This window comes from Rosa chinensis, chromosome 2 (assembly GCF_002994745.2).
Source record: "Rosa chinensis cultivar Old Blush chromosome 2, RchiOBHm-V2, whole genome shotgun sequence".
In the NCBI taxonomy this organism is placed as follows: Eukaryota; Viridiplantae; Streptophyta; class Magnoliopsida; order Rosales; family Rosaceae; genus Rosa; species Rosa chinensis.
The window spans coordinates 13,422,767-13,494,031 of NC_037089.1; the positions used below are offsets into that span (position 1 = coordinate 13,422,767).

Here is a 71,265-nt window from a genome sequence, read left to right on the forward strand (position 1 = left end):
ATCACATACATGAGATCTGGCCTAGTAGTTTCCAAGTACATCAAACAGCCAACAACCTGCTTATACATAGTGGCGTCCACCTTCACACCACTTTCATCTTTCATCAACTTGAATCCAGGGACAATAGGGTTCCTAGATGAGTTGCTCTTCTCCATTCCGAATCTCTCCAACACCTCCTTTGCATACTTCTTTTGGCAAATGTAAATCCCATCCTCATTCTGAACAACCTCAATTCCAAGGAAATAACACATCTTACCAAGATCCGTCACGTCAAACTCTTGTTTCATAGACTTCTTAAACTCCACAAACATGTATTCATCATTGCCAGTAAATATAAGGTCATCAACGTAAATACGAGAATGGTACCTTTTTCTCCTAACTTCAAGAACAAGGTATGCTCATGTGGGCACCGTTCAAAACCTTCCCTGATGAAGTAGGCTTCGATACGACTGTACCATGCGCATGGAGCCTGTTTGAGGCCGTACAAGGCTTTCTTCAATTTATACACTTTCAACTCATCACCCTTCTTCACAAACCCTTGTGGCTGATCAACGAAAACTGTTTCATTTAACTCACCATGCAGAAATGCACTCTTTACGTCCAGTTGATACACACACCATCCCTTTTTAGCAGCAAGAGCAATTATCATGTGTATGGTGTCCCACCTAGCCACAGGTGCAAACACCTCAGTATAATCGATCCCATACTGTTGAGCATACCCCTTAGCAACAAGCCGTGCTTTGCATTTATCAACTTCTCCACTTTCATTCAGCTTTGTTTTGAATATCCATTTGACTTCGATAGTTTTTGCTCCTTTTGGCAACTCGGTCAATTCCCAAATACCATTTCTCTCGATTGCCTCTATTTCTTGAACCATTGCGGCTTGCCATTTTTCACTTTTGTGCGCCTCTTCAAACGTAGTTGGATCGGACGCAGAGGTAAACATCACAAGATTGGGCAACTCTTCTTCTTCTGACAACCCTTCTCCACTTACATAGTCTTGCATCCACACCGGTAATCTCCTTGTCCTCCCTTCTTCTTGAGCTTCTTCTTCCGACTGATTTGAGGAAGAGCTAGTTGCTCCTTCTCCTTCAGCTTCTTCTTCTTCTTCGTCACTTTCCCCAGACTCATTTCTCTCTTCTTCACTGTTATTCCAGTCTAACACATCAAGCTTCACTTCTTCAACACTTCTTTTCCAGTCCCAGCTTCCATCTTCTTCAAAAATGACATCTGTGCTAATCACAATGCGCTTAGAGGTAGGATCATAGAGCATGAGGCTTTGCTTTCTTCACTAATCCCCAACATCACACACTTGAAGCTTTTATCATCCAATTTCTTCCTTCTAGCTTCTAGAACATGGACGTGTGCAATGCAACCAAAGACCCTGAAGTGGTGAACCGATGGTTTGATGCCAGTCCAAGCTTCTTCTGGAGTCAATTCCTTCACTACCAAGGTGGGGTTTCGATTGAGAATGTATACAGTCCAATTGACTGCTTCAGGCCAAAAGAACTTTGGAACTTGTTTCTCTGACAACATGATTCGAACCATATTCATAATGGTTCGATTCTTTCTCTCAGCCACCCCGTTTTGTTGAGGGGTGAAGGCAGCTGTCAATTGCTTGCTTATACCATGTGAACTACAGAAAGCATTAAACTCCTGAGAAGTAAATTCTCCTCCCCTATCTGTTCGAAGACATTTAATTGAAGCCCCTGATTCTTTCTCAACTAAACTCTTGAAGTTCTTAAATGAAGCAAAAGCTTGAGACTTTTTAGATAAGAAAGACACCCAAATTTTTCGACTATAATCATCTATAAAAGTGATCAAGTACCTTTTTCCGCTGCTTGACAGAGGTGTGATCGGTCCACAAATATCCGAGTGCACTAGCTGAAGTTTGTGTGAGGCCCTCCATAAGCTTTTCTTTGGTAAGGACTCCATGTGCTGCTTGCCTATCATACAGTGTGTGCACAACTTGGATGGTGTCTTTATTTCCTGCAAACCCTTCACAAGCTTCTTATATTGAAGAGTTCTTAATCCCTTATAGCCAAAGTGGCCGTAACGACAATGCCATAATTGAGTACTATCTTCAGACGCAGTTTGGAAGCAGGTTAAGGTCTCAGACATCATGACTGCAAGGAGCACAAACATTCTATTGGCGGTCATATTGGTTTCCATAATCAAACCTTTCTTCGGATGATAAACACGGCACTTCCCATCTTGAATCAAGATTGCAACCCCCTTTCTTGTAGCTGACCGATGCTAAGCAAATTGTTCTTCAGCTCCGGTATATAATAGACATCAGTGATCACATGTGTGATTCCATTGATGTGTAGTCTAACATTTCCCTTCCCCATCACCACCATCTTGGAGTTGTTACCAAGCTTCACATATTATCGAAACTGCTCATCAATACTTGTAAACCACCGCTTATCACCACTCATGTGATTGCTACACCCTGAGTCCATAAACCAAACTTCCTCCCTTGTGGCATTGTTAAGCTCAACATGTGCCATCAACAACATCTCTTCACCCTCATCTAACTCTACATAATGTGCACCTTTCTCCCAATCAGGGCATTCGTATTGGAAATGCCCTAATTTGTGACATTTATAGCACTCCACCAGTGCCTTGTTGAACTGCTGCCTGCCCCTTCCTCTACCTCTGCCTCTAAAGCCTCATTTTCCTCGTCCTCCAACTTCGTCTTCATATGACACCTTCAAAGCTTGCTCCTGGCCGGTATGGATACGCATTCTTTGCTCATGAACAAGCAGGCTGCTTTGTAGTTCATCAATAGACATTGTGGTGAGATTGTTGGATTCTTCTATGGAGCACACCACGTAATTAAATTTGACAGGCATCAACCTTAGAATTTTCTCCACAATCACAAGCTGCTCCATTCTTTCACCATGAGCTTTCATCTTGTTGACAATGGTTAATGTCCGAGCAAAGTATTCATCGACCGTCTCTCCATCTTTCATTTGGAGCACCTCAAACTCTCTTCGAAGTGCCTGCAGCTGAGCTCTCTTCACCTTTGTAGAACCTTGGTACTTCTGCCTCATTGAGTCCCAAATGTTCTTGGCTGTCTCTTTGATGAGAATCGTTTCCATAATTGTTCTGTCAATGGCTTGGAAAAGGTAATTTTTCACCTTTAGGTCTTTCAATCTTGCGTCTTCAATGGCCTTGCGCTGTGCCTCCATGGGTTCAACTCCATCTGTTACTACCGGAATCCCACTCTCTACCAAGCCCCAATACTCCTTTGACCGCAAGAAGTTTTCCATAAGCATAGACCAATGGTCATAATGACCATCGAATCTAGGTATGGCAGGCTTAACATAATTGTTCTCTGTCGCCATCTCAAACTCACCCTCTAACTCTGAGTGTTTTTCTCACACTTTAACTCTCTGTGTTTCTCTCACACTCAACCCCTTATCCTTCTAAGAAAACTGCGGTTTCTTAGCTCTCAAACTCTCAGACTCTCGATCAGGCCCTGTGAGGGGCTTTGATACCACTTGTTGTATAAACCTAGTACACACAATACACAATATCTGGGAGAATTCCTTGTTTATTCAAATACTAAATGTTGGCTTATATAGCCTTACAAAGAAATAGATAGTAACAAATAGCACCCCACGTTGTACACTAACCAAACAACGTAGATCATGAAGAGGAAAGTTTGCGTACTGCCCTCATAAGTAGGGTTTAACGTACTGCCCTCATAAATAGGGTTTATTAACTGAATAACTAAAACAAACCCTAACAGAATAACAGCTAAGCCCTAGCTGTTCCTACAGGCCAATCGCGTTAGGTTTTTTTCAGGAATTATCTGTAAGCTTAATTCTTTTGTTGGCCGAAGAATTGTGTTTTATGAGCTACAAGGGATCATTCTACATCTTAGAGTACCCTGCTAACAATTTCTCAAATTAACAACTCCCAAAAGTAATTTCCTCAGTAACCTGGAAGCAACCGAAAAGAATCAACAAGTTGAACTTGAACAAAATAGAAGAACTCAACATGAAGAGGCTTGCTATAAATACAAACACGATAAGGCTCCGCCTGAGGATCAGAGAACTGAAGAACAATCAAGATTTGCAGAGTATCTAGGGTGTTAAGCTGCCCAAGTTTAGCTCCTACAACTGGAGGAGCTCCACAGCACTAGTTTGACTCTCTTCCTGAAAAACTGTGTCCTTGTTGCTCCATCTGCCAAAAGAAATCAGTACGGAACCAATGAATTTTGATTTTCTCGTAACTGACTTCAAATGTTAACCACAACATGTCACGTTTAATTCGAGTCCTGCTGGTGTTTGTTTTCTTCAATTTTCAGTTCTCAATCATGTATAACAAAATAACTTTGGTTCCCTATTTCTCGTCTATGTGACTCTCCTGAATTTTACAATCTGGGCAAGTCCCTGATTTTAGTTTTGTGGACTTTAATAACATTGCTTGAACACTGGTTTGCATGATGGCTGCCTGATATTGCAATTCATATACATATGCTCTACTCTTCTCCAACAAAACCACTGAATTGACACCAATAGATGGTAGGACAAACTCAACTAGATTTTCACAGCAAGAGTTTCAAGGACCCTACAATGTAAACTACCATTCAGACAGCAAGAACAAGAAGACATAAATAGTACTCAACTGCCCGAGTCTTGCTAGTGCACATAGACAAACAAGTAGAGTGAAGAAAACTAACATACTAAATCCAAAATTGGAGCTTTCACAGCATTATAATTCCAAATGGCTTCCAACTTGCTTCATCACCAACAGGCATCCTTGTTAAGACTTCAATCAGATCAGCTCAGTCTGGGTGGGCAGATGAAGTAATCAACATAGTCAATTCAAGACCAACCAATCAGAACTCCATCCATACCTATCCTGTAGCCTCTTTAGCACTATCACCAGGGACCGAAGAAGTAACAGTACTCACTTTCTTCCGGTCATTCCCAGCATTAGGAGGAAACCACTTCTTAGCCTTGGGCTTCTTCCACTGCTTTCTATTTACAGATCCTTGGTTCTCTCCACCAATCCCTGTTGTTGATGGTGTAACCTCTTCACCATCATCATGAGGGACACAAGAAGCATCGAGTTCTTCAGGGACCAAACCAAGACCCTCCTCCACCCTCTTCCAGGCATTCACAACATTAGGAGGAAACTTCTTCTTAACTGTCCGAATCAACCCCTTGGCCTCCTTCCTCATATTTTTCTTCATCAATCCCTCCGCCAAAAACTTCAAAGTATTAAAATCCGGTATCTTATGCATCTCCACACTCTTCTTGAAAACCCTGTACGCCTTCTCAAAATACTCATTCTTACAGAGATAAAACACCAAAGTCCTGAAAGTGGCCGCATTAGGATTAAGCTTATTCACCTCCAACCCCCTGTAAACCTTCTCGGCTTCCTCCATCATCCCACACCTGCAATAACAAGTCATCAAGTAATTGTAGCTAATAGCATCCGGCTTCAACCCGGCGCCAATGATTTCATCAATCAAAGCCTTCACATCTTCGGGGCTCCCATTGACATGAGCATACATAATCTTCACATTATACGCCGCAACATCAACCTCACAACCCTTCTCCACCATCTCATTCCACAACTTGTCAGCCTCTTCACCATTTCCTTTCTTATACAAAGCATTGAATATAGTTGTAAATGTCACCGCAGTTACCTCAATGCCCTTCTCCTCCATCATCCGCACCGTCTCAATGGCCTTCTCCGGCTTCCCAGCTTCGCAAAACGACTTGATCAGAATCCCGTACGACACTTTATCAGGAGACACACCATACTTGCTCGGAATTTCAGCGAAAAATTGAGGGACTTTATCAAACTGTTTTGAAAGATTGCAAGCAGTAAGCAAAGAATTGAAAGAAATGGCCGATCTCGGAGTACCCAACTGGTCCATTTGGTCATAGGTTTTCAAGGCGTGCTCGAACATGCCTGCTCGGCCGTAGGATCGGATGAGGGTGGACAGGTACGGCTCTTGTTTGATTTTGGGGTCGTTTTTGTGGGACTCGATGAAGGACTCGATGTCGGCGAAGCGGTGGGACTTGGCGAGGCGGCGGACGGCGAGGTCCTGAGCATAGCGAGAAGAGGTGGGAGATGAGTAGTGCTCGGAGACTGAGGAGTAGATTTCCAGGGCCTTGTCCGGGTCGTGTTCTGACCGGAGCTTTGACTTGGCCTTGGAAATGGAGATGGACGATTGAGCGGCGGTGGTGGACAGGCGGCGGAGGTGGCGGATTGGAATGGAGGAGGAGGACATGTCAAAGGGTTTTTGCAGTTTTGGAAGGAAAGGGTGTTGCTTTGTTTATGTTAGGGGTTTTAGGGGTTTTGGGGTTTTAGGGATTTCGCGTCTCATTAGGTCAACATCGACTTGGTTTGTTTATTTTACTAAATATCTAAATTTAGGGTCTGACGACAACGTGTGATTATCAGATTTGTATTACCATGCCGTTATGGTATCTGGTTTTTCCGACACCATAAATCTCCCAATTCGTTTCGATTTTTCTGTTCATCCCAATTTCCAACTCCATAATCTTCATCTCTACAGAGCTCAAATCACAATCATAATATGGAGAACAGTGATTGAAAGATATGGTCGATCACCAGTTTCAGAATATGGAAATTGGTAATCTTGGTTATCTCCGTCAAAGTCGAGCATTTGAGAATGAGGACATGATGGCAAATATCCGCAAAATTCACATCATAGATTTCGAGCATCCACAGAGCACATGCAATTAATTTCATGTGAAAAACATAAGCCGAAGAGACGGAGGGAGATAAATAAAAGAGCAAATTTATAACCGTCGCCAAATTGATTTGTAAATGTGCAAAACTGCATGTTCATCCTAGTTATACACTAGGCTACAAAGATCCCACTACAGCAAATAACTGCGAAGAAACAAATAATTCAGACAATCATCTTTAGTTAATACAAAGGCGCTAGCAACTAGCGTCATAGTCACCCTGGGCAAACTTGTCCTCCGGATAAAACACTGCCACAACTGGATTCCCACCAAATTTCCTGCCATTCATCCCTGTACGGGCTTTTGTGGAACCATCAACATCCGCATACTCCAAAAACACCTGCAAATACATTTAAGTTTCGGCAAAATGAAGATTAACAACTGAAATTAAAAGAGGATAATTAAGCTAAACTGTATTAAACCATAAAGCACAAACAAACCTTTCCAACTCCAGGTGAGGGTTGACCATCTGGTCGTGGACGTGGAATGATGACGCTCACAAGTGAACCTGCAAACCAGTGAAATCAGATAAATGTTAGATATAGACATCATTACAGTCTCAGGTGAAAATCAGTTAGAAGGTTTGGGAGGCTTGTGTCTGAATGTTAGGCCTGATTCTTTATAGCACATTGTGGGACTACAAAAAAGGCTGTAAAACAGAAAGATAATGACAAAAAAGAAAGAAAAAAATCAATACCACAATAAACTTTGCCGGTCAATCAATAAACTAAAGTAAAATGCAGGTAACAATGACTGAAGATTTACCAAATTTCTCGCCCTCTTGCTTCATATCTTCCACTATGTCTTCATACTCAAGATCATCCTTCAGCTCATCCTCTGTAACTACTTGTGTTAAGCATACAACTTTGGTGGCCACCGAAGCAGGCTGTTGCAACAACAGGAACCTCTGCAAAATACAGAAAATTAGAATATCACACCATACCAATACGAACTGAAAATAGCAAATCAAAGTGTCATCTCTATCTATTTCTTAAAATTAGTTTTAATCCATAATAACAAAAAAGTTAACCAACAAATATCAAATATAGCACTCTGGAATAATACCCACAGCTTATATATAGCCTTCGGTATACTCGTACAATATGCATACAAACTGAAAATAGTAACACAATTCAAAGTGTCCCTTTCTATTTCCTAAAATCAGTTTTAAACCACAATAACAAAAAAGTTCACCACCAGATACCCACAGCTTATATATAGCCTTCTTTATACTCTTTCAAAAAAATTCATCAAAGAAACCTGTCCATAAGAGATGAAAAAAATAAATGGATATTTTCACTAACCTGCAATGCAATTTGCTGCTGTGCATGCAACAAAACACTCTCTTGCTCAGGTTTTGGCTGGTTGGCACCTTGATTAGCACGCCTGACCGTAAGGGTCTTGTCTCCCATTTTAATCCCATTCAGTGCTGCACAGGCTATGTCGGTAACTGAAAGATCTTGGTAAACACAAAAGGCATATCCTTTCGAGTTTCCTGTTTCCCTATCTTTCACTAGATCAAAACCACGGAGGGGTCCAAAAGACTCGAGCAACTCCTTGATCTGTACTTCTGTAAAGTAATAGGGTAGACCACCAACAAAAATGCGATCAGGTCCCTCAAGGCCACCAGCAGAACCTGGTGTCAGGCCGACATTAGCCAAGTTCAGATTTGGACTGGGCTGGCTTGGACCAAGTGTTGCAGCAAGAGATGGGTTGTAGTCACTAGGTCTCCTAACCTTAACAGGGGCACCCTGTTTTGTTTCCCAAATAAAGTGAAAAACACAGGTCAGTCCATGTAATATGCTCAGTAGAATATCAGGGAAACATAAATCTCAAAAGAAAATATCAAAATACCTCGAAAATAATCCCATCCAAAGCCATTGCATTGCTGGCCTCTTCCACAGATCTCATCTCCACAAAGGCAAATTTTTTTTCATGGTTGATGTAAACATTAACAACAGCATCTCCTGCAAGAACAATAAGAATCAGGTAATCATCTATAGGGCAAAATACTTGCTTATATACACATCTAGTGAAAACACAAACATACCTGGGCCAGCAGTGTTCCCTCCAATAGCATGCATTACATGGCTGAAAAATGTAGCAACCGACTGCACATATCCAGAAGATGGTGTAAGCTTAAGCTCTTAAGCAAATCAAAAAAGTAACAAGTAAAGCAATCTCAAGAAAGAATGACCTCTAAAATAAATATCAAAGTATAATTTCTAAAATGAATATCAAAGTATAATGAATGCTTACGTAAATAAATAAAAACAATAAAAAGATTGGCAAAGAGGTGAACCTGTTCATTTGCTGTAGGGGGAAGCCCTCCAACATACACCCTCCGGGCATGCCTAGTAGCCTGATACCAACATGAGTAACAATTATGTCAGAAAAGGTCCACATAAGTAGGCAAGTAGTATATAGGAAATAGTTCATAAAGAACAGCAATTCTCACAATAATGCCAACCTGTTGAGTCATTGCCTGCACAGGCATAACTGGAAGTGCTCCAAACTGCTGCAAGCACACAAAAGTAAAAAATTAAAGATATTCAGGAAAACTAAGATGTACATCACATATCATTTTGGAGGAAAGGAGAAAGTGTGCTTGCGTGCGTGTGTGAGAGAGCGAGAGAGAGTACCTGGCCAGTCGCCAAAGGGAACATGTTTGGGAACATCCCAGGAATGGTTGGAGTAGCTCCAGGAATCTGGCCTGCAGAGAAAATTAGATCATATTTTAGCCATCAGAGCAATACAATAATAATTTCTAAGACTTGTTAACAACAAGTGCCAAATGACTCCTCCGCCACTTCATTTACCATGATACTTGAGCATTTCCCAACATTCAAAAATATAGTTTATCAAAAGAGACGAAATAAGTACATCATTTACAAGTTCTGGAGGAAATATTTGTAAGACTACCAACCGGTGCATTGATTCCTCCTTGTACATAAAAGCTACAGAAGTCGGCTCACACCCATTGTCAGCACAGTGGGGCAAGTAGCCCAACATTGCCTTCTTACAACAACATACAAGACATAGAAACAAACAAAGAAAAACACGAAACACAAGAAAAACCAGAAAAATCTCTCAGTCCCAGAATTATGTCACCAAGAAAACAATAAAAAGAGAAATTATAACCCTTCCAGAGACCAGAGCTTTATCATAGCTAAGTGCACAAGTGAAGGAATAAAATATAGCTTACCAAAATACACCATGCAATGGGATATGAAGTTTCCACACTAGTCCAACAAAGACAAAAGCAGTTAACAAAATACAATAATCCTAGGTCTAGGAGGGAAAATATACCTGTCACAGGAACAGCAGCACCAGGTAATAGTGCAGAAGCAGGAGGTGCCATGTCAAAACCGCTAATTCTTTTGCTGCAAGTGGTTAATGTCAGCATTTATGGACAAAGCCAATACATACAAGTCATAAACAAAAACATGTGGGAGATTACTTTACTCCGAAATAAAAAATCATATACCAACATGAAAATAAAACAGAAACCTGAGCTTTCAAATTAATCAAAATATAATGGGTGAAGTAACACATTTGAAAGAAAGCCATTTCAAAAATATGCAGACACCTGAGTTTTCACCACTTAACCATTTGAAAACTTAGGAAGCAGGCCTAATGATTCATGATAGGAACAGATGCAAGAGATAGAAAGAACATTAAATAACTCTGAATATGCAGAAACCTGAAGTTTAACCACTTAATCATTTGAAAACTTAGGACGCGAGCCTTATGATTCATGACAGGAACAGAAGACAGACTAAATACTAAAGATAGCAAGAACATTACTCTGAATAACTAGTTATAAAACCCAAAAACAAAAAGCTAAAGTCGACTCTATTGTCCGGAAAAACTTTAGGTGCATATGATGAGAGTCATCAAAGTGATGCAACAACTTTTTCTACCCCAAATTACATTACTAATTTCTCACACAATATACCTTTTGGAACGTGAGCGTGAACGCGACCTTGATCTGGATTTATGCTCAGACCTACCCCTGGAACGAGACCTGCGCCTATGCCTATCCTCCCTGTCTCTGTCATAATCCCTCCGCCTGCAGGATTCATAACAAATAATTAGAACATTTTGAAAGATTCAACGTAAAAAATAACAATCTACACTTGATCAGTTTAATTATGTAAGAATGAAGATTTCAAGGTGCCAGAATTGCATCAATCTTCCGAAAAGAAGATTCATTTGACAGGTATAACTCAAAATTGTTCATACCTATCACGGTCGCGGCTACGGTAGTGATCCTCATCATCATCATCATCCTTATCTCTCCTTCGCTCACTCCTTTCACGATCCCTGTGGCGGTCTCTATGATGACGATCATGATCCCTGTCTCTGTCCCTTTCTCGTTCCCTATCCCTACCCCTGTCTCTGTCCCTCTCTCTATCTTTATCCTTGCTTCTCCCTCTGTCCCTGTCCCTGTCCCTATCCCTGTCTCTCTCCCGATCTCTGTCCCTGTCCCTCTCCTTATCGCGCCCCTTTTCTCTACTCTTTGAAGATTCTCTCTCATAATCACGGGAATGCTGAAAAAGAGACAAAATCAGTATCAGTTGTAGTAAATGATGGCATATTATAAAATAAAAAAAAATCAAAGATACAAAAACACACCTAATTTTGTGATACTAAATATCAAAGTAAAGATCAGAATGTCTAAGATATAACGGAATGCCCTTGCATGATTCCGAGACTGCCATAATGAAAAAACATATGTATCTACCAAATTCAATACTAGTAGTCAAAAAATCAAACAAATTCATATCAGAAAACATGCACAGGGAAATTTATCATTGCTACAGTAAATCCAACATCATTAAATTCACGCCGAAAATCCTGAAATCAAAATCAATCAATCCAATCCAACCCAACCAAAACCCTAGAAATCTAACTTCATAGCATGGATTCAAACAAGATAAAGAAAACATCGAGCGAAAAAAGAACCAAAACCCTAGAAATCACACCAACACTCTGAATCAATCTTTTAGCATTAGAATTGCGAAATCGAAAGCAAAAAAAAAAAAAAAATTCATGCACTGGTACGTGTGACTATTGAGTACCTGAGATTTGGAATCGCTGTAATCGTCGAGACCGCCATGGTTAGTGCTCCGCGGTTGGGGAGAGGAGCCGTCAGCGTCCTCTCCGTTACCGTCGTACCTTCCTTCGTAGTCGGCCATCTAGGGCTTTCAGTTTTCTTGAAGCTCCAATTTCTCCTAATTCGACGGTGGAATTGAATCGGAGTATTGTCGAGACGAGAATGACTCGGAGCTCTCTGAAATTAGGGCTCGCGAATTGTGCCTTCTCTTCTTTATATAGCACTGGTTTTTTCATGTTGGGTATGACTCTTTTAACTCTTTGGGTAGTTTTCTGTTACGGGTAATTTCAAGTGCCCTTGTGGGCCTCATGTAGTTTCCGTCTGGAATTTAAGCTGGGCTTCAGGCCTGTGTTTAATAGAATCTAGAATCTGGTTCCCTTAATAAAATAGAATAAAAGGTAAATTCCTTCTTCTTCTTTTTTTATTGTTATTTTTTTTAATCGGGGATAAGGTAACAGATCATCTCGATTACGTTAGCAAGTTAATAACACACTCACTCAGTATTTAGACTGAGGTCGTGAGACTCACGAAACCGAATGCCCTGCGGCACTGAGGTCAGAAACTAGTGAGAGTCTAGACATGTAGTTTCATGCTAGGTCGCTCGACCAACCTTACGTCCTTACCACACTAAGTGGTTATTTATCTTTTTTATTGATAAAAACTTTAAGTACTTGCGTTTTTTAATAAAAACAATTTCAAGTGCAAGTAATGGTTTTGTTCAATTGGCATTCATTCTGAATTAACTAAATCCGATCTTAATCGCTGAATGATCTTAATCTCTGAATACAGAGAACTTAACTAAATCAGAACTTTCGAACTACTTCGATTTTTTGTTCTCAGTACCAAATCGATTCATAAAGTCGAGTAATTCAATCATAATAGCATTCTCAACCTCCAAGCAAAGCAGCATGTATGATGCTTATTTGGTCCCACTTCAACCTTGTTCACTTTTTGTTTATTCTACTATCTAAGAGCATCTCCAATGGCTTTGTTATTTGGCTTTGGTCAAATTTGAGTTTGACATATGACATGGCAAATTTGATATAGCAACATTTTGACAATTTTTAGCTCCAATGGAGATGTCAAATTTGAATATTACTTTAATATATAAAATTCTATTTATGTTGTTTTTCCTTCTTTTTTTTATCTTGTAATCTAAGATCATACAATGAATGGTTCCATTTAAGAGATGCATGAAGAGATTATGAGAAAAGAGATGCAATTGAGATTATGAGAATACATCAAGATGGGAATACATAGTAGGAAACAGAAACAGCAAAAAAAAAAGTAGCAGTCAACTAGCAACAAACAGAAACATCTTGAATTTGATAGCAACAAACTGATACAAACTGATATATAGCAACATACTGATACAAACTCGTCTTCCCAACAACAAACTGATACAAACTAATATATAGCAACAAACTGATACAAACTCCAGATCCCAGCAAAAACAGCTAAACGTCAATCGAACTGAGCAAAAACCATGCACATCTAGTGAGGCATTTAACTCATCTGCAGAAAAAGAACATAAAAATCAATGCAGCTTAGTGAGGCATTTAACTCAAGAACATAAAAATCAATGTTGTATGGTCCTGCACGTCTAATTACAAAACCAGCAACTCAAAACAAGAAAACAAATTGAAAGAACCAGATTGTAAGCTACTGACTACCAAATTGAAAGAACCTGGATCATACAATCAGTAGCCTGGAGCTAAAGGTATGCAAGAGGTCACTTGGATCATACATTATTGTACTTATCAAAATAAAAGGGACTCTAGAATCCACAAAGTCCAAAAGGAATGCTGCAGAGTTACGATAGGAAAAAAGGGACTGGTAAACCTAATCATTTGCTTGCATTATCTAGCACCATAGTATCCTCCACAGGTCTCAACCCTAGAAAGACCGGCTACTGGTTTTGGGAGCTATTCTGCAAATTTCGCCCTTTGTTTCCAATTTACTACAAGACTTGCATTCAACAGTCAGTTAACTTATTCCTGTATCGGAGCTATAATACATCCAAAACATAGGAGATTATCTGATATACTTATTCCCAAAACTCACTCTTTTTTGAGGTACACTCTAAGACACTTAAAATGAGACATCAGATGCATGCATGCTGCATCAAAAACACTAATCAAGCATAAAGTACACCTACTAGCCTAGAAACAGTTAGACTGCTAACACCCAGAGAATGAGTACCACAAGAGAAATAACTAGGCCATTACATCGCAACTGCATCCCGATTCAACAAAATTAAAGAAGATAAGAGCACACATGGGAACAGCATTAGTTTTGTTAAAGGAAGTACAGCATCAGTAATAACAGTTTCTTTCTCAAAATAGGGAGAGAGAAAAAAAAAGGTAGAGAATCTATCAAAACTTTAACAAAACTACTGTTGCCTTCACTCCACAACAAGACAAATGGAAGACTTTAGTGTTTTATGAAGGGGGTGATATAACAGTATGGTTCATGAAAGGGTGCACTGTTATTTAGATATACAGTGCATAATGCTCATCAACCCGATTCTGGATTCTGATAGGAAATCTATCGCAACCCATGTCATGCTTGCTAACACAAGTTTCATTCCTTCAATTTGTTTGACATGGTTTACAATTCTATGATTCCAATCAAACAAAATCTGGGCAGCATATTCAAAGTTTCATAATCCTATTCAAAGTTTGATAATGGGATTCAAAATTTCATAATCCAATCACTCATTCAAATATGAAGACTCTCAAATGAAATCTGGGCAGCGAATTTGAAGATTATCAAACAAAATCTGGGCAAGGAGTCAATGATATAGAACTTCTGAATCAATTTCTTTTGCTGCAATCTGTAAAATAATGAAAAGCAAAAACCAAACCATTCGTCTATAGGCCAATTTGATTGAATTAAGCAACAGAAGTACTCAGTTGTAACAATCAACAATCACATATTCACAAAGCCTTTGAAAAGCAAAGCCTAAGTCTTAAATCACTCATTCAAAGTGCGAAAATCACATTCATATCATACCTTCAAATCATTTGTTGCCAATCGAACTCCCATAATCCAAATCTCTTGCTCGGTTGCTCCAAGTCTCGAACTCGAATTCCAAGTGAGAAAAGAATCTCCTTTAAAGCCAAATTCTTGAGAAAACTAATGGGTTGTAAGAGATTTTTATCATTTTTCTGGGTTAGGGTCGAATTTGATGTGTTTTGGAAGTGCGTAGGCTGAAATCGGTTCTGGGTGAGATGAAGGAAGAAAGAAGCGAGAATGAAGGAGAGAGACGCACTGAGAAACAATAAAAAAATGAAAGACAGAAGGAGAAGACACTGTCAAATTTGACAGAGGAGAGGCCAATGTCAAATCCACGTGGATAAGGCATATCCGTTGGAGAACAATTTGGACCTTCAAAAGTATTCGTTGGAATGTCAGGTGGCAAAAGACCAATCTGTTGGAGATGGTCTAATGGTTTGTTTGTTTCATTGGTCATTTACCAAACGTCGATCAAAGAAAACATTCATAGCTTTAAATATATCAAAGTGCGTCCACACACACTAGTGTCGCCATAAACATAAAACTACAATGTAGTTTCCTTGAACCGCGAAAAAATAATGTCATCAATTCAATCATCAGTTTCTCCAGTATTATTTCGGCCCGCCATCCCCACTTTTCAGGTACCATTGAGAACCTTTAGACACACAAAGTTCAGTCATGACCTGCAGAAGAAGAATACATATCTCAGTATCAGAGGAATCCTAAGGAACAAAAAAGGAATGCAATGTGCTTTTCTCAGGATTTTAATGCCTAGTCTTATTTTCTTCTGAAAAGAAAAAATAAAAGAATTCCCATGCCTGGAGAAAGGAGAAAGGTGACGATAGGTGCCAGATTACAAACATAAAATACAAGAGGAATCCTAAGGAACAAAAAAGGAATGCAATGTGCTTTTCTCAGGATTTTAATGCCCAGTCTTATTTTCTTCTGAAAAGAAAAAAAGGAATGCAATGTGCTTTTCTCAGGATTTTAATGCCTAGTCTTATTTTCTTGTGAAAAGAAAAAATAAAAGAATTCCCATGCCTGGAGAAAGGAGAAAGGTGACGATAGGTGCCAGATTACAAACATAAAATACAACTTACCTTGCTATATTCATTATTACTGATTTCCCTCCCAAGTTCCTCCTTAGCAGCTATAGTAACATCCAGCTTTTTAAGTGGCCCTTTATTCTTACCTTGTAGAAGTTTAATTACAACATCCCTGCACGAACAACCAAGGATAGATCATTAGGAAATAACCTTGTAACAGACACCACAACATCACTATAGTTGCACTTAAAAAAATGCAATGAATGATTCTTACAACCTCTTTGAGAACACAATACAGTTCCAACACCTAATAGTCAATATATAGAAGAGAACGAGACCAACCTTAACTGGTCATGCTCTGGGTGGTCTGGCGATGATATCAGGACATATGAACCATGAATGTTCACTGCAACTTGTGTTATGACTTTCTGCAGCTCTTCTGGAGGAGCCTCAAGGCCATTCCTTGCAGCTGTTAACTTTTTACTCTTAGGATCAACTTTTGGATGCTGCATTCTGTCGACTGTCAAATTACGTAATCCATCACATATCAGCTGAAAGCTGCCAAGAAAGTTGCATATCAGTCAAATAAAAAAGATTTGAAAAGAAACTTTAATGACTAAGTATCATAGTATGAACAAACATCAAGCATCTATAGATACCCTGGCTACAAAAATATTTTGATCACAAGAATACTCATATAGTGATCCAAAATCCAAACTACTTCCCTTCCTATTTCTTTCCTCACCAACCTCTTTCACCAAATCATATAAAGAGCAAGATTTTTTGTCACAAATCACACAAGCACCTACAAAGATCCTTACGAGAAACACCAATTCATCCTTCATGAGTGTTTATTCGTCAATTTTTTTTTTCCACTTCGACTAGAAAAGTGTACTTTTAACTCTAATATCTGCCTCCAGCAATCTCAAAATGAGCTTAAAAAAAAGGTTTCTCCCAGGCTATCCTCATCAAACAAACAAGAGAATAAGAAAGTATCACATGAGAGGCACTTCATTGAAGAGCAAAAATGCTCATAGGGAGAAGATTGAAATACACTTAACATAAAGTTAAAAATCTTCTACACCACCTTATAACTACTTATAGGGTCTGTTCTGTTTGTAAGTGATTCTAACTGTTGAGTTCAATATACATTCTTGATTGATTAAACGTGCATATTCAAATCAATCCGACATTTTTAACCACTAATTATCCCTTGTACATTTGTACCTGATAAATTGAAGTAATTGATGTGTTATGCATAAGTAGCACAACTACCAAAAACCAATGACAGATTGGCCAGAAATTTGGTTTTAAAAAAAATAAAAAACTGCTATATGAAACCTATGCATTAAATAGCAAGCACGATAAAAAAAATGGTAAAAATATAACAGGTGGCATGAGAAGTAGAAAGGTTTAACACAGGAATTAAGTGTCAACAGGTCCTATTTTCATAATTATTATGATTTCTTTTTATTTTGTTTTTAAGAAAGAACTGGTCCTATTTCATTATGATAAGGCCCATAGAAAATTTTGAACCTTGTGATGCTAGCCAGAGTTAGCAATTATATTTTGAGTCCAATATGTCTGCTACAGAAAATTTCTTCAGCATAAAGCCACCTTCTGGGTTAAAATAAATCAATGAATAATAAAAACGGATATAGTTTCTCTGCAACGTGAAATGTGCAAAGGTTAAAGCTCCAATATCTTACTTGCAAACCTTGTGTTTCTGAAGAACTTCCTTGATGGCATCAGGTAGAGCTGCTCGGGTTTCATCTGACATGGTTCTCACTCCTCCACTGGGAACTCCACTTGCACTTTTACTAGGACCTTTATCAGAATTTGGTGATTTCCCAATCTTACTATTCATGCTAGCATTCTTCATATCACGGTGAGGCTTAAGGGCTTCCACCAATTGTTTATCCATCCTTTCCCAGATCTGTTCCTGGCTTTCAGAAATCTCTGGATAGAGTTCTGCAAATGACACGTCTGATTGCTCTTTAAATTTCCAATCTCGAGTCGAAGGTCTGTATACAGCTAAGACTTTCAAGGTATTGTCAAAATGAGGCTTTAGGGGTGGGTAGACGTTTAGTTCTGAATGACTAATTACAGGGTTCTTCCAGAATGAATTTAGAATGTAATTTCTAGCTGTACGCAGATTGTCATCTTCTTTCTTTCTAGACGAACCCTCTTTCTTGGGATATAGCAATGCAGTTTTTGGAACCCAGAGATCACGCAGCAATAGACCATGCTTTTGAAGGACATCCAAAAGTTCTTTTTCCTGGTTACGAGGAGCATAGTACTTCTTAAGATCACTGAACCGGCGAGCTATAGGTTCCTGTTAAGGCAGAATTAATCCTTAATTAATGGAAAATTGCTTGGTTACTTAAAAAACTTTTCAGACATCAAGGCCATAACTGAAGATATGGCCCTGCAGGTTGATATGCTTGAAAAGGTGATCCCAGGTGAGACCATAAAGACATGCACTACCTTCAAATTTACCACGGTAATATCATGTTAAAGTTGAAGCATCCAACCCAACACCAAATGGCAATGGGTGGAGAGTCCCAATATAAAGGCTTTGAATCCCATATGTGGGAACTATACTCACAACAACAATCAAAGAAATCTCAAGTTGCAACAAACCTCAACAAGCAACTTCTGGATACGCTCCTCCAGAGGCAGGTTTAGCAGAGCCCTGAAACAACATCAATTCATGTCTTTCAAATTAAAATCAAAAGCAGGCAAGTTTCTATTCATTAGTTGTGAGTTGTGACTGAAGCAAACAAATAAATATATAAAGATACACATCAAATGAATACAAAACCATGTGATTAACAAAAAACTTTGCTTCCCTTTTCAAAAAAAAAAAAAAATATATATATATATATATATAACTTTTTTTTCCAGCCTATTTAATGATAATGCATTTAAAAGGGAAGCTCAATAAATGGGCATAACATATTAAGATTTTTCCAATAAAGAGAAATGAAAATGAAAACCCAATAATATGAAATGATCGCACCTTTTGGAAGAGCCTTTGCACGTTCTAGGACACAAAGAGTTAACATAGTCATACCTTCAAAAGTAGTAACCATTCAAACATCAGTTTGGCTTATTTAAATACTCTGAAGAATAAATGAAAATGTAAGTACTGGGTAGGAACAGGACATACGGAGTCATTGTAAATTCTATAGGAGAACTTTCTTGTACCACCATTCTTTTTAAATATCTAGCTGAAAAATCACTTTCTGAGCCCTGGTACTCAAGTGGAACCCAACTCTGGAAGAGGAAAAACAGATACATGATACATATTGATGCAGAGTATAATATACCATACACACACACACACAACTGGTCTAGTAAAATCAACCACTGCAATCCATACTGGATCATTTAGAAACTCAAACTTGGATAGAAGACAATATGATTGACATATGTAACACGTCAAACAGACCACAGTTCTGCAATGTTTAATAAAGATTGCTATAGTGGCATGTCTACTTGTTATCATGATAAAGATTAATATTATTCCCATTGTTTCTCCACACGGCATACAAATTTTTTTTATCCGCATCAGGTAAGATAAAGAATAACCGCCAACATTCTCAAAAAAAAAAAAAACCACCAAAAAAACCAAAATCAAAAGAAGAATCTCACCAGCAGAGTTTCTCAAGTTTGATAAAGTACTTTCTAACAAAACGAAAGAGATGTATGACCCGTAGTATATCAGAAATAAAACAACAACAATGTAGAACCACAATCCAAAAGCATGAAAAATTGTCGACATAACAATGAAGAAAAATGACCAATTTGTTTGTTCCTCAAGCTATCAACAAATTAGAAGATAAAGGATGTTAAAGACCCAATAGAAGTAATCAAAGATGCGAAAATCATTAGATTGAATCTTGAGTCAAAGGATTCAACAGAAAGGAAAACAAGAGTTACAGGACTTATGTTGAGTTACAGGATTGAATCATGAATCCATAAAAGAATTAACTTCCTTACATATAAAGCCAAAAATTATGGCTGCAGTAAAAACAAAAACAATCAAGAACAATAAAATGAAAAGCAAAATAAAGGGAAACGCTAGTAATGGCTAATTATAGCAAACCATTGTTGTATATCAACCTTTCTTACGAAATCAGAACTCATATAGCACATTCACATACCTCTTCATCTTCAGTTGAGGACTCCACACGCTTGTTCTGGAACAGAAATAGATGATTGTTAGTTTCATAACATAGAATTCAGTTAAGTGTTATGGATTAGAGCTAAATAACAGAAGAGAATATAGAACCAAAACTTGTGATACACAGTCAATCTCTGGGATGAAAGAGAGTACCTGTTTCTTTGATGGAGCCAAAGATCTTTCCTCACTATAAATCTCTCTTTTAACTGTAACTTCTGCATCCCCTGTGGCCTTGCCCTTCCTTTTTGAGCCACCAGGCTTTAAATGCTCCAGTGATGGTCGGAGCTGCACAACTGCATGAACAGGATTCAAGTGTAACTGCAAGATGAAGAAAGTGCGACACATTTTCAACGACCCAACATCAATAAGTCAACCCACACACGTTTCTACCAAGGGAATGGCACAGTCCATGAAAATCATGAAACAAAATTTAGATTATACATACATTCAGTGAGGCCAAATGCATAGTTTCCATCAACCAAGCAATCCCATAAATTCATAAATGTCCAAATTACATATCAAAAGCACCTTTTTTTAATGAACTACCTTGGGGATTAGAATTATGTGACACATTTAACAAACCGAAAATCCTTAGTTTTGTTCCCTAAGATGCTCATGCTTTTGGCAGACTTTGTCAGGAACTAAGAGATGGCATAAGTACGATGAGTATCCACATATCACAAAAGTAGGATGATACTGCAATACATACCTTGTTGCCCATCAAAACCCCAACGGCATAGCCGGTTGAACGGCAGGGATCCCATTCTGTAGCCAAAGTCTAAGAAAAAGCACAAGAACACACTACCCCATTACTTAACATAAAACTATAGGCAACAATGTCACAACATTCAAAGTTCATATGCATAAGAAATCGACCTGCTTTGTCATTTTGAGCCTGTCAGCAAACTCTTGATCACAATTCTTCGAGTAAACATCTAGAGACAAATCCACCTCCACTTCAGCAGTGGCAGGTTTCACTCTTATCTGTAAAAAAGAATCCCAATGTCACTACCTGCAACTCTTCTCAAAGCAAATGCTCAATACAACAGTCATCCGAAGCCGAAAATCTCACCTCCTCGCACCGATTCTCCAACTCGTACGGCCGCCACCGAGGCCTCAGAGGATATTGCAAAACGTACAACTGGAAATCCCAAATTGAAAAACGAATTAGGGGAAATTGAGACAGATTAGAGTCTAGGACACAGAGAGTGACAGACCTGAGTGTTGGAATCGACCCTAGGGTTAAAGAAGACGTCAATTTCACGAACGACGGTGTCTTCAGCGTCGTCTTCTTCCATAGGATCGTCGTCCTCCTTCGCTTCTCCATCGGTGTCCATTTTCACGGCGCCATTTGAATCATCTCCATTGGCGCCTTCTTCTTGCTTCTCTTCTTTCTTCTCCGGCACTGCGAGAACCGCCACGTCATCGAGTGCTTCCGGCTTGGGCTTGAGCAGCTGCGGCGGTTCCGGCTCGGAGTTTGGGACCGGTTTTGCAGGTTCCTTTTTGACGGCGGGTTCGGGTTTCGGTTTCGGTGGGGCGTTTTTGGACCGGGGCATGAACCTGGAGACCCGAGCAGGCTTGCTCGGCCCTTCGAGGTCGTCTAAGTCCATACTCGCCGGAACTCTGTGGTTCTAATGCTCCGGTGAACGGCGGGAACGGAAGGCGACGCCGTGAGACTGTGAGGTTTTGGGGAGGTTGTGGAGGAGTGTATTTTTCTTTGGTGGGCTTTGTGGGTGTACCGTTTTTAAACCGTGATGGCCAAGTTTTTTAGCAAATATATACAGGTCTTGGGCTCAGCAAGAGCTTGGATTTGAGGTTGGGCCAAACTCTAAGTCCAAACATATAAAAGGTACTTTTGGTGATTTTTTTGAAGTCCTAAAAAAACTTTGCATTTGATCAAAAAAAAAAAAAAAAAAAAAAACTATTGCAAGTGCTTTTGCAGTAAGTGCTTGAAATTTTTTACAAAGGAACCTTCTTTGTGCTTGTAACAAAATCGCTTTTATAAAAGTGTTACGTTGCAAGAGCCTTCTTACGTAATTGAGCTCTAAGGCCTCGTTTGGTTTACGGAAGGGAAATCAATTCCCTTGTCTTTTCCTGTCAGATTTATTTTCCTGTGTTTGGTAAGGCAGGGAAAGCATCCAGGAAAGACCATTTGATTTCCTTCCGATGTTTGGTTGGTGCAGGAAATGAAAGTAAAAATATATTAATGTTTCAATAATATCATTCTATTTTAAAATAAAAACAACCTAGAATGAATTTTCAACACTACCAATGATACTCAAGTAATTAATGCTGGGGTATTATTGTCCAAAATTATTGCAATTAATGCTGGGAAATGGGATGGGAAACTCAATCCCATGAAGTTTGAGTGAAATGAGTTTACCCCAACAAAGGAAATGAATAACTTTTTTTTTCCAAGTCCTCAAATCCGCGAAACAAACAAAGCCTAAATATACAAGAGTTGGGAATGAGAGTATCAAGAAAGTTTGGTCTTGAGAGTAACATCATAACCCATAAGAACCAATCTCCTTTTTTGGGCATGTGAAAAATAATTTTAGTTCCATTAGAAATCATACATCATTTGTTGGAGACCTCATGTTGCAGTGTGATATATAGAAACAAACGGATTTGAAGAGTTTAGACCCGTACACTAAGCATTATAGCGCTACTATGTATAATATTTCCGTGATCTTTTCATCTTTTGCTTGGGTGCTGAGAAACAGATTATAACCCTATCAGAGAGTTTCTATTCTTCTGACTGGTTAATCATCGCAGGTCACAAGAAAAAACAATACATGAAGCAATTATTTTGCGAGGCTTTATTCGGACATCTAAAGGATCGGAAAACATTGTTTAACTAGTACATGGCGGCCCGGCCATCATTTTATAGTTTCATTTTCTTTTGGAGCAATAAAGGTCACTCGGTAACACAGGAACAGGTTCCCAGTTCCAACCAACAGTCCAACGCATTCTTCACAGTGGCAACAAACTAAGTGTCCACCAAAACACATACAAGAATTAATTCACTAAATCCCTTCATTGGTCCTGAAAAGAGAACAGTACGCAATTAGTGTGATTAGAGAATCTTAGTTCAAAACGTGGGCATGTTTTTTTATCAATGATTCTTTCATATTAATGCTTCGTTTGAGGCAGATGAGTTTTGAAATTTGGAATAGCAGGTGGTCAAGCTAAATCAATCAATGTTGATCTGGCCGTCGAGCAATTTATTCATGCTCATTGCCTCCCATCACCGCTTAAGACCATTTTTCAGATTCTTATGATTTTGTAAAACTTTGAAATTGTTTCGTACCTAGTTCCAGGGGCGGAACTAAGTTGAGGGCTGTATGGGCTCAAGCCTAGACAGTTTTTTGGGCAAAAAACTACTATTTATATGCACACACACACACATATATATATATATATATATGTATATATACATATATATATATACATACATACATATATATATATATATACATACATACATACATATATATATACACACACACACACCTCCAGCCCATATCCAAAGGAAAAAAAAAAAATTGGGAGGAAAAAGTCGCGACTCCCCCAGTCACAGCAGCTCACTTCTCTCCTCTGTGGTCAAGACATCGAGTGCTTCTCTCCTCTCTTCGCTTCCTCGCCTATGTTTCACTCAACAGAAATATCAGACCCTCCTCCGCCTTTTCTTCTCCACCTCTCCCTTCCATTGCTTGATCCAGTGCCCAACTACCCAAAGTTTCTCTCACTCTCCTTTACGCCAATTTCTTGTCTTGTTCGATTTTCTTAATGTGGGTTGCTCCACTTTTTTATTAATCATTTGCATCTCTATGCTATCTCACTGATTTAAGAACCAAATTTAACCTCAGAGCCACTTGACCACTTATGTTTTGATTCTGGGCATTAGGCGTATTACATTGAGTTGCCCTCTGGTTGAATCCATTTCACTTGACCTTCCCATTTCAGCTGACATTGTAGATTTGTAGTGATTGCGGAGTTTGAAGTGAGTGAGCCTTTACGATTTAGTTGCTTCTTGTTCTTTTACAACAAATGTATGCTTGTAGTTTTTAATTTACGGGGTTTGGTTTTATGTCCCCTATGTTGTATGTTTTGATTTAAAATAATAAAGGTGCGAGGATGAGCCTCCCACTAGGTTCAATAAATAAATTGTGCACTTATAATTAGCCTATACAAGAATTGGATCCTAGATCCGCCACTGCCTAGTTCACTAGTTGGTTGCGATTTGTTCCTTTTAACAGATAGTGTTTTTTTTTTTTTTTTTTTTTTTTGAGAATGAGAACGAACAGTGTTTTAATGAGCTGGCCACTCCTAGCAACTGGAAATAGAAGAATTTGATTGTTTAATTTGACACGATATTGTTAAAATTCATAGGCTACAAACCCTAAAATTAATGACTTCTATCTATAGTTATTTCCAAAAATTATATTAGACGTGTGGAATATCAAAATCCACATTGTGTCATCTAATTCGATCAGATAGTTGGCTTAGTGTTCTTTCTACTTTTACATTAAAAAGTCTCCTTTATGAACATTACTTTTCCTAGCACAATGATCTTTTCTTTTTCTTTACTTAATTTGCTGAAGATGATGAAGTCTAGTTTCTCTTTCACTATAAATACATGCATGAATGTCTAGTACTCTAGTTAAAAATTCGTATAAACAACATTAATATAAGATTTACATCAATCAACGGTTGTCAATCATTCATTTATACGTTTGTGATTACGTTATTATATAAACTATTATTACAACCTAATTAATATAAGATTTTACATCAACCGATAGTTCAATAATTTATTTATGTGTTCGTGATTACGTTATTGTTGTTTCAATCTTAGGGTTTGTATATGTTCTTCTATCCATCGTTTTTGTGCAGAAATATCGATTTCCTATCTCACATGGATGTGATTCCATTCTCCTTATGTTGTGGCAGGAACGTCCATCAATACAATCTTTCTTTGGGTTTGGATGGTTTTAAGAGTTGAAATCGTGGTATCCCGCTGGCCACCCTCTTGTGTCTCTGTCATGCACAATTTGCAAATTAAAGAAATGGAATCACCTTTTGTAGTGAGGTTGCCAAAGGGAGATGGGAACCCTATTAGAAAAGTATGAGATATCCACTTCTCACCTAATTAACTATGAGACCTAGCTTAGCTATACAGGCCAGTCATATTCCAATAGCTCTTTAATTTGAACCAAATTGTATAAATGACTGTTTAATTGGTCCATGACTCGTAGTTTTCATATCGCAGCAACTGATGACCTGAAAAAACCACATCATGAAAGGAACAAGACAGAGGGAGAAAGAGAAAAGGGACGTGAAAAGCGCATGTATGCATGGCAAGATTCATGTAAGTGATGGAACATTAGAGCAACAAGAAGATCGATTGAAGCTTTTTTCATTAAAGCTCTAGATCTTTTCTTGTTGTGGGTATGTAACTTTTAAGCATTTTCATCATCGACTCGATACCTACCATACTTTATAAACTTTGGCATCGAGTCTCGATTACAAATTATAAATTCAAAATGATCCATGCAGGAAATCATGCCGTATAGGCTAAGTACGTACAAGTTGTGATATTGTGATATATTACAAGTAAACAAAGCAAGATCCATTTGAAAGAAAAGCCATGTGGTAATTTTCTCTTTTTTACAAAGAGCTATTGAGTTCTAACTCAATGTAAATCATGAGCAGCTTATATTAGATTAGAAAATCAAACATCAAAAACTCTTAACTTTCATCAACCTTAGCTTTCGATCGACTGTGTAATTTATTTTTTTATTTTTTTCATATATTTCTTGATGGATCGTGTGAGTTTGTAGTCTCATATTCAGTTATCTGAAAATCCTATCCCGAGCTAGATATCCATGTTGCAAAATATACCGGATCGAATTCAGAAGATGGTCCAGATCGATGGACCCTATAAACTTAATGGCAGATCTCAGCAATGTTACGAACAGAAGCTGCAATATTTGACAAAAAAGCGTTGTAGGGTCATTTATACTATCATCACCTCGATATATTAAGGGAGTCAAAAATTGTTAGCCCCTTTGTTTGAGGCTTTGATTAAGCTTCTACCGTCTCCTCGTACGTACTTAATTTAGCCTATCCTATTTCAGTATCTTTCGTAATTATTTTTCAATTAAACAAATAACTTGCATTGTTGTTAATTATAACTAAAAGTCAGAAAGTGTTGCTTCCAGACCATAAGAAAAATTAATGAAAATGTATTCAAAATCCAATCAACTTGCTCTAATCAATTTTGTGATTCTTACTGTGTGGCGTAGTAAAAAAATTTGTCGAAAAATATCACTATATCAGAACCTATAGAAAAAGATAACCAAGTACGATGTTAGCATAGTTCTACTTTTACATTAGCCATAAGTTTCTTCAATTCTAGTGTTGCATGTGCTTTAGAAGGGTGGGTTAGTAGGTCAAATTGACACCAACTGTTCGTAAAGGTCAAGTAACCCTCCTCAACGCCGTTTGGCTACTGCCTAAGGTTCTTCGATTCTACTTTCATTTACAAGTTCAATCTGCTTCTCTCCTGTTGAGTCAAATTAAAGACTAGCATTTTCTGTGATGCTTCAATACTATTGCTTATTGGTGTACGTCATACAACTGATATTGTTAAAACGTTAATCCCCTATTGTCAAAATACAATTAAGTGTAAGATTTTATTTTAAAAAGTTTATGCTCTTCCACCATGTATTGAAACTTCCTCGGTTTCTCCCATCACACTTTTAGTTTGTACCAAACTACACAACTTCAATGAAGGGCCTCATTCCTGCCTAATTACTTTAAACTATAAAACAAGATGCAATCCAAGCCTATCCCAAGTGATAATGAAAATCTGCATAGAATCTCTGCCGGCTTTTTGGTTGTAATTAATCCAATTGAACCTTTAACTATTTTGCTCATGAACCTAGCTTGCTGTTCTGCTAGCTTTTGTTAAACAAATTTGAACATAAAATACAATCATAGTAATTTTTAAACCCCGTGTACTAATTATGTTTCAAAACCATGTAAAGATAAACAAAAGGATCATTTTGTCAAAGCGTTCACGCGTGCACGTCAAGCATAACGAGTGCTTTTGTATGGGGAAATATGAAGATAAAGGAGCTATGGACGCCCACAGACCTTTTTTTTTTTTTTTTTTTTTTTAGTTTCCAGGACGCCCACAAACTAAATTAACCACATTTTAAACTTATACTTTACCATTGGAAACCACTGATATGTCCCAAAAGTACCATAAAGCTTGTTAGTTATCATGTAAAAACCTTTCAAGTTTTGCTTTGGGCCTCTGGCTCCTTTTTTCACCCTAAAAAAAACTCAAATACATCAAGCAAACTCAAACCATTTTTGAAGCACGTAGCATCATGTAAAAAACTTTCACACTAACTTTATTATGGCAGTGTTATGATTTTCTTAACTACTCATAATAAACTCTTGATGCAGGCCGCTCTCGTTTTCTCTCTAATAGCTGGGGTTTTTCCTCGCCGACAACTCTTCTTGTCCTGCGGCGCATCCCCGTGGGCGTGGGCCTCGGCACATCAGTGTGGGCGTGGGCCTCGGGCCTCGTCGGAGTGTGGCGCGTGCAGCTGAATAGGCTCTGTCTTTCTTAGGCTTGTAGGTTCCTCCTGATGTTTCTCTCAAATGGCGAGGATTCTGGTGGGTATCTCTTGCAAGCATTCAACAACAAACAAGTGGCGAGAGGTCAGGTCGGCACTTTTGGATCCATGTTTGCAAGGCGTCTGTTTGGTTTCACTTTGGCTTGTGCAGTTCGAGGGCTGGTTGGTTGATTCTGCACTATCAATGGATGTCGCTTGGTTCAAGTAGGTCACCGTGGTGGTGGGTTCCATGGTTTGAATGGTGTGCAGGTTGGACGGTGGTCGCAATTGCGAGGTTGGTTTCCTTCCGGGATCCTAGAGACGAGGAGGCGTTGGTTTTGATGAGGTTGGCTGGAACAGTGAGGGGCAGATGTAGTTTGACCAAGGATGGTGGTGAGGGGACTGCAGTGGAGTGACGACGGTGGCGGTGCAAAGTAGATGGAGGAGTCGAGTAGAACAAAGGAACAAGAGACTTGGGATTTTTTGATATGTTATTTATCTTCTCCAAGAACGGAGTATATATACAAGATACATCAAGACCTATTAGGAAACTAATTATAACAAAATAATCCTAATAATACACAAATATTCACAATCCTAATTACATGGCATGACTCACACCGGCCGCCAATACTCCCCCTCAAGTTGGTGCATACCGGTCACGGATGCCTAACTTGTCAAGTGAGTCACAGAAGGCTTTACTCGAAAGAGCCTTTGTAAGAATATCCGCCAACTGTTCTTCAGTAGGAACGAAGGGAAACATAATGACCTGTCCATCCAGCTTCTCTTTAATGAAGTGTCGATCTACCTCCACATGCTTCGTGCGATCATACTGAATAGGATTGTGAGCAATTTCAATTGCAGCCTTATTATCACAATAAAGTAGCATAGCCTTTTTCTAATTGAACCCCAAATCCCTCAACAAATTTCTTCACCACAACATCTCACACAGTCCTCGGGCCATTCCTCTATACTCCGCTTCTACACTAGAACGAGCCACCACCTTATGTTTCTTGCTCTTCCGAGTAACCAAGTTACCACCCACAAACGTGAAATAGCCCGAAGTAGACCTACGGTCTGTAACATTACCTGCCCAGTCTGCATCTGTGTACCCGGAAACATCCAAGTGACTGTGTTTTGAAAAAAGTAATCCATTCCTTGGAGCAGACTTTAAATACCGCAAAATATGAAATATAGCATCCATATGAGTCTTACTGGGATTATGCATAAACTGACTCACCACACTAACTGCATAGGCTAGATCATGTCTAGTGTGGGATAAATAAATCAACCGGCCAACTAACCTCTGGTATCTTGCTTTATTCGTAGGCACTTGATCCAAATACTCTGCTAACCTATGGTTCTGCTCAATAGGAGTATCAACAGGTTGACAGTCAAGCATACATGTTTCTGCCAGCAAGTCGAGAACATACTTCCTCTAACTCAACACAATACAATCCTTCCCACGAGCAACTTCAATTCCCAAGAAATATTTCAAATTACCCAAATCTTTCATCTCAAATTTAGAAGATAACTGACCTTGTAACCTTTGAATCTCCTCAAAGTCATCACCTGTCACAACCATGTCATCAACATAAATAATCAAGGCAATCACTTTACCACACCGATGTTTAAGGAACAAGGTGTGATCTGAATTGCTTTGCCGGTACCCAATTTTCTTCATGAACTTGGTGAACCTGCCAAACCAAGATCTGGGAGACTGCTTCAAACCATAAAGGGATTTTTTTCAATTTGCACACCACCTGCTCTCCAGTAGAAGTACCATATCCATGAGGCAAATCCATATAAACCTCTTCATGCAGATCACCATGCAAGAATGCATTGTTAACATCAAACTGTTGTAACGGCCAATCAAGATTAGCAGCTAACAAAAGAAGTACCCGAATTGTGTTAATTTTGGTCACTGGTGCAAATGTCTCATCATACTCCACTCCATATTTTTGAGTATATAGCCTTTAGCCACTAGTCTTGCCTTGTACCTGTCCACCGATCTATCTGAATTATGTTTCACGGTGTACACCCACCGACAACCAACTGTCTTGTTCTCGGGTGGATACTAACTTCCACGTACAATTCTTCTCAAGAGCATCCATTTCAACTGTCATTGCTTGCATCCACTTCTCATCCCGCATTGCATCTTACACTTTGCTAGGGAGAGACATAGAAGATAATTGATTCACAAAGGCTACATACAGTTTAGACAGCCTATAGGTCGATACATAATTAGCAACAGGGTACTTAGCTTTTGCACTTAGAGTAGGTTCATAGAGTTTTGGGGGCTGACCACGGGTGGAACGACTAGGCAGAGTTTTGGTGGGAACAATATCTGACACAGAAGAAGGAACACTAGCTGACACATAAGGAGTATTAGATAAACAAGGATTAGAACATACCTCGGGTGATAGTTGAGCAGGTGAGGGAGAGACAGGAGAATTGTTCAAAACAGCATTATCAGCATCAGAAATTTCATCGAAAACAGAATTGGGAATTTCCTCTCCTGCGGATCGGTCGGATTGATCCGGTAGACCGGTCGGTAGTTGAATGCCCAAATTCTCTTCTCTGGTCGGTGGGCTGCTGTCTTATTTTTCAAGTTCCGTTCCCAAATACTCCAGCCTTGAGAACTCGGATGCCAGTCTCACATCATCTTGCCCACTAAACAAATGTTCATAAGGACAAGGGAACAAGATGAATTCTAGGGTTGTTTTTCTCCGCAGTGGAAACCAAATAGTACCACTGAGTCCGAATGGATCTCGGCTCTGGTACCAAGTCAAGTAGAACAAAGGACAAGAGACTTGGGATTTTCTGGTATGTTATTTACTTTCTCCACACTACTAGAAAAACAGTTCCTTTCACACGGATGAATTCTGTGTAAATACATTGAAATACACACAGAAATCTATGTGTATGAGTAGTTTCACACAGTACAGTCACTGATTCACAATTTGTACGTGTTGCGAGCGTTGCTAAATCACTTTCACACGGAAAACTTGTCTGTGTGAGCTATATTAGGTGGGTCTCCTATGAATCCCAATTATATTAACTTCCAAATTTCCAAATTATAATTAATCTTTATATTTCAGAATAAATGTATTACAATTATTCATATTTAGATACTTATTTTAAATTCCTCCGTTTATTCTCAATTATAGTCATAGCTGTTCTTTTTGTTCTTCATGGTGATTCTGCAGATCTTGAATTTCATGTTCTTCATGGTCATTCTCCATATCTTGAAGGAATAATCTTGAGATCCAACCTGTGTTATGTAGAGATTGAGTCTTTGTTTGCATCTAATGAATTTCTGCAGACAATCCCAGTAAGATTAGCAAATCGATCCAAGAATGCATTCAACAGCCACAAAGAGGCATTTATTTACTTGTAGATCTAAGACCACAAAACTCAACCACAACCCAAAAATAATATCTTCAACAGAATTCAAACAAATCAACACCACCCAAAACCCAATCAACTAATTCAGAGAGAAACACTTACCAGATGCAAAGGGGATTTGACATGCTTGACCAGAGCCGAAGTGATAACCCAAATCTCTCAATCTCCTAAAAAAGACTGTTTCTTCATCTGCCCATAAGGGGTATCAGAGAATAAGATAGAAAACAAAGACTTCCAGAGATCCACTTAAGATCAATGCAAATTGATGTGTTCAACATCCACAGAGATGCCCTTACCTGCATATCTAAGATCCATGCAAGTAATACAAACTGAAATTAGTTGCATCTGAAAATCAAATTAACCAAAACATTTGGAAGTTCCAGAAAATGGGAGACTCATAATCAATTGAAAAGTTTTCACTTCACGAGTACCTTGAGTTTTTGCTGGAAATCTGGAGTTGATGAGACACTGATCTGGAAATTTGGAGGTCGTCCATCCCCGATTGGCCATTATTCTGCAGATAATGTCCTTGGGCTTTTCCGGGCTCCGAACCCGACGCAGCTGCTTGGGTCTTGGGGTTTGCGGATCAGGTGGGGATTCAGTTGGGGTATCGGTGGAGCAGAAGAGTCTGAGGAGGGTGAGGGATTGGGTGTTTGGTGGATGAAGAAAGGGAATCCTCGACATCACCGTGGTCATTGTGTAGAGAGATGAAGAGTCCAATGATCTCCATGAAATTGGTGGATGAAGAAAGGGAATTTGTTGATTCCTAACTTACAGATCATTAGATCTTTGAGACATGAAGAACTCCTATGCGTGGAAAAATCAGCTGAATGGATCAAATCTCTTGGAAGGGAAACAAACACTCTATGAAGTGCAGAACTACTCTTAAGAGATTTTAGTGTTTTTGCAAATGATAAAAACAATAATAATGTCTTTGTTGTGGTTGTAGACGATTAAAGAGATATAGACCAATATTCACACGGAAATCCGTGGGAATATACATCATTTAATTTTAATTTAAAAAAAAGTATTAGTGGGAAATTGTTAAACAAAAGTTAGACAGAAGGTTATATACTTATAAAAAAAAAAATTACAAACATTCCCAACGAAAATATAATAATGTTATATTATTAGATGAATATGAATACTTAACACATAAAAACTTATAACATTCACATAACATAGATAAAGAAATAAAACATTTGTGTATCACTAGCATGCAAGCAAATGTAATACAAACACTACCTAATTTTACAAACAATTACTAAAAGGCAGGAAAATAAAATCCAATATGCTCTTATTATAAGATGCGTACAACTTATACATTCTCAATTTTCATCTATACTGGAGTTACAAAGATAATTATCATTTGGAGGAGATGTAGAGCGAATACGACTTCGTCCATGATTACGACTCCTATTTGGACGCTTAGAAGACATTGACAAAATTAACTGAAAGACTAAAAATGCAAAGAATGAACTTCAGAACTCAGTTCGAAGGCAAAGTTAACAAAAGATGATGATATTTTTTGGAGAAGAAGGAAAGGTGATGCTGAATTTATAGAGGATACTGAAGAAAAATTATTGTAACCTATACACGGTGAAAAGAAAATTTTGATAAGACTAAACGCTGATATTAGAATTTTATGTTTTTACATATTCACACGGAATACCGTGGGTAAATTAAATTTACACTTATTTGACATGACTAAAAGCTGGTGCTGGAATCTTATTATTCATATTTTTACATAGATATCTGTGTGAAGAGATATTTCACACGGAAAACAGTGTGAATTTTTAATTTACGCTCCGACAAATTTACAGGATTCTCTGAATTGTACTTTATTTCACAGGGACTCCGTGTGTAAATTGGATTGAAAAATATTGGGTCACAGTTTGAACCTTATGTGGTCACAATAGTCTGTGTGGAAAATATATACACACGGATTTCCATGTGTACTATAGCACTTTATATACAGATAATTGTCCGTGTGAACCTCTGTGACAACACTTTCCGTGTTCCATGTGAAAGGACCTGTTTTTCTAGTAGTGCCAAGAACGGAGTATATATACAAGATACATCAAGACCTATTAGGAAACTAATTATAACAAAATAATCATAATAATACACAAATATTAACAATCCTAATTACATGGCATGACTCACGCCAATAGTAGGTGTGACGGTGGCAGGCAGTAAGGGGGCTGTTGGGCCTGGCAGTTAGGCTCCCGCAATTTCTACGTTGGCTAGGTTGGAGATTGGGCCTGGTTTGAGTCATTGGGTCATTTTTGGCCTGCTGTTATTTTTCCTGGTTTGTTTTATTGTTGCTTTTTAGTAGATTGTGGCTTATGCCGGAAATAAGTTCTTACCGATACGTAGTAGGCCAATGTGTGCTTGTCTCGGTATGCACACATCAGTGTGCATTGTCTAACTTAGCGAGGCAACAAGCTATTTACTTGATTAAACTAATGCAACCTCCTAGTGGCATGATGAAACGTAGGGTCGCCTGATTTGTTTTTGTGGGACAACATAGTACGAAAATTGTGCTATTTGTAATGATGCTTCTTCGTGATTGTAAGACCCCGAAAATTCGTTATTAAATTCTAATGATTTTCGGGAATTAATTAAGTGTTCGTTAGAGTTATTTCGTGGTTCAAGGGTGGAGCGGAAATTATTTTGAACAATTATTCGTGTGGAATGTTTTGATTCAAGGGTTGAATTTTTATACGTTAGGATTCTGTGAAAACTTACTTCACAAAAATTGTAGAGCGCGTCGATAAGAGTTCGTGGACATGCGGAATGCAAAAATCGGAGTTCTTATGAAGAAGTTATGGCAGTTGGAAAAACATTTTGGTATATATAGGATTTTTCCGAAAATTATTTCAGAAATTCCAACTTTCCATTTTGGGAAACTCGAGCTCTCTCTCCTCCCGATGCCGGAAATCGTCTCTCACCTTCGACCGGCGATTCTCCGCTGTCCTGCTACCTTTGGACGAGCTACCACTAGCGCTGGATTCGCCTCTTCCTCCTTTACCTCCTTGTGGTAACATCTCATCCTCTCTCGGCATCTAAGCGGCGGTGCACAGCTGACCCGATCCAAGAACCCGATTTGAGTCAAGGCCAATATCTCGAGTTTCCGGCCACCAACCTTCGAGATTCTTGGCTCTCTGAACTCGCCTCAACCTCATGAGCCTGCTCCAGGAAGGATCGCACCTGGAGTGATCGGTTTCACGCTCGTCAGAGCTTCACCGGTTTCTGGAAATTTTCCAGCCACCTCGACTGGTTCTAGGTAATTTCGATCCCTTCTCGTCATTTGGAGCTTACATGCTAGTTAGGAAAGTTGTTCAACTCGATGAAATGAAGAGGAGTAGCCTGGCCCCGACACCATTGGCGGTGGTTGGTGGAGGCTCTGCCACTAACTCCGGCAGCCTTTTCCAGCCACCTCCGGGGACCTCTAGGGAAGTTTCTGCCCATTTTTATGTTCTACATGTTGATACGATCATATCAATGTACAATGCATAATTTTTGGAGATCGTTTGATGTAGTTATGAATTTTACGATTTCGATCAATTTCAATCGTTCTGTTTGTGATCCGTAAGGATCGAGTCATCCGATCGACTTGTAGTTTTGATATAATGATCGTAGGACTCTCCCGATGACTTTGTGTGGTCATGGGTGAAGATCCGACCGCTGGATCTTTGTATAAGTGTGTTTTATGAATTGTGCGCTAAGTTAAATATCGTATTTGGTTAGGTGATTGATGGTTTGAGTTGGCAGACGATTGTGAATCGTATTTTAAGCTGTTAAGAAGACGCAGAGGGAATTTGGAAGTGAGTAAATCTCACGTGGTTCATTTACGAACCGAGTTATTTAATTGTCGGAATTGATTGATAATTATAAATCGTTTTCGAAAATAAAGATTTGTTTGAAATAATATGAGCTCGATCAACTACGGTTCATAGGGCTACGGCTCACATGTAAGAAAATGAATTTAAGTATAAAATGAATTTCTTGGTTTTAATACATATGAACTATAGTTGGTATTCGTGGTCATTCCTTCGTGAATGACTACGTATGTGTGTGTGTGTGTGTGTGTATATATATTGGATGGAGTGACATTGGGTGAAGTAATGATTGAGAGTTGATTGAATTGTTATTTCGAGCATTTCTCTTACGAGCATACAATTATCATGATGTGTTGATTATTGTGTAAAAGTGTATTTTGCTTGAGAAAGAGTATTTGAGTTTTGGAGTAACATTTTGGGTCATATAGGACTGGTAAATGTTTTCGTTCTATAGATCTAGTGTCAAAGAAGTGACGAAGGTGAGTGTATCGGATGCCATAACCTTAGGTGGTGACGGGCTACGATTGAGGTGAGTGTATCGGATGCCATAACCGTAGGCACTAGGTGGTGACGGGCTACGAGTGAGGTGATGTATGTTACCTTTGAGAGGTAACGATGTCGAGTTTTGAAACGAGTTATTTTGTGAGATGGTGGATTCAGAGTTGAAGGGTGAAGTCTTGGTTTTAGCATGAGCTGTTGATTTCTTTAATTAATTTCCTTTTTCATTTCTATTGATTGGTTTCTTTTTTCCTTCTATTATTGATTTTTAAGTAATCTCCTGAACTAAGCTATATGCAGAGATTACTATAATTTTTATTGATTGATTTTAGTGTAGTCTCCTGAACTAAATTTTATGCAGGGATTACTATGATTTCTATTTTTGAATTGTATGCTTTTTGGGTGATCTCCTGAACTAAATTTCTACGCAGGGATTACTAATTTTTATCGAGTGTGATTGTATGTTTGGTTGTGTTTTGTGGAGTTAAATATCGTTGCTTTAATTTATTTCACGAGCTGAGAAATTATAAGCATGGGTGACGTGAGTCATTTTAATTGAGTTTACTCACACGAGCTTGCAAAAGCTTACCGGGTTTGTTGTTTCAACCCGATGCACTATTCCATTGTATAGGAGTTATTGTGCAGGTTAGAATAGCAATTAATTGTCGTCGAAGCTGAGGTGTATGTTTGGTAGCGTGGACGTCGAAGGGTACTCTTAGTTTTAAGTCTTCCGCTGTGTAGTGAGTTGTGGTGGGTGTGTTTACTTATTGAATTGTCATTCAGTTTAATTTGTAAACTATTTGTAATGTAATATGTGACTCTAAAGAACGAGTCGGTATTGACATTGTGAGCTCAGTTTGTTTAGTTACTTAATTTAATTGAAAAAAATTTCTATGTGTTTTTCTTCTGCTTGTTAAGTTATCGCGTTTTAGATTTGAATTTATTTATTCAAAATTCAAGGCGTGACAGTGATAGAGTTATCTTTCCGGTATGTTATCGCTTTGTTAAGAAAAATAGAACTGGTCGAGTTGGTAAAAGCCTCCACGTGTGGTACCCTACACGCAGCTTCAAATCCCACCGACATTGATTAGAGTTAATTAAATCCTAATCTATTAATTCTTGGTGGTTAGAGGGGAAAGTGTTCTGACATGACTCCCCTCTCCTGACACGGATTAGTCTATGAGCCTAGAAAACCTTTAAGAATACCATGTGATATCTATAAAAATAAAAATAGAAATAGAGTAGGCAGTCGAATCTATTTGCTAATTAGTGCATGTCGAATACATAAATTTAGTGGAGATTCCTGATATTATTTCATGATGTTCTCTCGATACTTATTATAATATGCGGTTCATGGTTTATATTCCCCATTGTATTTTGCAGTTTTATTAATTAAAACTTGAGACAGCTGCACTAGCTCCCTTTTAAAAATAAAAAATAAAAACTCTTGATCAAATGTTTTGTTTTGGAGGTCGTATCAATCATATCTTATTATATAGCGTGTGCATTCAAATAATAATAATAATAATAATAATAATAATAAAAACAAGAGTTCTTTTGTCTTTATTAATGTAAAGATCGAGAATCAGAATTTAAGCTGGTCTCAATTAATTAATTCAATTTTTTTTAAGAACTCGATCGATAATTGAAAAACAAACAATTCTCATTCTTGCAAGTCTTCATCATCAATTCACGAGTTTATTATTTTGAATAAGTAAACACGGCATAAAATATATAAAGCTTCGAAAATGTTATAGAGTGAGTAGAGTCCTTCAACATATATTTAGCACACACATATCTATTAATATTCCCAGGACACTACCCCGATTCCCTATCAGAAAAATCCCCAATTATCCTTTTTTGGCTTGGACTCTCACAGAAAAATTCTTGTTCCGACAATTCAAATGTACCGAAATAAAGGATTTCAATGGTCGCCTGTACTGCTGAGTATGAACCACGAGATCGATGTTTAATGGCTAGGACTTGTCTCTATCCCAGAAAAATGGGGCCAAGAAATTTGAAAATATGTCCCTAGCCAGCCTGTTATTTAAGATTATCCTCCTTTAAAGTATTATTAATTTCCACTTAATCATGTATGATCCAGAACATGTTGATGGAATAGAGGACGAAAAAGAGTGTGCATGAATCGCCAAAAATCTACGTTGCATGAAAAACTTTGATTTCATTTCTATAATATAATGGCTTTAGGATGAAATTAGTGCCACTTACAAGTGAATACAGACAAACCAAGAACATTAGGATATTTGAATGGTGTTCTCACTGTTCTGACCCTTTCTATATCTTTGACCCTACCCTGCTATAAACCTACTGTATAAATCCATCTTATCGATGAAGACACCCAACTGGGTTTTTGCTTTGTTTCTGGAGAAGATCGATCGAGAGGACTTCGTTGATCTTAATTAAGCTGTCGTTTTATGGTGGAATGCTATGTGTCTTCTTCTTGCCTTCGTTGTCTTCATGCATGCCAGTTATCATTTAGTTGTTTTACATTTTACGTCAACCTTTCGTCTTATCCGTATACTATTGTTTTCTGTCTAATGTGATCGTATTTCTCTTACATGGAAAATAAAATCGCAAGCGTAATAGTACTCCTGACTACCTAAGATGCATTCAAACCAGCTAGAACAGGAACCCTAATACTAATCTTTTGGACAATGAATCTAAATACTAAGGACTTGTATTAAGGTAGTTTATTTAATATATATATATACACACACACACACTAGTCTTCTTCATGCTCCTGCATGTGTATTTTAAAGAAAATTTAAAAAAAATAAATGAAATAAAACAGTTATTGCGGAGAGAATAGTGGGAGAGGAAAGTAAGATTGTGGGATAATTTATTTTTAATTTTTGTAATGAAAATTTATTTTATAATTGTCATATTTACCCTTGTAATTTAATTTATTTTCAAAGTTTTTTAATTTTTCAAAGTTAAATATGTCAAAATTTTTAATTTTGGTTAACAAATCCTCTCCTTTTAATAATAATAATAATAATATATATATATATATATATACACAGATCCTATTCAGAGCGAGGCATCGCTTTGAAATTTCAGAGCAAGGTTAGGGTTTAGGGTCACTTGTCGGTCACATATCCACATCTCAACCGTTCAGTTTCTAGGTACCAATGTATAGATCATCTCTGCAAAATTTCAGCCAAATTGATGGTCGTTAAGGCATTGATAATTGCCTTAAAGCTAGTATGGTTCAGGTTGGACAGATTCAGTTCATCCATTTGTTTAAGCGAGTTAGATACCTTAAACACCATCAATTTCATTGAAATTTTGCAGCGATGATCTATACATTGGTACCTAGAAACTGAACGGTTGAGATGTGGATATGCAACCGAAAAGTGATCCTAAACCCTAACCTCGCTCTGAAATTTCAAAGCGATGCCTCGCTCTGGATAGGATCTGTATATATATATATATATATATATATATATAATTAGCATATCAATAAGGCGCATTCACGTGATTAGTAACAATAGAGTTTAATAAGAAGATATAAAGAGTATATAAAGATATGTTAAACTACATTTAGTTTATGATAGATAAGTTGAAAATATGTATATATGATAATTACTCAAAATACGAGGATTAATAGTGATAACTTGTAATTCACACTAAATTAAGTTTGTAAGAAGTGTTTATATGTAAATGAGATTTTATAGCAATATAATTATCTAAACTGACCTATGTTAGTTTTCTTCATGTTCAATAAAAAACTTTTAACTTCCTAGTTTGTTGAGGCTCCATATACGAGGTTTGACTCTAGCCTTCATATACATCTCGATTACAAATCAAACCCTAAAATAAGTTGTCATACTATTCTTTTCATTTCCATTTCAATTTTCAATTCGTTCGGTGAGTTTCGTACTTACCTTTTCTCTTCGGAATGCGAGATTCCAATGCTCGATGCCTCAAAGTCTTATCCTATGCCTCTGCGTGAAGTCGGATTGACTATGATTATCACACCCGCTGTTACGCACAAAAATCAACGTGCATACATTTCCACTCCCACGTGCAAACCCACATCTCATTTCACCGCGCAGTAACCCAAAAAAAGAGCAGTAATTCCACGGGGTCAGGCCTAGGAAACCCATCAACGCGTCCAACATCAGAGTGCGCCAGAACACAAGAAAGGCCACCAAATTTCGTATCAGGACAAAAGTAGTTTGACTTTTCTGAACTTAAATCCCCGGTCGTCGACCATTAATCCTGTCCTTTTTGGTAGACCAAAACGCATTCAAACACTTCACTAAACGACAACCACCTCGCCCGACATTATACGCCTCCAAAACCCGACACGTGGACTTTGAATAGCTGCAAAGCTTGAACTAGAAGTCATGGCCAACCCAGCTTAACACTAGATTAAACCTCGCTTAATCCAAACTAATCACTCTTCTCTCTCTCTCTCTCTCTATACTTTTCAGCTATAGACTTCGTCTCTCACAAGTCACACAGAGCTTTTATTCACAGAATCTCAATCCCTCTCTCTCTCTCTGTTCACAGAGGGGTCTTATAAAAACGCTGTCTTTTTCTCATCTCTGTTCCGTTGAGCTGAAAGCTCAATTGGGTTTTGTTCATATAGTGTAAGTAGTTGTGAAGTAGGACTCAGAAAAGCAGCTTTGAGACAGATAGAAGTTGGGGTTCAATTTTCTGATTATGACCAATTTTATCTGTTGGGGGCAGTTTTGAATTTTGGGGTTTCCTTTGTTTTTACAGTCTTGGGTTTAATCATTGTGTTTCTGGGGGCGTAATAGATATTTTGGTCAGAGATTATGAGCTGGTAGGTGGGAATAGCCAACAAAAGAGGGAGACCTTGACCGGTAGATGAGATAGAGATGAAACTGAACCCTAGAAAATGAATACTTGTACCTACAAAGCTTGTTCTTTGGAGTTTTGAGATAAAACCCAAGTGGTAGATTTTTGTTTTTTTGTTGCTCTTCTTCTTCTGTAGATTGAATTCCAAAAACCAACACACAAGTAAGAAGTGTCCTTAGTTTCCCGATGCCGACCGACTTAGATAACTCCTCCACAGCTTCAGGGGAGGCCAGTGTTTCTTCCTCTGGTAACCAAACAGCTCCGGCTCCAAAACCCACCACCAAGAAAAAGCGAAACTTGCCGGGAATGCCAGGTAATTCGAAAGCTCCCAAATCGATTCTGTACAGTTTTGGTACCACGACTTGTTTGGTTAAATTGGATTTCTGGGCTGTTTGACTTTGTTGCAGATCCAGATGCAGAGGTGATTGCTCTGTCTCCCAAGACCCTTATGGCAACGAACCGATTTGTTTGCGAAATTTGCAACAAAGGGTTTCAGAGGGATCAGAATCTGCAGCTCCATCGGCGAGGTCATAATCTGCCGTGGAAGCTGAGGCAGAGATCGAGCAAAGAGATCAAGAAGAGAGTCTATGTCTGCCCTGAAGCTTCTTGTGTCCACCACGATCCTTCTAGAGCTTTGGGCGATCTGACTGGGATTAAGAAGCACTTTTGCAGAAAGCACGGCGAGAAGAAGTGGAAATGCGACAAGTGCTCGAAGAAATACGCGGTTCAGTCGGATTGGAAAGCTCATTCTAAGATTTGTGGCACCAGAGAGTATAAATGTGATTGTGGGACTTTGTTTTCAAGGTAAAGTTATAATCTTTATTCTAAAGTTTTGTGATTTTGAGCTTGACTTGTTGGGTTTTGGGTTTTTGCTGAAGATTTTGGTTTTGGTTTTTGAAGGAGGGATAGCTTCATAACACACAGGGCTTTCTGTGATGCTTTGGCTGAGGAAAGTGCTAGAGGTCCTTCTCAGACTCAAAATGTGAATTTGAATTCAGAATCAGACCCAAAGGTTCAAACAGTAAATTCACCTCCACCAGCAGCAGCAGCAGCAGCAGCAGCACAGGCTTCAGTTCCATCCCAACCCACTAGTTCTTCAGCTCCGTCTCAGCCAGCAGCTCTGCCTATTCAGGGTTCAGGTAAATATACCCAAATTTGGAAAATTCCCATCTTTTCAGTTGGGTTTTGTCTGGATGTGTTTTGAGTCCTTATAAACAACAAATCCAAAATCTTTGTTATCTTTCTGTCTCTCTGTCTCTGTCTCTTATAGATCTTGGAGTTTAGTAGTTTTTGTCTGTTATGAATTTTCTTGTCAACTGCAATATATATCACACAGCATGGAAACTGATCAGAGATTTGGGAATTGGACAAATTAATAAAAATAAGTTTCTTAGAGGTTCCATTAAACTTTAGGATTTCAAACTGTTTAATCTCAATAAAGATACAAGTGATCAAAAGCTCAAAAAGAGAAAGTGGGTTAGAGAAAAGAAACCATTATTGATCCTCCTTTTCCTTTCAAAAGTCTTTCATAGAGAAAGGCTTAACTTTCCATGATGTATGCTTAAGGGACTCATCTTTGGTTTTATCTTGTCTCCTTTAGTTGGAGTGCCGGAGTTGCCCGAAAATCCCCCAGAAGATGCCGCTGCTGTGACTCAGCGGAAAGGACACTGTAGCAGCAGCAACAGCTCAAGCAGCAACGGTAGTACAAGCAGTAGTGTATTTGCAAGTTTATTTGCTTCTTCGACAACATCTGGAGCAAGCTTGCAACCTCCTGCATTTACTGACTTAATTCGAGCCATGGGGCAACCGGATCAACCAACTGACCTAGCGCCATCTTCTTCAATTGAGCCTATCTCTCTTGGCCTCTCAACCAGTCACGCATCCTCAATTTTTGGATCTGCAGGACAGGAGCGTAGGCAGTATGCGCCTCCACCACAACCAGCTATGTCTGCCACTGCTCTACTTCAGAAAGCTGCTCAAATGGGTGCAGCAGCAACTAACGCATCGTTGTTTCGCGGGTTTGGCATTGTCTCCTCCTCATCTTCTTCCACACAGCAAGATAGCATGCAATGGAATCAGCGGCAAGCAGAATCAGACAGTGCCTCAATTGCTGCAGGGCTTGGACTTGGTCTTCCTTGTGACGGTTCTGGATGGAAGGAATTAATGATGGGAAGTCCTTCAATGTTTGGTCCCAAGCAAACCACACTTGATCTTTTGGGATTGGGAATGGCTGCTGGTAATAACCCCAATGGTGGCCTGTCAGCCCTAATTACATCCATCGGGGGTGGTATAGATGTGGCTGCTGCAGCTGCATCATTTGGAAGTGGAGAATACAGTGGCAAAGATTTGGCAAGGAGCTCATGAAAATTGAAAATGAAACGAGCGCTTTTCTCCATCTGACTTGAGGAATCCGTGTACAAGTAATGGATGTTGCAGAATGAAGAATGATGGCAAGAAATATATAAAGTAAAAATATAAAATTGCTCTATTGGGAGGTAAGCATCAGAACACAGGCAGTTGAGTCTTTTTTAATGTTCTGCTGCCATGGTGACCAAGGGTGAAAACGACTGTGTCTTGCTGGTGTGGATGATGTGAAAGATAAAATCAGAGAACCTTCTTTCCTGTTTTGTTTAACTTGGGGATTTCAGCATACTGGATGTGTAAGCTAGAAGAAGAGGAAAGGGAAAACATGTGTCGTTAAGGTGCTTTGGTGAATATGTGTTACATTCTTTAATTTTGTCAACTTTCTGAAGCCAAGCCTAGTAGTAAAGGCTGAGTTTGAATTTTTACCACCGTGGACTTGTAGAACTAGGCTGTAGTATAAACTCGTAGTAGTTTGGGGCTGATGTTGTAAAGTACTGTTTCAGTAGGCTGGTTAGGACTCCTGGACTCGATCAATTTCCATCTCTTGTACTTATCGTTAAACTAAGATTAAGTTATTATGAGCATTATATATGTTTCCTAACTTGGCTTTTTTACTGTTGAGCAACGTTTTGGTTGGCTGCTAGGTTTCTGACTCTAGAAGCGAGAAAGTATAGGGAATTGAAATTGATACTCATTTTGTTTACAATTAAATTAAACAAGAATACACACACACTATTATTATGAAAAAATGGTTTATTAGTCATAATTTAAAATTTTAACAGAAATGACTCTATAAAATTAATAAACTTTGATAATTAATTAAAGGGTGGTGCTATTTACACACTCATTTTTTTTATTCACATACCCCCTCTATTTTTCCATTACTTTAATATAATTTTTTTTTTACAAATTATCCTAACTATCCTATCTTATAATTATGTTTCTTTTTTATTATTATTTTTTATTTGGCAAGTCAATCATGAATTAAACATCATTATACAATAAACTAATTTTTTCTTATGAATGTCATTGCTGATTTAGAAAAAAAATGATGAGCAAGACAAAGTGCAATCTATCAAAAATTCTGTAATTAGTGTGGCAAAGTTTAGGGCTTAGATGAAAAATCCGGATGTAACTGATTTTGGGGATTTAGATATGTCATGATTGCTATACAAAATTGAAGAAAGGTATAAGCATATAACCTAAACTAAAGGAGATCCAAAACCTCTCACATCTGATTAAGCAACTTTGATTGAAGATACCATTCCCAGTGACAAAGCATTCTGCAGAGTGATGATATGACATAAGTCAAAATGAAATCAAAGCGTCAACAATTTCAAAAGTATCAATCAACTCAAATCAAAACCATGATTAGCAAGCAAGCCATACCAAAATCAAACTAAGACGAACATAACGCACAAATTTAAAGCTCTCAGTCCACCAAATCACTGAGAAATTGATCTTTTTAGCAGAAAGCGATGGATTGAAATACATCAAATAATTTTAGTAGAATCTTACAAGGAATGATGGATAGGGGCTCGAATGATCACTAACCTCATATTTTTCTTCCATGTCTCTATTGCAAATCAGATGTAAAATTTTCTCCAAAGATGGGTCTAAAATTGCTTGTTCTACCATAATTAAACTTCAAAGCATCACGTTAGATAGATAGTGACTATGCTAGAGAAGTTTTTGATGGAAAAGAAAAGAGAAAATTGTAAAGAGTCTTGAAGGTCTTTGTGTCTGCGGAAAAATAAGGGTTTAGGATTCTGGGATGATTGATTTGCCAAAAAGAAAAAAGAAAAAAGAAAAAAGAAAAAAGAAAAAAGAAAAAAGAAAAAAGAAACATAATTGCAAGAAATGGTAGTTCAGGTAATTTGTAAAAAAAAAATTGTATTAAAGTAATGGAAAAATAGAGGGGGTGTGTAAATAGAAAAAATGAGTGTGCGAATAGCAGCACCCTTAATTAAATTATAAGGACAACTATAACATTTACAAAATATATTTTTATTAAAATAATAAACAAAAAAAGAACCCACAACTTACTCTTTTCTCCCATTATCTCTTCTCTGCAATGACTGTTTTTTTTTTTAGAAAAAAAAAAAAAAACTTGTGGGGAAAAGCTAATATACTAGAAGGAAAATACACACTCTATGTGCATTTAATTTTGAAAAAAAAAAAATTAAAATAATGAAACCAATTTTTAGCAGTTGAATAGGGAGAACAGTTGAAATTAGTGGGTGGCAGTAACAGTTTGGGAGAGTAGATGGATAATGCATCTTTTTTCCTTTTGTAATTCACAGTTTTATCCTTGCACATTTAAATTTTTTAAACTTTTATAATATTTGAGGGCTATTTCAGTAAAAAAATTTCTCTTTTAGCTAACAAACACTACTCTTAATAATAGTATAGATAGATACACACACAATTTTTTTTCTTCAATTAAATCAGAGCCAACAGGCTGTTCTCCATAATTGAATGGTCCCTAAAGGCAAAAATTGATTGATTCTTTAATATCTTGAAAGGTCCTATCCACAATTACAAATCTGATATTTGATCTTTTCAGATATGAAGCACATACAATTCAAAGAGCTTCTTAGTAGTTTATGTGATTCCATTGCTTATAATATAAATATATTTATTTGTCAACTCCTTAGTAGTGTATGTGATACCATTGCTTATAATATAAAGGGTTAATTACATATAAGTGCATCTTAGAATGTTTTTTTAGCCATAAGGCCACCAGCTAGTTTTTTCCTTCATAAAGCCACTAGATTAAAAAAGATGTTATATTTTGGATATTAAAAACCAATATATTTACATAAATGCCACTAGAGTACAAAATCAACATTCATTCTCTTTCTCCTCTCCGGCCGACCTCCGGTGAACTTCGGCGGGTTTCCGGCGACCATAAAAGCTACTGTCACTGACATCAAAACTACTGTAGCTAGCAACAAAAGCTACTATGATGAAATTTTCGACAATCTCCAGCGAGGTCACAAAAGCTACTATTACTAGCAACAAAAGCTACTGTCACTAGCAACAAAAACTACTCTAGTAAGATTTCCGGCAATCTCCAATGAGATAACAAAAGCTACTATCACCAACAATAAAAGCTACTGCTTACCAAATAACCTATGCTCCCCAAAACGAAAAGCTATTATCCCCACCAACAAAAGCTACTGTCACTAATACCAAAAGCTATTGTCACCAATACCAAATGCTACTCTCACCAACACTAGAAAACTACTCTCACCAACAACAAAAGCTGCTTTCACCAACATCAAAAACTACTCTCACCAACAACAAAAGTTACTGTCACTAACACCAACGAGCTACTTTCACTAACATTAGAGTGTTACTCTTGTATCAAAAACTACTATCACCATCAACAAAAGCTACTCTCACCAATGCAGAAAACTACTATCACCACCGACAAAATCTACTATCACCATCACAAAAAGCTACAATCATCACCACCAAAAGTTAGAAAACTATTACCAACCTACACAAAAACTACTATGAAACATTAAAACAACTACAAATTTACAATGCACAATGCTCAATCTTGCATGTATTGCACATATCATAATTGATCAACATAACTTGTATCCATGAGCATCATTTACTAGAGTAAGCCGTAAAATCCATAGGAATTACCAAAATCAAAGCAAAGCTATCAAATTGACAAATATCAACAAATGAGTTTCTACCTAATCGAAAAACTGTAACAATACATAATTCCAGGTTTTGAACGTGTAACAAAGCTTTGATCTCTAGAATTAGTACTCTCGCTCTTCCCTACGCCTAATCTCACCATTGAAGACTCGTCGCCATCATCCAAACAAACCCTGCGTGAAAATTCAGCAATCAAAATCGAGATTTTTAAAATAATTTGCACCTACAAATTCAAATTCAAATTCAAATAAAATCAAATGAAAAACGCGAACGATCCAGAAGCTCACTGAGAAAGCAAGGCAACGTGCGTTCGAATCTACACTGAGAAAGCAATTCAGAAGCTCACTGAGCAAGCCAAAATGACAAACAAAACCCTGTTTTGAGTTCTAATAGTCTCACTAAACGTCCAAAATTGAAACCGAACAAAAATGAAGTTCCGTCCAAATTCCGAATACTCCGAAACCAAAACAGAGGATTCTAGGGTTCCAAAATGAGAATCGAAAGCAAATAGAGTCGGAATTGAAGAAAAAGCAAGAAGGAGATAGGTACTACCTGAGTCAGCTCTCGGTGAACAGAGTCTGAGTTGGCATAGTTGAGGCTTTGCAGGAGGAACTGATCGAATCTGGTTCGCAGTAGTCTGCGAAAACTTCAGCATCGCAGAGACGATGAAGCCTGGCAGAGGGAGATAGGGTTTGCTGAGAGAGCGAGAGAGATTGGAGAGGGCACCGTGCCGGTGGTCGCCGGAATCGGAGGAGGAGATCACGAGGTGATCTGTGATCAAGGAAAGAGAGAGAGCGCCGTGCCGGTGGTCTCCGGAATCCGAGGCAAAGATCAAGACGTGATCTGTGATCGAACGTCGACGATCAGGTGTTTTGCCGGCGAGCTTGTGAGGTCTGAGGTCTGCAACGGTGAAGGGGGGAGAGAGAGAGGCAACGACGTCATGTGGGTTTGTGAAGGGTCTGCAACGAGAGAGAGAGAGAGAGAGAGAGAGAATGTGTGGAGTAGAATGGTTGTTATTTCAGCTTGTTTCGATAAGGTGGAAGGGCAAATTGGTCAAACGGGGAAAAAATTGAAGCATTAGGTAGCCTTATGAGGACAAAAAATATAAGGTGGCCTTATGACTAATTAAAGTTTTAAAAGATCACTTGTGTGTAATTTTCTATAATATAAATGTATTTATTTGTCAACCATATCGTTCGCGTATATGGAATAGCTTTACATACATTTTAAACAAACTATAGATTTGGAAAATATGTTGTCAACCATGTAAGCCCCTTTTGCTTTGTTGCTAACATATTTAGGGCAAGATGCACATCGATTGAAGAGTGAATGAGAAGTATATATATCTTTGAATACATACTGGATAGGCAAATACCTCATAGCTTACCTCTTCAACTTCATGTTTCATAGACCACTACTAGAATAATGTCATTAGACATCGCCACTATTAAATCGGTCAGGATTGCACCTGATGTTAAAAACCGTGTTAACATCAGTTTGTGAAAAAACCGATTTCTATTATTATTATAGACATCAGTTATGAAAGTAACCGATGAGAAAAGTTTTGTTCAAAAAATTTAAAAAAGGGATATTTCCCATTTGCCCCAGTACGAGCGAAAGTTGCCCGGTTACACAATTCTTTGCTGTGAAAAGACATCGATGTCCTTATCTTTTTGAGGAATTCCTTGCTTGTCTCAAGCTGAATGTTATTTTGGCTTTTTCTTGCCTCTTGCCTCTTGGATGGCTGCTTCGTTTCTTCTTGCCAGTTGCTGAGAAAACTATGTTGAGCTGTTCATCTTGATCTTCTTGCTTGAGAAATGAACTTCTTGAAAAGTGTAAAGCTATATCTTCATGCTTGAATCTTATCTTCTATTGATGTAGTGAGATGGTCGTCAAGCTTCCATCATGTTTTCAATGTTGTGGAGTTCTTCATCATCGAGATTATCCCAATAATCAGCATCACTTTCTCTCACTTGTTGGCTCTCCTGCTCTTCTTTATACAATAAATCATACACTTCTTTAGTGGTTGTGCTCATATCAACAGTGTACAGCTCTCCTGGTCGTGGTACTCCATCCAGGTGTTCTCTGGTGTAGATATTTAAAGCATTGGCTTGGTAGATTAATTGCAGATTTGTATCATCAAAGAAATCATCTACTACAAGCTGGGCTGCACGAAATTTGTGAATATCCTCCACTGTTGGTGCCACATCAATTGTTGGTAAAGGAGGTGGCTCTATATAATTACGAAGTGATATGATGACTAGGTGTCTGGCTTTATCATGATATAGACTGGTTCTACGGGGATATGAAGGAATGCTAATTATTTCTAATCGGATAGTACTATAACCTAATCCTATACTTCCCCATTGCTTAAGATAATGAGATATGGCATACTTAGGGTGATAGGAGAATGACTCTATATGATGTTCATTTTGGACATAAAGACTTTTTAACACTCCATGTTCCATTAGAAAACCTGGAGTAACTCTAACTCTACGATTATCATGCTCAATGTACATTTCACCAAAGTCTCTCATATTAATAGTAGCTAATAGAATATAAAATCGTGCTTTTTCTTCAGGGTGAGAAAATGTATCATGACAAATGACTCCTATACCAGGTTGAGGATGAGATATAAGATTAAAGAGAAAATTCTGGATAGCTACTTGAAGGGAAAGATGCTTATCATGCTGTAACTTGAAGATTTTATCTTTACAATCATGAGGTAAATACGAAAACCGTTCTTTTGCTAGGGCTTGTAAAAAGTAGGGATTTTTTGTTTCTCTTTCTAACAGAGATGCAGGCCAACTACTTTCTTCTTCTTGCTTAATAAACTCAACTGTTTTCTGATAATTTATATTCAGTGTACGAAAATGATCAACTACTGTATCATGCTCATTTTGCAAATTATAATACAATGCATTCAAATTATCATGCTGTGCTTTAAGGTGATTATATTGTGTCTGAAGTCTAGCATATTGTGCTCTTGACTTAGGATACTCTTCTTGATATCTAGCAAGATCACAATTATTGGCTGAAAATTCCTGCTCAAGTGCTCTAATTAATTTTTCTTGACCTCTTCTCATGTCCATAGCATTTATTCTAATATTCCAAAAATTATCTAATAGAACTTGTTGTCTAGTCGATAATGATGCTGTACTTTTATATCTAAAGAGTGGATTTCTAATTTCTTGCACAGTGTAGCCATTAAAGTTGTAACTAATATTTGCTGATCTTGCTGTCATGCTTAGTGTATTACCACTTTGAGGTGGCACACCACTTTCTGCTCTTTGAGTACTAGAAGATGAAGGCCTGAAAAAGTCCATACCTGTCAAAGAAGAAGCCGAGATAAGATATCTGCAAGTGTATTATCAGCTCCTTTTATATGCTCAAATTGTGGCCTAAATCCATTTCCTGTAATACAATCTATAAAATTGACCCATCTTCTAGCTGCTTGTTTATTAGTAGTGATTTTATTATAATGAGAAACAATATTTTGACAATCAGTTCTAATTGTAAATATTTCATTATGTAAGAATAAAGAAAATGCTTCTAAAGAATTAATTATGCCTAATATTTCTAAATCTGTGGCTGGTAATCGAGATTGTATGTCACTAAATTTACCTGATGCATATCTACAAATTTGCTCATCAGACTTTGGTAATTCTTTAAACTTTTTCTGATATAAAATTCCTGCCCAACCTAATGCTGATGCATCTGTTTCTACTATTTTGTAACTACTATCTAATGGTAGTGCTAAAGGTTTAAGTTGTGTAATTTCTTGTTTAATTTGTTGAACTAACTTAATATCTTCTGTATTAAAGTATTTCTGACCCGTTTTGCTAGTCTTACTATGTAAAACTGCTATTTTTCTTCCTAAATCTGGGATGAAACTTCTAGCATAATTTAATAATCCTAAAAATGCTTGTAACTGCTTTTTATCCTCTAATCGATCTGGAAATTCTGTAACCTTCTTAGCTATATGTTCCTGCAATTGAATAGTTCCTGACTTAATATATATTCCTAAAAACTCTATATCTTGTTTTTCTAAGTCTATTTTATTTTTACTAATAATGATACCATTATCTATAAACTCTTGCAAAATTATTTCTAAGTGTTTTCTATGTTCATTTCTATTTTTGCTATGTATAAGTATATCATCTACATATACACTACAAAAACTATCATACTTCTTCAAAAGTTGATCCATTTTTCTTTGAAAAATAGAAGGTGCATTTTTCAATCCAAATGGCATGACTAACCATTCAAAGTGTCCTTCTGGACAAGTGAAGGCTGTCCATTCTATTGATTCTTCAGCTAATCTAATTTGCCAAAAACCTGATTTACAATCAAATTTACTAAAGTATTTACTCTCTTGAATCTTATTTATTAACTCATCTTTATTAGGTAATTTATAACTATCTTCATAAGTATTGTCATTGAGTCTCCTATAATTATAAACTATTCTAGCTTTACCTCTTTTTAGTTCGGAATGCTTTCGAACTACAAAGGCTGCTGACCTATGTCTAGATTTAGAAGGTCTAATTACTTTAAGGTTTAATAACTCTTTTATTTGCTGCTCAAATTCTTGTTTATCCAGTAAATTACAAGGCATATCTGCTGTTTTAATAGTTAAATCTGGGTTAATTATATCTAATTTTGCTAAAATCTTATTTTTATTCCAATGTAGTTGGGGATCTTCTCCTATGATTCGAGTTTGTTCTGCTAATTGTAATAATTCTTCTAATGTTTTAGGTCTACCTATTTGTTTTAGTTCTACTAGAGCTACTTCTCCTATTTTTGGATACTCAAGTTCAAAGATTGATTCATCATATTCTATACTATTCTGCTCATCGACATTGTTATCTAGATTTTCTTCTTCTCTAAAGCTATTTTCTCTTGACTCTTCTATGCTAATGCTATTATAAGCTTCTATCAAATTACTTTGATCAGTTGTAGTTATACCTTTCTTAAAGAAAGTTATATCCGGAGGTATATACAAAAATCCTTGTAAGCTTTTAAGAAAGTTTAATCCTAAGATAAATTGATAAGATCCTACAGGTGATATAAATGTTAAAGGTAAGGTAAATAATTGTCTTTCTATCTTTATAGGTATATTAGTCATACAATGTGTTAAGTATACAGTTCTAGTATCGAATTGTGATACTCTAACTGGTTTAACTAGTTTTTGCCTAAATTGTGTTGGTACTAACTCTTCCTTTATGACACTCTTAGTGCTACCTGTATCTATCATACCTACTATTTGAATCTTATGTTCTTTAGATAGTTCTAACTCACAATTAATAGTTATTAGAGAACTAGTTTTCTGATTTTCTCCAATGTTTTGCATATTAATTTCTTCGTCCTCTATTGAATTTAGCTCTAATGTTTCATTAGTATAACAAGGTTTACAAAATATTATCTTGCTTGTATAATATTTTTCAGCTACTACTTTCTTACATTTACTACATTCTTGAGGCCAACCTAAATTAACATATTGAAATTCTTCTTGTTCTTCCTCAAACATACATATATTTTCATCTAGTTCACTATCTGAATTACTAGAGTAATCTGACTCTAATTCTGATTCGGATAACATATCTATGCTATTTATGCTATAAATGCTTTCACTATCACTTAAGTTGTCTAAGCTATATATTGACTCTAAGTCTTCATCTTCTTCTAATTTAAATTGCTCAATTAATTGTACTTTTTCTCTAGGTTGTTTTCCTAACTTAGGACATTTAGGTCTAATGTGTCCTACCTCACCACAAAAATAACATTTACAAGTACTCTTATCTTTTGGTGCTTTGTATTTTCTAATCCAAGGTTTATTGGTTCTTTTCCTAAAGTGCTTAGGAATGTATTTTCTCTTCCTAAAGGTTCTTGAAGGTTGTATGTCAAAGGTCTTATGTTGCTTATATGATCTATACTTCTTCCTATAGCTCTTTCTATATGGTCTAATTTTCTTATTATACTTATCTTTCCTATGACAACCATATTGCTTAGGTAAATCTATGTTCTTACAGCTCATGTAAAATTGTTTTCTAATTTGTCTCTTTGCTTTTAATTGTCTACATTCTTCTCTTAATATATCATACACATGTTGTGTTCTAGGTCCTATTGCTATATCATCTTTTCTAGGGTGGTTTTGCCATTCTCTCCATATTTTTTCTCCTATTGGTCCTTTAATTTTAGTCATATATGTATTTAATAAATTTATGTCATTAATCCTACCTGTTCTTCCTAAATATTTAAAGAAATCTGTAGTATATTCTCCTATGTATTGCAAATCACAAATTTGTAATTGCTCTAAATTTCTTATTGCTCTAATTTGTTCTTGTTCGTTTCTACCATCTAACCTATTATGATCTAGAAACTCATACTTAATAAGTTTAACAAAAGTATCTATATTAAAAGTTTCTTTTGCTGCTTGATGTTGTTGTGGATTTTTTACTTTCCATGCTTGAAAGAAATCAAATACCATTCCATCTAAAGTATGTTCAAAATAATCTAACATATCAGTTGTATTACTAAAATCTAACATGATTGCCGCATGTACACATCCTTTCTCCCATCTTTCTATTGTTTTTTCCCAATCTTGTGGGTCTACATGATCTATGTTTAATATATTTCCTGCTAAGTTTACATGTTCTATTCCTGAATAAGGTATTCTATTTCTTCTAGGTCTAGTTTCTTCATAATCATAAGTTCTACTATTTTCTGCATAATGTTCTCTAGTTGGTCTTATATTTTGTTGATCGGTTCTACCTACTCTTGGTTCAGTATGGATTCCTGAAGTTCCTGTTGAACTAGTTTCTTCTACAGGCATACATTCTACTTGTATTAACATATTGTTATATTCTTTTTCTCCTAAAATATGTTCTAATCCTATTTTTAATATTAATTGCTTCAGTTCCTCATCATTTAGTCTATGTAATCCTAATTCATAAGTTTTATATTTTTCTAAGTATTGTTCTTCACTCAAATTATCTATGTCTTCTATTAATTTATCTACTATGTTATCAAAATTATGTTCAATCATATTGATTTCTAAATTATCAAAAGCCATATTAATTTCTGCTTCACTTTCTAAGTCGTCCACATTTTCTATTTGTCTATAATTGCTAAACCTTACTGATGCTTCTCCTAAGTGATTTTCAAAAATTTGTGCTTTATCAGGTTGTTTATTTTTTGATCCATGTAAATTAGGTAATAACCATTGAGTTCCTTCTAAAAAACTATTATCTACTGGTTTTGCTTCTATCATATTAACATGTTTACTTCCAAAAGTTTGTACTAAGTTTTGGAATTCAACATTAAACTTATAGTTAAATTTGTCTGACACTTTTCCTACATACATTAAACTAACACTTAAGTTTTTAAAATCTCCTTTCATATTATAATTTTTTGTTCTAATGCTTACCTTAATATATTTACTAAATTCTTTAATATTCATTACATAATTTGGAATGCAACCTATAATTGCTAAGTTTGTGCTAAGGTCTACTTCAGCTGTTGCTATGGCTGCTTGTTGGTGATTATCCCATCTATCATCATATATGTATACTAATGCTTTAGTTCCTACTTGTGCTCTAGTTAATCCTGCTATTCCGATTAATATAGTTCCTATATGAATTTGTGAATAGTTTGATTTTCTAAGTTGTTCTATTGCCGAATTACTAAGTAAATTTAGTATAACTTCTTTATCTATGCAACTTATTTCATATTGACTTATGCTACTTACTATGCTATTTCTATTTTCAAATCTTCCTAATTGATATAAATTATGTCTATTTCTTTGTGATCTTAAAAATCCATTTCTAAGAAAGTCTTGTGCTTCCTCTTCACTAGGATATATATCTTCGGTTCTTACTATTTCTTTTCCTTTTCTTCTAAAGAGTTCCATTTGCTATTATCAAAAGGGTTTATTTTTCTTTTTCTTATATTGCTTGTGCCTAATGTTAAATTTTCTAATTTATTAACTAATGATGGTAGTAATGATGCTGATGTGCTATTTAAAAGTTGATTAATTTCTGCTATTTGTTCTTCTATGTGATCTATTTTTTCTGCTAAATTTATTATCAATTGGATAATAATATTATTTTGCCTTATGGGAATATTATTACTAGGAACACTTGTTGTAAAGTCTGAAAATCCTATTGGTTCTTCTTCTAACTCACTAACTTCTTTTAATGCTTTGATGTAATTATTATTATTTCTAGAATCATTCATTAAACTAATAATCTATCTATTTTACTATGCAATTTTTCTACTTGCTCTGTTAACTCTTTTTGTACTAATTTAATTTTCTGTACTTCTATTTTCAGCTGTTCTACAATTTCTAAGGACTGCAATTCTACTTGCTTCGGCTTACTGTCAATGATGTCTACAAGCTCTTTTATTTCTTTTCTACTAGGAAACCTCTGTATATTTCTATTATTATCTTCTAGTTGTGATTGTATAAAACTTAAATTTTGTCTAATTATTTGTAGGGAATTTTTCTGAAAATAATCTAATACTTGCTGTAATTTCTGATTATACTGACTATGTTCTAATTTTATACTTTCTGCTTGGCTAATTATAAGGTCTATGACACTATTAATTAGTGGATGTTCTTCACTATGCAAAATATGCTTATTATTCTTCTGTGGAAAATAACAAACTAAAGTATTCTGATCTAGAGTAATTTTACGTTTTTGATGCTCTGTAATCTCTAAATTAAGATAATCTATCATAAAACAACAACAGATTTAAATATATGTAACAAACAGTTTAGATTTCAAGATAACTGAATCGTCTATTGGCCTCCAATAGTCGTCTATTGCCCCCCAATACAGGGTCGGATTGTACTGACTCTTAATTACAGGTTCAAATTTTTCTTGTTTTCTTACTAGGTGTGTTTATGACTTCTGTCCTCAAGGTACTTTACTGATATAACTATACTATTATAATGCTAAACTAGGCTCTGATACCAAATTTTAGGGGGTCTGTCCTAACTACACATATGCCAAAACATCTATTAAAGATTGAGTCTTGAACATGGACAAGAGCTTAAAACTGCATACAAAGCCAACCTATTGGGCCAAACAAGAGCAGAAATAGAGATTCTTAGACTCAGAGGTTCCCTGACTAATTTTATTAGTTATCTTGGCATGCATGTTAATTAAAACAGGAATCCTTAAAGATAATATGATCGTCCGTTTAGCAATATAATAGCATAATTATCTCAGTGTTTCCCTATTTTGGACTAGAAGTCTACTAAGAAAACCGGAAAATAAAAAGTAAGATGAACCTACTTGAACGTGCTAGTACAAACTGTACAGTCTTCTATGGAGTTGCAACAGAAAACACTGGTTGAATGCTAGTTTGCTTCACACGAACATGAATAAAGTGTCATCACAGCTACTGCTCCATATTACAGCTACAAATTATTGTTGTGGGTTATGTATGGATGATTGTGGTGTTAATAAGTAGAAAGTATATGAACAGATGATATTATGAACAAAGGGCTTTATTGATACTGAAAGTGTTTACAAAGGAAAGCAATGGGTACTGAGATTTTTTCTTCTCCAACGTACTCCATCTGCTATCTATTCTACATCTTATACTAGTCTTCAGCTAGCTTGCCAATCTAGAGCTCCTGACAAGGCCAAAGCTACATGTACTACAAGTCCAAAATAACATGCACTAATATACAAAAGTTCATGCAAAAGGAAACAAACTCTCTGCAAACTCTTTTTACAAGGAGCTATCATACAAAAACTCATGCAATCTGATACAAAGTGGACAAACACCATGTGATTATAAGGACAAACGGTGGTGCAGCAAAAGAGAAATGCTATTATGCTGGTCTTGTACCCCTTTTCGGTATTTTGAAAATGTTTTGGGTGACTGGGAATTACCCCCCTAAAAAATGTGTAAGTGGGAATTTCCCCTTTAAAAAAATGCGGAGGGACTAAGTTTTAAACTTTGAGAACCGCGGGGACCAATTATTTCATTCCCCCCAACACTGTATTTTTTTCCTCTTTCTCTAAAACTTTCGAACCCTAGCTAATAACGAATCTCACGATTTGACTTCAGCAGCTCATTCACCTTGTCGACATCGTTCTCCAAGCTGACGTGCGTCGAGTGCCCGACCTCCTTCTCCAACCTGACATGCTCCAAGTCCCCGACTTCATTCTCCGACCTAAGCCGACTGGAGCCGCCTCCTACATGTCTCTCCCTCATTAACTGCCTCCGACCTTATTGTCTTTCAAGTCACAGATCTGGTAGAGTCTTATCGAATCCAACCCACAAACCAAAATGGGTGGTATAGTCTTATCATATTCAGCCATATTGTCTCAGAGCCATAACAGGTTCAGTCTCGCCTTCTCTAGGATCTCTCTCAATCCAAACCCCAATTTCCCGATCGGGTTCAGTGAGGGTGAAGTAGAGACGGCAAATGGGAAAGCAATGAGTTCCAGTGAGTTTGTGGAGAGGTACTTGGAGAATAACCAGCCTGTGGTGCTCACAGGTCTCAAGGATGATTAGAGGGCTTGCAGAGATTGGGACATTGATGAAGGCAATCCCAATCTTCAATTTTTTGCTGCCTGTTTTGGGAGATCCAAAGTCCAGGTACTCAAATGTTCTCTATTGAGCTGATTGGAAGTGTTTTTTTTTTTTTTTCCTTTTTTCTATTGATTATCCTATTCTCTAATGGGTTCGCTTCTGTCTCCTTCATATTGCTCCTCAGCCCCACCTCACTGGCAAAAGGTTATGCAAAGAGAAGAATGTTCCTTAAAGTTGAAGCCTTTGTGAATGAAATGGGTCTGAGCAGACCTCACAAGGTCAACAATGGAATGGCCACCAAATGGGTTTCTCTGTTTTGCATTGCCAGTTTCTTCTTGGGTGTTCTTGTTATCAACAGGTGCTTTCCTCTTTTTGAGATCCAGCTTATAGATTTGCTTAGTGGGACTTGTAAATCTTTAGTCTTTATGTTGTTTTGATGCAAATGAGGTTTCTCTGGTGTCTGGATTTGAAAGTCTTTGCTTTTATTTGAAGGAGGAACCGAGTTTCCCTATAGAGCAATTAAAGAAATCTGCAGATACTGAGAAAAAATTACAGAAGAGGCCTAGAGGGAGACCCAGGAAGATCAACAACCAACCAATGAATCACGGTGAATTCCGTACTCAGCAATTAAAGAACTCAGAAGATACTGAGAAAAAATTTCATAAGAGGCTTAGAGGTAAGAGGCCTAGAGGGAATACAAATGAATCACAGTGACTTCCGTGCTCGGCAATTGAAGAACTCAAAACATACTGGGCAAAAAGTCTGTAAGAGACCTAGAGGGAGACCTAGGAAGTTTAGCAACCTACAGGCGCATCCCAGGGACCTTAAGCAGGGAATATCTACTGATACATTGGTGAGTTACCCTAAATCATTTTTCTCGATTAAGATCAGCTATTCTTGTTAGGGAGTTATTGAAAAAGCCACTTTGTTTGTACTAATATCTTGTGCATACCAAATCCTAAGTATGCTTCCATTGATGCATTGTTTTATTGCCATTGGAAATTTATACTTGTACGACTGTTAATAAGTCAAATCTTGTCCATTCTAAGATTTTTTTTTTTTTTTTTTTTTTTTTTTTTTTTTTTTTCTGTTTTAGGAGAGAAAGGAAAGTTTATGGTGCCACCAGTGCTTACGGAATGACAGAAATGGTGTCGTCATTTGTTTAAATTGCAGAAAGAAACGCTATTGCTATGACTGCCTTGCAAAGTGGTAATAAAATCTCGAAGTGCTTCATTTTGTTATTTCCATTTACATAATTAGTAAAGCATTTCCAAGTTCTAGCATGTATTTTCATCGGTTATCGCAAAGTAGATGCCATGTTAACTACAAAAGTTGGACATTTGTGTTCATGATTGTCAATTAATTTTTGAATGTTAATTCATATTGCTGAAACAAATGAGTCCCACTTGATGGTTCTGATGGTGTATTTCCAAATAACTGAAATAGGTACCTCGAGAAGACAAAAGAGGACATAGAGATTGCTTGTCCTTATTGTCGTGGGAACTGCAACTGCAGAATATGCCTCAAGGAGTATTTAGTTGTGATGGTCTGTGCATGATGTTAATTTTCTATCACTCTTGTTCCTGTTCTGCATTGATATTTTTATTTGTTGGGGGCCAAACTGTCTACTTCCTTTTCAGGCTGGGCATGAAGAAACAGATACGAATATTAAATTGGAAAAGTTGCTTTACTTGCTGTGCAAAACTCTGCCTCTCCTTAAGCATATTCAATAGGAGCAGAGATCTGAATTAGAAGCAGAAAGCTGTATACGTGGTATAGTAGTCTGATATATTTCTTTTTGATGTTCAGTTTTGTGCTAGACTGATGGTTAAAAAGTGAGAATGCTCAATGACAACTTTTTCCCTCTTGTTTCACAGGTGTACAATTGACAGAAGAGGACCTCACGAGGTCTATACTAGAGGATGATGATCGAGTTTACTGGTACACCTCAATTCTCCCTAATGATCATAATTCAATCACCCATCATGCTCAAGATTCCCACTTTTTCTAATTACCTGTATACTAAAGCTCCTGATTGTTTCTCTGATATACAACCGTTGCCATCAAGATGTACCGCATCGATCGGGCTCTGAGATATAGAGTTTGGGTTGAAAATGAGTACGAAATTTCACCATCTACGGGTACTGGAGAATCTCACTGTTTTTGCTTCCTTCATTGCTCAATCTGAGCAGGTAATGGTTTCTTGTTCTTGATTTGGGTTCAAAATATTGGTGTTTGGTGATTGGGTTTAGGGATTTGCTTTATGTCCTGCAAGTATAGGAACTAAAACTTGGTCCTTTTTTTTTTGTGGTTTTTGTCTATGAACTGCTATGTTGTTCTCAATGGTTTCTTACTGTTTATTGGTGGTTTAGGATGGAAGAGGTTGAAAACCATTTTAGTCTTATTTTCCTTTATAGGTATAAGAAAGTTGGGTACTTGGATACTGATGTTGGGCAACTTGAGTTTAGTCCTCCTGGGTTTCTATCTCTCCCTGTGCTACATGAAGTCACTCTAGGCAATTGTTTGGTTTCTGCAATTTTTTTTTTGGTGTGGTTGCTTCATCGAACATTAAGCTTTTTGTTGTTTATGCTTCAATATGATAATATTTATTAATTCAGGAGTTTTGGTTGGAGTTTTAACTTTTTGGTGGCCAACTGGTCATAGAGTGCTGATCAACATGGTTAAGCCTTTCACAAAGGATGATATGTGCCATTGTTTTGGTTGCCTGTTTCTCATGAGGTTTGATGATTACTTTCAGCATTTATATTAACAATTTCCTCTGTTAGTAATTGTATCATAAAGTTCTGTTACTTCATGCTGATGCTTTCTCTAAGATCAAGTTGATTGAAGGGTTGGGATGCCATATATGATATAGCAGAAAATTTTGGTTTTCTATCTGATTCTGATTATGGTCAGAAAATAAAAGAATTTGATCTGAATATTTTATACTGTTTTGCTCTTCCTGATGCTCTTTTTTATGTTAGAAAACTATCTCACAAGATCTGGAGTTGGAATTGGTTTTTGCGGGCATGTCTCTATGAACTGAACCTTTCAAGGCAATGCTTATGTGGAAGCTGAAAGTATTGGCAATGGTATTGGTGTTGTGAAGCTAATGGGACACTACAGTGGTAATGGTTCTCATTTCATGTCTATATATTCGTATTCTTTACTCTCTTTGTAATAAAGTTTTACGGTTTGTGTTGTTACCTTGATAACGATTGATTAAATTATTGACTAAATTGACTCAGGTTTGGTTAACACAGAGTTTTCAATTTTGAATGCTTGATATTGTCAATTGTGTGCTTTGCAGCAAGTTCATAAAATATTATTCAGTTCACTTGTAGGTTGTTGATATATATTATATTCTATTCAGTTTCAACAATTTCAACCTTTGTGGGTTGTTGTATTGTGCTCTTGTATTCCTATCAATTTTATAGTATATGAGATATTAAGATCTTATTGGCTGGCACAGAGGTGACTAATTACTTTTCTTTATGGACTCCACAATTTTAGGGTATTCATGCCCTTTGATTGTTGTTCTATGCATTCTTTTTTTCAGACCTAACACGATAATATTAATTTTGTGTCTTTTCATGAGGCCTGATTATTCTACTGAACTGGTTAGCCTTGCTTGTAGGAGCCTTTCAGCAATTGCATTATCAACAGGTGAGTGATCCTAGACTTTCTATTTGCAGTCGGTTCTATTATAGGATGGCACTACAGGTGAACCTTTGTTCTCAGTTATCAAATGTGAGAGGTGTCCTTTTTATTCTATTATATGCATCTAATTGCACATTAGTTTGTTACTAAACTTCCTTGTATACTTGAGTAGTTTATGACCTCCCTTGCTGCTTGTATCCTTTCACTGAAATATTTTTATTGTTAGTGATCTCGTAAGTGAATGAGAAAACCAAGTCCACCAAACCATAAACAAGCATGTGATACTACAGAATTCCAGTTTACTACTTAATTACCATCAATGGATTGGCAGTGGATTCGGGTTGGACTTCATTTTGACTAGTACTATATATGTTTAAATAGGAATTGCTTTATTAAACTTTTGCTGATAGAACAGTCTCTAGGTATTAAATAAATTGTTTAAAGTCAATTACTTCTTTTGTTTTTCTTTTGCACTAGTGCATAGCTTTCATACATCTTCTTATTGTTTAAATTCAGATTCATGGAGGATGTAGTGGAATTGGCATATTTGCGATTCATATGGCTAAGTACCAGGGAGCAACTGTATCTGCAATAGAACGTACTGATGCAAAGATAGCTGAATGTAAACGTCTTCGAGCTAACCTATGCATCAACTATAACAAACATGACTTTGTTGAAGTGACAAGGGACAGGACTAAAGGCCAAGGTTTGCGCACCAAGTAACATTTTTGCTGAATATTTCCTTAGTGGTGGTGCATGCAGTGCAGTTAAAACTTACAATGCTGAAAAGGGGAGGGTTAACAAAGTGCCTAAGTTAAAATTACTTCCGGTAAGCATAGTATTTGTGGTTGATCGAGTTACAATATATGTTTTACTATGATAATTCTCTTGCTAATTCAATAACATGAATAAATAGGGCGCACCTAAGTAGCCGGGTAGAGTTGAGTGTGGCTATTATGTTATGCGGTACATGAAGGATATTATTAATGATGACACGCTTTCGTTTTCAACCAAGGTATAAGCATTGTAATTTGACAAAAAACTTTGTTTTAAATATTGGTGTATCATTATGACATACATTGTTATATGTATTTGTAGTGGGCGGTAAAGGATCGGAAATGGTATACCCAACAACAACTTGACGAGGTCCGCATTGAAGTAGCCGACTACTTACAGACTCTGCTGTAAGTTCTGACCAGTTTCTTGATTTTGAGTTAGGCTAGCTTTTAATTAACTTTTTTGTAGCAATTATGAACAAACATGAATACTAATTGCTAGGCTAGCCTTGTAGTATATGTGCATGAATACTAATTCCCGGTTGTAATAGCCCCCTCTCCTTCGGGAGTGCGGGTGAGCGCTTGACGCCCCAAATCGGCTATTGCAGAGGAGCTAATATCGCCTAATCCTTGATTTATAAAAAAAAAAAAAAATAGGTGCATGAAATGGGGTTTTATTTTGCCCATTTTTGTAAACTGTTAAGGATGATGAATGTCGGATATAATACCCCAATTTGCAATTTATAATCACAGTTCTATTTTGTGGACATCATCCTCTTTATAGAATGTGATGTCTAGATATAAAGTTGAAATCAGTTTTAGCCATAAAAACTGATGTCCAGTAATACAGATACATCAGTTCCAAAATGAAAATTGATGTTACTAAAATATCCAGACATCGGTTCATTGTAAAAAACGATATACTACCGAGTGCCAGACATCAGTTTCGAAATGAAAATCGATGTTACTAAAATATCCAGACATCGGTTCATTTTCAAAAACGATATACTACCGAGTGCCAGATATCAGTTCCGGAATGAAAATCGATGTTACTAAAAGATCCAGACATCGGTTCATTGTTAAAAATGATATACTACCGAGTGCCAGACATTAGTTCCGGAATGAAAATCAATGTTACTAAAATATCCAGACATCGGTTCATTGTCAAAAATGATATACTATCGAGTTCCAGACATTAGTTCCGAAATGAAAATCGATATTACTAAAATATCCAGACATCGATTTTTGAATAGAAACGATGTGCAATAGATTATTAACATCGTTTTCTCGTTACACACTGATGTTAATATAAGTAAATATATCGGTATATGTGGCAGATTACGCTTCAAAATCATGAAGAACAAGAAATGTTTATGGGAACCGATGTCTGTAACAGTATTACTCATCGGTTCTTAAATCAATAACGATGTTAAAACGCAAACTTGTGTTGTATAATCTATATTTCATTAAGCTTTAAATACAATAAAATGTGGGTTTAACAATAGTAAAGCATGCAAGTTTGTTATCATTTAAACCTATTTACATCGGTTTATAATAAGGAACCGATGTCTACACGAATACTAGACATCGGCTAAAAACCGATGTCTGCATTTTCCGGATCTTTCTCATCACCCACAAAGACATCGGTTGAGTTTTTATTTCTCATCGGTTTTTGGCCGATGTCTGGGGCCATAATTCTAGTAGTGGACATTTTGTCAAACAGGAAAAAGGGAGGTTCCACAATTTTTTTTTTCTTTAAGATATTATTAGATCAGTAGTCACTATAGTTCTAGTCTACAAATGTTAAAAACAGAGTCGTGGAGGAGGAACATTGGAACAACCAACCTTCTATCCAGCCCTGGAGCTCATTATCAAACAACGGACAATCGCATAGAAACTATTGTGGTACAAATGAAAAATCATTCAACTACACCTCGCTTACCTACAGGCAAATGTGTTACAAATGAAATATAGAAAGATCTTAGAAAACTCCTAGAAGCTATTTCCGCACATGTTAGTAGACTTGTAAATAGACCGGATTTGGATTGGTTCGACCTAAATCCAAACCCGTTTACTTAAAAAAAAAAATTCGATCCAAACCCGCTCCGTTAACCTGGCGGATCATTGATAGCTCGATCCAAATCCGTATCCGCCGGATTAACGGATACCAAATCCGCTAATCTGACCCATTTATAATTTCAAATATTTTAAAATTTTAAATAGTAATATTAATTTATATCATGATACCTCATAAGATATTAATAAAATATTAAAACAACATGAAAAGTATCATCAAAAGTAGAATTACATTATCAAAATTCTTAATGCTTCTTGGAATCCTGGGTGATGGACTGTCCCTTAGATTTTTGCAAAAAATTTGTATTAGAAATTCTTCATATTTTATATTTTATATTTTAAAAAAATAATAATATATTAATAAAAAATAATATTTTATTATTATGAAAACGGACCAGATCATTAACGGATCGGATCGACCTAAATCCATATTTGATCCTAGGCCTCATCAAAAAACCCGCGGAACAAGTGGGTCGATGGAGGCCCGCCGGCCCTGAGGGCCAAAAGCCCGGCCCAGCCCGTCAAAAAGCCTGCAAAAGCCCACCTCGGTGGGCCGATGGAGGCCCGCCAAAAAGCCCGCAAAAACCAGGCCCGGCCCGCTAGGCCCGGCCAGTAAAAGCCCGCTAAGCCCGGCCCGTAAAAGCCTGTAAACTATTATATATTATATGTATATATATATATATCTATATATGTATGTTGATGTGCTCATATTTTCTTATATTTCTATGCCTCTTTCTCTTGGAGTCTTGGTATATATGTGTAGTCCTCCTTATTTATGGTTCATTTACGTTAGTTTAGTGTCTTTGTAGGTGTGTTTCAAAGAAAGAAGAAAAGAAGCTAAGTTGAGCTAACTAACACAGAAAATTGTTGTGCAGAACACCTAACTTCGCTGAATTACTGGGAACTGCTCGGATGGAATTAGAAGCTGTAATCTATATGCACGGAAAGCCCTATGTGTCTAGTTTCTGAGGAAATTTACGGTTTGCGATTCTGACTTTTCTAGAAGAAGTTATGGCAATTTAATTGAAGGCAGTTCAACTTGGACGAGAATCTGCAACATCTTTTACAAGTTCATGTCTAGAAAGCCCAACAATATATTTGAAAATCTTCAGTGTGCCGCATCATCATTATTGAAGATTCAGGACTTTCAGACATGTTTATATACGTGTGTGTTTATATATATATATATATGTATATGCTATATATATGTGTGTGTGTGTGTGTGTATTTGTGTGAGTGTGAATTTGTAGTAATTTGGCTTATGGTGAAATTGGAAGTTCTCATACTTCTATATAGAATATGTGCATATATATTCTACATGTCATGAATACGGTTGACCGATTCGATCGGATTCAAAAATATGGTGAAATTAGCTAAATTTTTTACCACACTCATAATTTGTTATAATAATGTCATCCAACGGTCAGTTTTTCCATTTTATTTGAATTGATAGAGGTTGCCATTTGGAGTGTATGAAACGGGTTAACGGATATATAAATTGATATATAAATTGAGTGTATGATATATAAGTTGATCCGTTAAATAAACGGGTTAACGGATTCGTATCAACGGATCAAAATTTTCGATTCAAACCCATCCAATAGCCACGGATTTGAAGCTGGTCTGAATCAAAATCCGGTCTATTTACAGGTCTACATGCTAGACTTGAAAAGCCTAAAGACGGAAGCAAAAAAAATGAGGTCAGGTAGCAGGCCCAAAGCCTAAACCCAAACCCATTGTCCATACCCCCTGTTTTGGATCAAAGGAATCAGGCCACTCCGAGCCCGACCCAAAGACCAAGCCCAGAACAACCCACCCGAACTGGACCGCCTCCACCGTCCGACCTCCTGAGGCCGCCGCCGCCACCCCATTGGCAGAAGCGGGGAGCTGCTACTCGAGAATCAGTCGCAACAACCAGCGACCCGAACCCGCTGGATCCCCGCACAGAACCTCTGTCGCCGATAAGCCAAATAAAAAACGCGGCTAGGAAGGAACTCTAGCAGAACGTTTTATATAAGCATCCTAATTCAAAGACCACGATCAACAAACCCCAGCTTGCTGCTAGCCAGAGGCGAAATCTTCATTTCCTAGTTTGATTGGGTTTACTAATCCATGTTTATTGTTTAGTTTGATTAAATGTGTATTGCTTATAAAAACCTCCAAGACGTCGAAAAATAAAATCACAGAATTCTTATTGTGATTGTTTGATCTCATAAGATTTATCACTTCAAACCTGACGCTCTCTACTCTACCCTTCTTTATTGACAATGGAAATAGAATAAGCGTTACCGGAGTTTAATGGGGTAGAAATTCTCTCGAAATTACCCGTCAAGTCTTTACTTAGGTTCACATGCGTATCAAAGGGGGTATGCTCTCGTCAAAAGTTCTTATTAATTTTAATTACTGCTGTTCACCTTCACTGGTCAGATCCTAATCTCTCTCCTCCTCAAGAGGACTTATAGAGCTGATAATAACTATCGAATAAATTTGCTATGAGATGGAGCAAAGCCTTTGAGTAGTTCGGATTTGTCTTTCCTGAACATCAGCTCGTACGTGTAATATCTCTATAGATATTGTTGGATCTAGTAATGGCCTAGTGTGTCTTGCCCTCTTTGATTTGAGTGCACCAACTTCGGATGTTACAGCAATAATAGTGTGGAATCCAGCAACGAAACGATGCAGGCTGTCTTCCTAAAGCTGTAGCAGCCATGGAGAATAAGATAATGTATTATCCTCTTTTACGTTTTGTATTAATTCCTTCATGGCATTGGTGATCAGAAAGACGGTGAAGATTTGTTCTTGTATGACCCTGTGAGCCAGAAGCGGAGAGTTATTGTAGAGAATGATAAATATTTCCAACATTTATTTTTTGGAGAACCTTCTTCCAGTCTAGACAGACGGAAGAAGTTGCAGATTAGGCTCTTACATATTAAGGTGTACATCTTGCTACTATTTAATATATCAATCACTCCAATATTAGTTTTTTTTTTCCTTCTCTTTTCCGGTCGGAGTATTATTCCATATGTTATACGTGCTGCTAGTTACTTTTGCCTACCTAGAGGCAGCTTGTTTCCTATTCCTCTTATAATAGTTAATGGAACAAACTAGTTTGTGTTATATCAATTTGTAATGTAATTAATTTTCTAAAGTATTTGAAAGCTGCTCTATAGTAAAAGCACAACAGGAACTTCGTTATTGCTAGTTTCCTGCGACTCTCGTCAAAGTTTACCTCCCCATCATTTGAAACGGCGGGCTATATATGCAAACAAAAATTGATCGACCAGACACAAAACTTACGGATTTGGGATTATTTATCGATTATGCATGTCATCCTTGTGCAGGAGCTAGCAATGTTTTTCTTCTCTGTATCGTTCCAATTCATCTATTTTTTTTTTTTTTTAATAGAGTCTAAAGGGCGAAAAAAATATATTCATCACAAACCAGAATAGGCCGTTACATATCATTCCGCTGCTATCTATAAACAAATAAGAAGATAATGGCAGTACCCACAGTGGTACATTGGAAATAGACTTACTCATTGTTCAATCAAATATGTAGACATAGCGGGATCGTCCTTTGGTACTACGCCGGAAATAGAAGGACCCGACCCTCCCAACCTAACTCTCAAAACAGTAAATCTAATCGCCTAGAGACCTCAATTGATGTACAACTAGAGACACTGAGAATTAGGCCGACAAAAACTAAGACCAAATGCTAAACAAGATAGGAAAAAATCCACTAGACTGCTATAAATAAACGTTTTTAATATCTCCTCCATAATGCAGATTAAGTAGTGAGATTTATATTCTTAAGGTGCAAGCATTCTCTTTTGAGTGTTTGTGGTTGTGGTTGAAGATATATTAATAGAAGTTCATTACACATTCACTATGCCAAAAAGTTATTCAGACGATAGATCATCTCTGTCGTTTGATTGCATGATTTCTGTCGTCTGAGGCGCTGCCATCTTTTGTACAATCAGACGACAGATAAACTATGTCGTCTGATTTCACTCAGACGACAGACATGTTTTTGGTCTTCTGTTGTCTGATTGATTCCTCATATGTATAGGTGTGTGTTATGAAGATTTCAGACGACAGAAATATGTTACCTTATATATAAACAGACATCAACGATCTTTATCTTCTATTGTTTAATAGCCATTTCAAAGACAGAATTCATGATATTTTTGTGGTATGAATGAACTAAATATGAAGTGTTGAGAACTTATTTGTTGTCTGTAATGGTTATCAACTACAGATAATTGTGGTATTAAGTATGTTTCAATTACATGTAACTGCAGTCTGAAAATATAAGAAACATCAGTTACTTGTTGTTGTAGGTACATTTATAATTTGCTTTTATGTTGTCTGAATGAGTATCAAACAATAAATAATACAACTATTCTGTTGTCTATGTCTATTAAAAATAACAGATACTTGAAGTCATTTGTGGTTCTATGTTTATTTGAATGACAATTATTTGTCGTATGATATCAATTAGAACCATATTATTTGTCGTTGTATGTACCTTTGAATGACAATTATTTGTCGTCTGATATCAATTACAACCATATGATTGTTTGATATTAGGCTACTAAGATCACAGAAATTTTGCTAGTCCTGTTGTTGTTTAATTGAATGGACAACATAATTTCTCATATATCTGTCTACATGTTGATATTGAAACTACAACTTTCTGTTGTCTAAGTTGGTAAACAACAATAAAAGTTTCACATTTCTATTGTTTTCCGTTTGATCCAACAACACAGTTTTGGCTTTGAGTGAGTTGTTAGATGGTAGTTCAGACGACACAATTACTGTTCATTTGGTAATCTGGAAAGTAATGAAATAAATCAAATCTGAAAAGACATTCCGTACTGTTCATTAGGTAATCTAGAAATCCAGAAAATGTCATTTCATCAAACTGGCAAATCATTCAGTATATTACACAACCTGCTATGCATCAGTTCAATACAACCCATCCATGAAACAAAAGATATGATCGATAAAGGCAACCCAACAAGTATCACAGTATCGAGCATGTAAGGCAAAAAACTAGTACCTATAGCTTTCTAATCTGGGTTATATAGGTGATGCATGTCCAAAATCATATATATATATATATATATATATATATATATATATATATATAAGAGTTAGGCACTAGCTTTCTTGAAATTGAGCAACATATTGTGCCCACTCGGCCCGAACCTCATCAATATCATCTTGTGTGTACATGTTGCTTCCTTTTCTGTCCCACTACAACAATAGAAAATAAGAAAGGTAATATTAGTTGGAATGTAAGCCATTTTGAAGAACTGAAATACATTGACATATATTACGTACCTTAGCACTCCACTCTTGGTTCTTGTCCTCCACTATGTCCTTCATGCAATGCATCATCCAAAACCCACAGGTTTTATCACCTTGCTGCTCCGGAATGCCCTGCAACATTTAAAAATGTCAAGTACCCAACCAAAAAATTGTGGAATGACCACTAAGCAATTTCTAAGTTAAATGGAATTGCAAATGCATTTAGTAAAATTCAGAACATACCGTGCAATTTTTCCATGTAACTATTTTTCTGCCTTTCTTAGTCTTTTGCGTATTGTATATTTTGATTGAGCTGCAAATTCATGATGATAACAATAAAGTTTCAAAAAATAGAGGAACTTAAAAAATATCAAAGCACTTGACATTGCCAGTAAAAATGTTAGTAAAACAACGATTTTAGACCTTTTACGAAACTGAAGGTTAGTATTACTTACTTGTCCACAATAGTTTTTCATTCACCGGTGACGAGTCGTCTCTTCAATGGATCCATGAAATACACAACTTCTTCAGTGGGGTTCACAACCGTTAACATCCAATGACAACTAACATCAAACTGATATACTTAGTACCAAAACAAACTACTGTATGCAACAGATATCATATATATATATATATATATATATATATATATATATATATAAACATAAAGGCACAACATGAAGATTTCATACCTTGAGTTATAGGGTACCAAAAAAATCTGACCCGACTTCCCTTTTGCATAACAAGCTGATAGAGAACGAGCCCTTTCTGTTGGATTCCCACACCCAAGCACGCCTGTCTGAGCAGGGTCTATGAAGGCAATCATGTGCAGCATCTTAAATTTTTGCAACTTTTGGTAAAGGCAGCTACAAAAAGATAAGACAAAAATATTCAAATCCTTTACAAGATTGAATATGAAAGTGTATAACCTCATAAAATTAACAGATTCATTTTATTTACAAACCTCATATACATCACAATGATGCTGTTAGATACCTCCTTCATGTGCGCCATATCATACACATCTCTTCTAAAGATAGCTACCTTTCTTGGGCGGCCGAAAATTTCCTCACCCAAATTGGTATGGATGGTGACCCCATTCTTCAAGAATCTATTGGCCCATTGGCACAACTCCTTTAGTGGTAATGGCAGTTTGGGGGGCAGGATGTCAAGGTCATCATGATCAAAATCATCATCGTACATATCCCTCCTTTTCTTTTTCACAAATTTACTATTTCCTTGCTCCTAGTTTTGTAAACAATAACATGGCATGTTGTGAAGGTCATCATAATCAACTTTAAAACACAAAGTCTAAATTATTGTAAATAATGAGCAAAAGATATTACCTTCTCAACAACTTCAGGGGGTATAACCAAGCTTCTAGGCCAAGCAACACATGTACCAATCACATCCGCAACTCTCACAATCTCATCTTTGATAGGAAATGGTAGCAAAGCATTAGCAACAACCACTTTGGTGACTGAAACGCGTACATTTTCCTCTCCTAATGGTACACCATGGATAGTCTGCTGTGTGGCCTCGACATCAACTTCAACAATTGTTCCAAAAGCAACTATGTTGTCCACAGAACCTGTTGTGAGTTTAAACTCTGACTTGACATTTGTTGACTGTACCTAATTCACCAAAAACCATTTTTAATCAATCACATTTCAAGTTGAGACTTCATTAATATATATATATATATATATATATATATATATGAATGACTCAAAGCTAAGTGTAACGACATCATCAAGTAAAGTAGGGTACAATAAGCTGTTTACTGGAATTTCTTTCCAAAATTGACAATCCTTTATGAAAGGCCGTACAGTCCTAACCTTCTCCTGATTAATTGATGTCAGTTTCTTGCTCGCATTGCTGTCAATAATAACATTGTCTTTAGATAGCTTTTCTGCCTCTTCAGCCAAATCCAACTTCTTCTTCACAATTTTAGTGGCCTCAGTTTCAGAAACCTTCAAGGCCTGCTCCATTTGTCAGGAACAGCTGCCAGTTGCAGAACCAAGTTCATTTACTGCTGTCACTGGTTTCGGTAATTCAACCAGCACCTCTTCCACCCCAACCTTTGATTCTAACTTCCTCAACCTCTCCTCCCACATGGCTCTTTCCCTCTCAATTTGTTGTTCCCTCTCAAAGTCCCACTTAGCTTTCTCCTCCACAATGATACTTTGTCTCTCCTCTGCCAATATCTTCTTAACACTTATCCTCACAGACTCTTCTACACTTTGCTTTCGACGTTTTGGTAGATTGAAGTATGAATTTGGCTTGACAAAGCTACCAACACCTCTTACCCTGCCAGGATACTCAGGGCTCCCTAATGCCAAAGTAAGAACATCATCTAATCCTGAAGTTGTAATCTCACCATTAGACACTCTTTTCTTGAAGATTTCCTGATATAGACGTATATACATCATTAGATACAAGATTATGATTTGAAAATTCAGTAAAATTTAAATCAAATCCAGTGGCAGGACTTATAATT

The 71,265-nt window shown here is 37.0% G+C and overlaps 5 protein-coding genes, 3 long non-coding RNA genes and 1 pseudogene across 36 annotated transcripts; 3 read left to right on the forward strand and 6 right to left on the reverse strand.

Moving 5' to 3' along the window:
* Nucleotides 1-2,672: 2,672 nt before the first annotated feature.
* Nucleotides 2,673-3,350, reverse strand: LOC112183727. The gene has a single exon (XM_024322069.1). The coding sequence runs from the start codon at nt 3,348-3,350 to the stop codon at nt 2,673-2,675; it is 678 nt and encodes a 225-aa protein (XP_024177837.1).
* Nucleotides 3,351-4,470: 1,120 nt separating this feature from the next.
* On the reverse strand, nt 4,471-6,341 carry LOC112188008 (pentatricopeptide repeat-containing protein At4g36680, mitochondrial). The gene has a single exon (XM_024327002.2). It carries the CDS (start codon nt 6,257-6,259, stop codon nt 4,871-4,873), a length of 1,389 nt encoding a protein of 462 aa, XP_024182770.1. The 5' UTR covers nt 6,260-6,341; the 3' UTR covers nt 4,471-4,870.
* Nucleotides 6,342-6,775: 434 nt separating this feature from the next.
* Nucleotides 6,776-12,070, reverse strand: LOC112188009 (splicing factor U2af large subunit A). Of its 9 annotated transcripts, none has more exons than XM_024327005.2 (13): nt 11,828-12,068; nt 10,989-11,296; nt 10,702-10,815; nt 10,053-10,126; nt 9,386-9,456; nt 9,202-9,258; nt 9,046-9,105; nt 8,794-8,854; nt 8,598-8,710; nt 8,048-8,494; nt 7,509-7,650; nt 7,184-7,251; nt 6,776-7,083 (listed from the first exon to the last, which is right to left on the reverse strand). In XM_024327005.2, the coding sequence occupies exons 1-13, from the start codon at nt 11,942-11,944 to the stop codon at nt 6,940-6,942; spliced, it is 1,776 nt and encodes a 591-aa protein (XP_024182773.1). In that variant the 5' UTR covers nt 11,945-12,068; the 3' UTR covers nt 6,776-6,939. The 9 variants fall into 9 exon arrangements, 8 of the variants coding, with proteins under 8 accessions (XP_024182773.1, XP_024182772.1, XP_024182775.1 ...); XM_024327004.2 differs by having other exon boundaries at nt 9,202-9,261; XM_024327007.2 differs by having other exon boundaries at nt 9,214-9,258; nt 11,828-12,067.
* Nucleotides 12,071-15,351: 3,281 nt separating this feature from the next.
* Nucleotides 15,352-21,853, reverse strand: LOC112188010 (DNA-directed RNA polymerase III subunit RPC5). Its single transcript, XM_024327014.2, has 13 exons — nt 21,333-21,853; nt 21,188-21,256; nt 20,992-21,099; nt 20,825-20,893; nt 20,269-20,433; nt 20,096-20,131; nt 19,099-19,205; nt 18,949-19,002; nt 18,570-18,621; nt 17,636-18,261; nt 16,269-16,484; nt 15,981-16,098; nt 15,352-15,563 (listed from the first exon to the last, which is right to left on the reverse strand). Exons 1-13 carry the CDS (start codon nt 21,723-21,725, stop codon nt 15,492-15,494), a joined length of 2,085 nt encoding a protein of 694 aa, XP_024182782.1. The 5' UTR covers nt 21,726-21,853; the 3' UTR covers nt 15,352-15,491.
* Nucleotides 21,854-39,940: 18,087 nt separating this feature from the next.
* On the forward strand, nt 39,941-43,313 carry LOC112186928 (zinc finger protein GAI-ASSOCIATED FACTOR 1). The gene is made up of 4 exons (XM_024325497.2): nt 39,941-40,661; nt 40,756-41,152; nt 41,249-41,487; nt 41,949-43,313. Exons 1-4 carry the CDS (start codon nt 40,535-40,537, stop codon nt 42,710-42,712), a joined length of 1,527 nt encoding a protein of 508 aa, XP_024181265.1. The 5' UTR covers nt 39,941-40,534; the 3' UTR covers nt 42,713-43,313.
* A 5,047-nt stretch (nt 43,314-48,360) lies between these two features.
* Nucleotides 48,361-49,829, forward strand: LOC121051600. The gene is made up of 3 exons (XR_005806181.1): nt 48,361-48,608; nt 48,972-49,115; nt 49,642-49,829. It is a non-coding gene; the product is annotated as an uncharacterized LOC121051600 (long non-coding RNA).
* Nucleotides 49,830-56,375: 6,546 nt separating this feature from the next.
* LOC112183371 lies at nt 56,376-64,625 on the forward strand. 21 transcript variants are annotated; one of them, XR_002929861.2, is made up of 12 exons: nt 56,379-57,007; nt 57,126-57,299; nt 57,434-57,794; nt 58,038-58,150; nt 58,388-58,487; nt 58,582-58,714; nt 58,819-58,882; nt 59,010-60,069; nt 60,567-60,664; nt 61,118-61,430; nt 61,518-61,616; nt 61,700-62,068. It is a non-coding gene; the product is annotated as an uncharacterized LOC112183371 (long non-coding RNA). The 21 variants fall into 21 exon arrangements; XR_002929858.2 differs by having other exon boundaries at nt 60,567-60,607; XR_005806955.1 differs by having other exon boundaries at nt 60,579-60,691.
* Nucleotides 64,626-66,749: 2,124 nt separating this feature from the next.
* LOC112191126 lies at nt 66,750-66,875 on the reverse strand (annotated as a pseudogene).
* Nucleotides 66,876-68,382: 1,507 nt separating this feature from the next.
* On the reverse strand, nt 68,383-69,626 carry LOC121051582. Its single transcript, XR_005806135.1, has 5 exons — nt 69,458-69,626; nt 69,221-69,328; nt 69,009-69,078; nt 68,799-68,897; nt 68,383-68,711 (listed from the first exon to the last, which is right to left on the reverse strand). It is a non-coding gene; the product is annotated as an uncharacterized LOC121051582 (long non-coding RNA).
* Between the last annotated feature and the right edge of the window lie 1,639 nt (nt 69,627-71,265).

Coding starts and splice junctions, on each gene's coding strand:
- LOC112183727 (XM_024322069.1), bottom strand. CDS start 3,350: ATGGCGACAGAGAACAATTATGTTAAGCCTGCCATACCTAGATTCGAT.
- LOC112188009 (XM_024327004.2), bottom strand. CDS start 11,944: ATGGCCGACTACGAAGGAAGGTACGACGGTAACGGAGAGGACGCTGAC. Junction 9,262..9,385: donor TCCCTTTGGCGACTGGCCAG/GTACTCTCTCTC, acceptor GTGTGCTTGCAG/CAGTTTGGAGCACTTCCAGT. Junction 7,252..7,508: donor GCAAGAGGGCGAGAAATTTG/GTAAATCTTCAG, acceptor ACTGGTTTGCAG/GTTCACTTGTGAGCGTCATC.
- LOC112186928 (XM_024325497.2), top strand. CDS start 40,535: ATGCCGACCGACTTAGATAACTCCTCCACAGCTTCAGGGGAGGCCAGT. Junction 41,153..41,248: donor TGTGGGACTTTGTTTTCAAG/GTAAAGTTATAA, acceptor TGGTTTTTGAAG/GAGGGATAGCTTCATAACAC. Junction 41,488..41,948: donor TCTGCCTATTCAGGGTTCAG/GTAAATATACCC, acceptor TGTCTCCTTTAG/TTGGAGTGCCGGAGTTGCCC.
- LOC112188010 (XM_024327014.2), bottom strand. CDS start 21,725: ATGGACTTAGACGACCTCGAAGGGCCGAGCAAGCCTGCTCGGGTCTCC. Junction 20,894..20,991: donor GGCTCAAAATGACAAAGCAG/GTCGATTTCTTA, acceptor GCTTTTTCTTAG/ACTTTGGCTACAGAATGGGA. Junction 16,485..17,635: donor CAGAAACACAAGGTTTGCAA/GTAAGATATTGG, acceptor CTTTCTTGGCAG/CTTTCAGCTGATATGTGATG.
- LOC112188008 (XM_024327002.2), bottom strand. CDS start 6,259: ATGTCCTCCTCCTCCATTCCAATCCGCCACCTCCGCCGCCTGTCCACC.